At 38.6% G+C, this 71,780-nt stretch overlaps 4 protein-coding genes across 4 annotated transcripts; 2 read left to right on the top strand and 2 right to left on the bottom strand.

Annotated features, from left to right (window-relative positions):
• The first annotated feature begins 1,816 nt into the window (after positions 1 to 1,816).
• Positions 1,817 to 3,646, top strand: LOC140037917 (uncharacterized). The gene is made up of 3 exons (XM_072083089.1): positions 1,817 to 2,216; positions 2,642 to 2,956; positions 3,294 to 3,646. The coding sequence occupies exons 1-3, from the start codon at positions 1,817 to 1,819 to the stop codon at positions 3,644 to 3,646; spliced, it is 1,068 nt and encodes a 355-aa protein (XP_071939190.1).
• Positions 3,647 to 9,951: 6,305 nt separating this feature from the next.
• Positions 9,952 to 11,655, bottom strand: LOC113733699 (desiccation-related protein PCC13-62-like). The gene is made up of 3 exons (XM_027259894.2): positions 11,293 to 11,655; positions 10,909 to 11,134; positions 9,952 to 10,519 (listed from the first exon to the last, which is right to left on the bottom strand). Exons 1-3 carry the CDS (start codon positions 11,616 to 11,618, stop codon positions 10,148 to 10,150), a joined length of 924 nt encoding a protein of 307 aa, XP_027115695.1. The 5' UTR covers positions 11,619 to 11,655; the 3' UTR covers positions 9,952 to 10,147.
• Positions 11,656 to 40,627: 28,972 nt separating this feature from the next.
• On the bottom strand, positions 40,628 to 41,291 carry LOC140037916 (uncharacterized). Its single transcript, XM_072083088.1, has 2 exons — positions 41,070 to 41,291; positions 40,628 to 40,921 (listed from the first exon to the last, which is right to left on the bottom strand). Exons 1-2 carry the CDS (start codon positions 41,289 to 41,291, stop codon positions 40,628 to 40,630), a joined length of 516 nt encoding a protein of 171 aa, XP_071939189.1.
• A 23,585-nt stretch (positions 41,292 to 64,876) lies between these two features.
• Positions 64,877 to 67,297, top strand: LOC113735823 (uncharacterized). The gene is made up of 2 exons (XM_027262806.2): positions 64,877 to 65,116; positions 65,465 to 67,297. The coding sequence occupies exons 1-2, from the start codon at positions 64,877 to 64,879 to the stop codon at positions 67,295 to 67,297; spliced, it is 2,073 nt and encodes a 690-aa protein (XP_027118607.1).
• Positions 67,298 to 71,780: the final 4,483 nt, after the last annotated feature.

Genomic DNA, 71,780 nt, shown 5'->3' with positions numbered 1-71,780 from the left:
GTAGAAAAGGAAGGAAAGCAAATTCTCAGGAGCATCCCACCATTGTACTGCGTTTCCCCTATCCATCAGAAGTGATTAGATCCGAAGTGGACCTGATCGAAGAGGTGGATATTGGTTTGTCTGAGCTATCTGTAGGGGTCACTTATGAGGGTGAGCCGTTAGAGGATCCAGAATTTTCAGAGGTTCTCATGGAAGTGATGAAAAATTGGACCAGTGATTTCCTTCCCTCCCGAAGGGAATTTTGCTAAATCTAGGGGATTGCCTTTGGTCAAAAGATATGAGAGAAATCATTCGCATTGTTCATCTTTTGTCTTTCAATTTTGTAAATAGCTTTGAATCAAATGTCTTTTCAATGCAAGTCTTATGTTAAATAGCGTATCTTTTGTTAAGTAGCATATTATGACGTCCTGTCCTTTATTTCGAATTTCAATGAAATGCACAGTGTTCATTTTCCAATTGTTTTACTTACACATTGCTGTATCTATTACATTCTTTTTCGGATGGCAAAAAATAAAATACATTGACCCTTTCGATATCATTATTCCGAAATTTAATGATTGCAATCTCGATATCTCTCACGAATTTAAAATTATGGAATCAGAAATTCAAGACGAGAGCGATAACGAGGAAGAATCTGAGTCTTTGTTAAAGAATCTTGAACAATATGAAGAGAAATCCAAACCGAACTTAGAAGAAATAGAAACCATTAATATTGAGACTGAGACCGAGGGTAAAGAGATAAAAATTAGCATTTATTTGAACAAGAAGCAGAGAAAATAGATGGTTGAATTTTTTATCATGTTTCAAGATGTGTTTGCTTGGTCCTATGATGATATGTCCGGAATTTCAACAAACATAGTGGTCCATCGATTACCGACTGATCCAAATTTTTCGCTAGTAAAGCAAAAATCGCGCAAATTTAAGCCAGCTATGAGTCTTAAAATCAAGGAGCAGATCGAGAAGCAGCTCAATACCAGAATCATCATAGTATCTCATTATCCCATTTGACTTTCAAATCTCGTACCTGTTCCGAAGAAAAGTAGAGAAGTGCGAGTCTGTGTCGATTACAGGGATCTCAATAAAGCTAGTCCAAAAGATGATTTTTCGTTGCCGAACATTCATATTCTTTTGGACAATACCGTAGGCCATGAAATTGAATCTTTCTATGATTGTTTCGTCGGGTATCACCAAATCTTGATGGGCGAGGAAGATAGAGAGAAGACTGTTTTCATTACTCTGTGGGGAACCTTCTGCTATCGGATAATGCCGTTTGGATTAAAGAATGCTAGAGCTACCTATCAATGGACTATGACCACTATGTTCCACGACATGATTCATAAGAAGATGGAGGTTTATGTGGATGATATTATCATTAAATCCAAGAAGGCTGAGGATCATCTGGTTGACTTAAAAAAATTGTTCGAAAGATTGAGAAAATACAACTTGAAACTGAATCCTGCAAATTGTGCTTTTGGAGCTCCCGCCGAAAAATTGTTAGGATTTATTGTTAGTAAGAAGGGAATTGAGATCGATCCGGTGAAAATCAAGGCAATACGAGAGATGCCTATACTGAAGACTCAAGGATGTGAAGAGTTTTTTAAGGAAGATCAATTTTATCGACAGATTTGTCGCTCAGTTAACAGCCACATGTGAGCCTTTGTTCAAGTCATTGAAAAAGAATGCGCCAATGCACTAGAACGAAGAATGTCAGCAAGCTTTCGATAAAATCAAGGATTACCTGTTGAACCCTCCGATTTTAGTGCCATCCAGACCCGATCGACCTCTGATCATGTACCTATCTGTGTTGGATAAAACTATGGGATGCATATTGGGACAACACGACGAGTCGGGGAAGAAGGAGCAAGCCATCTATTATCTCAGTAAGAAGTTCACTGCGTATGAGGCCAACTATTCTTTTCTTGAGAGGAGTTGCTGTGTTTTAGCTTGGGCCACTCAAAAGTTAAGGCATTATTTGCTCAATCATACTACCTACCTCATTTCCCGCTCCGACCCTTTGAAATATTTGTTAGGAAAACCTATGCCGACGGGACGTATGGCGATATGGCAGATGATTCTTTCAAAATTTGACATCATTTTCACTACACAGAAAGCAATCAAAGGTCAAGTTATAGCAGATCATTTAGCCAAAAATTCAAGGGAAGACGATTATCAACCGCTTCACACTTATTTTCCAGATGAAGAGGTCCTGTTCATTGGTATGGCGGAGGATATGAATTAGCGAAGTTCTAAGTGGAGACTATTCTTTGACGATGCTTCAAATTCTTTCGGAGTTGGTATCGGAGCTGTTCTAGTGTCGCCTGAAGAAAAATATTATCCCGGTTCTGCTAAACTACGATTTTCCTGCACTAACAGTATGGCTAAATATGAGGCTTGTATTTTTGGACTAAAAATGGCATTGAAAATGGAGATCAAGGATTTAATAGTGTTCAGTAATTCCGATTGCTAGTGCATCAAACGCTTAAAAAATGGATCACCCGAAATTCAAAAATCTTGCCATATCACTGCAGTTTACTAGATTTGGCAAACAAATTCAGAAGTTTGGAGTTCAGGTACATTCCATGTACCAGAAATGTTTTTGTTGATGCTCTGGCTACTTTATCTTCAATGATTCAATATCCAGACGAGTTGGTGATTGAACCTATCCAGATTCAGTTACAAGAAAAGCCTGCACATTGTTTGGTCATAGAAAAATCTTCTGATGGCCGTCCCTGGTACAACGATATCAAGGAATTTCTCAAAACGGGGTCTTATCCTCCAGCTGCTGATACAACTGCTAAAAGCTTCTTGCATAGATTATCATCCAAGTTTTTCTTAAACGGAGAGGTGTTCTACAAAAGGACGTCAGACTTGGGCCTTCTGAGATGTGTTGATGAAGATGAAGCAAACTATTTGATGAAAGAAGTGCACAGTGGTGTATGTGGATCACATATGAATGGTCATTTATTAGCAAAGAAAATCATGAAGACAGGATATTTTTAGCTCACTATGGAGCATGATTGTGTAGTTTTTGTCAGAAAATGCATTAAATGTCTGTTGCATGGTGATATTATGTGCACTCCTCCCACAGAATTACACAGTATGACTACTCCCTAGCCATGTTCAATGTGGGGTATAGATGTAATTGGAACCATTGACCCGCCTGTTTCAAATAGGCATCGATTTATTCTGATAGTAATTGAAGTGGGTTGAAGCCGAGTCCTACAAGCATGTGACTAAGAAGGTGGTGACCAATTTTCTGAGAAAACACATCATTTGTCATTTTGATGTGCCAGAGATATTAATTATCGACAATGTAAAGAATCTCATCAATGACATGGTAGATGGATTGTGCGAGCAGTTCAAAATCAAGTATCAAAATTCTACTCTTTATAGACCACAAATGAATGGGGTTGTGGAGGCCGCGAATAAGAATTTGAAGAAAATAATCAGTAAAATGACTGAAAGGCATCGTGATTGGCACGAGAAGCTCCCCTGTTTATTTATGGCATATAGAACGGCTATTCAGACTTCTATTGGGGCAACGCCTTACAACCTCATGTATGGAATGGAAACAGTTTTGCCGGCTGAGGTTGAAATTCCTTCATTGCGCATACTAATGGAGGTCAAACTAGATGAAACTGATTGAATTAAATAACGTCATGAGTAATTGTCTTTAATCGATGAGAAAAGGTTAAATGTCATTTGTTATGGTCAGTACTATCAAAAGAGAATGGCCCGTGCTTACAACAAGAATATCAAAGTACGACTATTCAAAGAAGGAGATAAAGTGTTGAAACGGATTTTGCCAGTAGGGTCCTTTTATTCAAAGTTCGTACCAAACTAGTAGGGCCCTTTTATTGTCAAGAAAGTGTTGCCTGGTGGAGCACTTGTTCTCGCAGAAATGGATGGACAAGTTTTCCTTTAACCGATCAATTCGGATATGTATAAGAAGTTCTTCATATGATAAATGGAAGTTTCCTTTAGAGTTAATGCGAAGAATGGAATGAAAGTCAGGCCTTCTTCCTTCCCAACTAAACATGATATCCCTAGTTTTTGAATCTTTAGAATAAATAATTTCATTTGGCAACCCCTAAAAATCGGAGATCCCACACTGAGGCAAGGTTGAGTTGAAAAGGGGGAAAGAAAAGCCTCAAAAGGTAACAATGATGGAAAAACAAAAGGGGAAAATAAAATTAAAGGAAAGAACCTCAATCGAGGATGAACTTGGGCAATTTTAGTTAGGTTAATGTGAAAATGCGATTTCAGATTATTTAAACACTGATAAAATCTACTTTCAAACCTTAACCTTTTCTTAATACCTCACCTGACCACATACAAAAAACTGAAAGTCCTGACTTCCGTTCTTTGTATAACCTCTTTTAGAAAATGTTCTAATCAAATGGCAAATGATGTCAATACACCTTCACCAATTTTTGCAAGGGGAGGATTGTTGTATTGATGCCATCATTTTTTAAAAATACATTTCTATATTGATAAGAGCTATTGGTAGGATTTGTTTATCTGGTGAAAACCCGAAAAGGGCACCTTTGAAAAAAAAGGGGAAAAGAGGAAAGAAAGAATGAAAGAAAAGAAAGAAAAAGAATAAGAAAATGAAGAAGAAAAACAAAAGAGACAAAAAAAGAAAATAAAAAGATGGGGGTAGCCTTAGTGCAACCCGAAAGGACGCTAAGGTAGGGTTTTATATTGAAAATTGAGCTTGGATTGGGATAGCTGGTGACTCAGTTCATTTGAATTTCTCTTCACGGTTGTGGTTCTGTTGCCGACATTGAACTCCAAAGGAACGATATCCAAAGGGTCAAATGTGGTATTTTGTTTGAGATCAAAGTACTTTGGTTTCTCAAGCGTAAATTGTTGGGTTTACAGGTTCATTTCTCTGAAATTAATTTTCTTTCAATAAAAAATAAATGATCATTTTCATGATTACTGGGATTTTCATCATTGTTATGTAAATAAAATATTCTTTCATGAGTTTCATGGTCTCATTTATCTCACTAGATTTATCAAATGGCAATCCCTGTGATTTATCAAATTTGCCTGGATACCAAGTGTCTTGTCAGAATTGAAAGTTGAGGAAACTTGACACAGTTTGCAAAGTAAAATTAAGTTTTCGCTACATCAGAGAAGAACGCCCAAATACTCATGTTTACACATTTCTTGAACGCAGGATTGATGAGATGGTGGTGGCATTATCTATCACTATGATTATTTCTCTCTTGCAGGTCCAATGGTCCAATAGCATCACACCGGGGCAAATTTTTTAGAAGAAATCATCTGTCTCTATTTTCAAAATTCTACAAAAAAGCATTTTGCAAAAATCTTTTCCATTTCGGCAGGATCGGATTTTATCCCACTGACCAATTGTTACGGCAGGATCGGGTTTTATCCCACTGACCTTTATATATTTTCAGGTTTCAACTCACAGCAGAATAACCACAGGTAAGTATTTGGTGTCTACGTCTTTGTCTCGAGTCTTTTCGAAAATCAGACAAAGAGGGGCAAGTTGTAAACACAAAAATTTTTATTTTTATTTTTTGGCTTTATTTTTATTATTTATTCTTGTTCTTATTTTATCTTATGTTATTTCAGTTGATTAATTTTACAAAATAATAGTTAGTATTTATTTTTTCGCTTATTTTTATAAATTAGGTTCATCATTTTATTTTTAAGATATTTTACATTAAATTTCTGAAAAGGAAAAAATTCTCACAAAAAATTCAAAAGGTTTGTTTTAGGTTCAATTTCTTTAAAATAAATGAAAATTTCACAATTAGGAACTAACATTTTTGTTTACCTAAATTGATTTTGAAAAAAATAAAAAATATAATAATAACAAGTATTAGTGCATGCAAATAGTGAACATATGGGAATCGTAGTGAATCGGTAAAGATGACTGATTTTCCTCACTGCTTTCATCCGAGAAAAAAGCCTAACTGCAGTTTGTACCTCAATTTCACCTATCTTGCAAAACAAATTTTAAAACAATTCCTTTTAGTGATTTATAGAATTTTGAATCTAGTTTTCAATGCTACAAACCATGATAAATTTTGAGTTGTGTAGCTCTAGTTATGACCAGATTTTAAAACTCTGTCAAGTGCGTTAGAACTGAAAATTTCGTAAATAGGTTCCAAAACTCAGCTTTCTTAAAGCTATTGTATCTTGGTGTAGAAAGGTCCGAATTGAGTTCTGTTTGTTGAATTTGAAACTAAATTTGGAATTCTGTGTGTTGTATAAATTTCAAGGGTTGATTCCATTTCTACGAATTTTTTCGAATTTCCAAAGTTTACTGAAATTGCAAGCCTGTTTTGCTCTGTCCTGTTTGGAACAGTGACTTTGAGCTAAAATTTGAATGATTTCGAATTAGAGTTTGAGAAAAGTGTCTTCAAGAGAGCTTTAGTGCATCAAGTATAGTTTCTAACAGTATAAAATTTCCAATTTTTAGACTTACAGAACTCAAGATATGATTTTTCCAAATAGTGTCGCACCAATCTGGAAATTTTCTGGTTTCAAACAAAGGACTCTTTTAGGCACTTTCAACCTTCCTTTGAGATTGTCAGTCCGTTTTAAGTTTAGTTTCATGGTTGGATACAAGGTCTCTTTGAACTTTAAACCTTCATTTTGAATCCGAGATTCCAAAGGATTAAATTTCCCTTAATGTGTTTTCTTGGTTGCTTAACTTTCTTGGATAATTGCACCTCACCTTATACTTGAGAAATGGATTTCAAACCCTAGTCTTATGCCCTTGATTTCCGTAAGTTTGAACTTTAAAACGAGCGCGTTTTAACTAAAGTAATTCTTGAAAAATTTCACTAGTTTTATACTCAAAACTTGGAACGTTTAGCTTTGACATTTACTAAGAAAATGAGTGGAGTTTTGGATGAGTTTTGACTCCATTAGTTTGGAAAATGTGACGTTCTTTATATTCTAACTTTTGGACATGAGATTAAAAGTTTTGGGAGATGGAAACTATCTACCTTTTTCTTGATTTTTGTGCCGAAAGTAAATATGGTACTTTCTTTTGAAATTGAGATTTCTTATCACGACTTGAATCAGAAACACCCTTTGAATTCTATTTGAGCATTATTTCAATGATTTAGCCAGAAAAGCTCCTTTAACTTGACTCGACTTGTGACCTTGAGAGTGGATAGCGAGAAAATGTTTTTCTTTATAACCTTGGATGAGTACCTAGGTAATCATGATTGTACATGTCTCAGGTTGTCACGAGGACGCCGAAGAGCTCATCTGACTTCTCGCTTTGCTCTTGTTTTACCTTGATTTTTGGTGAGTGTCAAGTGCATGTTTAATATTACTATGATTGAATTGCTATTTATACAAGTGCTATATGATATATGAACTTGCCGAGACGAGGGTGTACTTTACGGCCCTCGTCCTCTCTCTCACCTGATTACATGATACTTATTAACTGAATATATATGACTTGCATTTGTACATGAACATGTTTAACGCGTGAGCACTGAGCGAAAGCATATACCACACCTTATTCAGGTGGGAAGTGCCTCTCATACCTACTCAGCGCTATAATCGATTCTCTGAGTGGAAGCGTGTACCACACCCTATTCGAGTGGGAGGTGCCTCTCATACTGACTTAGAGCCATAAACAATTTTAAGTCGATTGGAACGATGTCTCATCGACCACTTATACTTCTGGAGACACCCCAACCCATTGGCTAACCTCGTAACTCGAACTAGCAAGGGTTTGGTCGAGAAGCTTGGTGAACCATGGAAAATTTATAGCTTGATCTTTTGAGATCTCGCTTGGCATACTCGAATAGTATCTCCACCTCATGCGTGTTTGGTTCTGGATTCGAGAGGGTGTTATGTTGGATAAAGGAAGTAAGTGGAGCACTACGGTCATGTTACTACTTGAGTTAATGGAGAGTCAACCTCAAATGGCTTGAAACGGTCGAGACGTGGAAATAGCTCCTGAGCGTTCCTGTATCCTTCCTTGTGTGTTTTCTATTTGTGCATTTAAATGAAAGTTCATGTTAAAGATGCTTTCAAACATGCTATTCAATTATTTGGTCCTAGCTTGCTTGCTTGTTTTCTTGGCCTCCCTGAGCGTTAGCTCATCCCTTTAAGTTTGTTTTCTTTAACAGGCTTTGGAGTTGGAAATTGGAGGTTCTAGACTAGCGACTTTTGGTGGAAGCTAGTATACCTTTTGTATGTTATTGGAGATTCTAAAGTGTAAATTTTGTTATACTTGGGAATTGTAGATTGTATTTGTAAATGGTATACTTGGGAGTTTTGGACTTGTATATTCGAAGTACTTCTTAATTAAGTTGATGGTTGATTTGTGATCCTGTATTAAACTTGAATGAGTGCGTGAGTCCTGACGAGAGTTGGGCAGGCGTTCCGCTGATACTCTAGGATTCGCCATAGGAAGAGGTGGGGACGTCACACTAATCAACAATGTTCTACTCCTTTTAGGCATGATAACCTTCTGGCTTGCAATGCTCAAGGATGTCATCACCAAATCAGTTTAGCTTGTTGTGTGGACGTCTTAAACGAGATAATCATACACCCGAGTTCAACGCCCTCAAGACTCTAAAGACATTAAAAATGCTAAAGACGAAGATTTTAGCTATGTTATGTTTCCAAATTTTTCTATCCCAAATCACTTCAGATCTAGAGTATAGTATGTTATTAGCAAATACTTCAATTACTAATCTTTTTCACATATATATATATATATAGTAAACATATCGAATTTTTATTTCTTTGAAACCTGAACTCTAGAATCAATGACAGTTTCTTACAGCTTGTGATTTACTGCTTCCTTCTCCAAAATTTATTTGCCAAAATACATACGAACATGGACATTAAAACACTTAATTTAAGATTCTAGCAAACCAAATCTGGGCAACGTCATGCATTTGCTTGAGGCCCCAATTTAACAAAAATATTAACAGCTAGGTAGCAGACAAAATTGTGCAGACAATAAACTTACACATCAGGAACACATGTCCAAACCTTAGCCCATGCAAAATTACCACCTCAAATAAAAAACTTTGTAAACTATTGTAAATAGAATAAATCAGTATACTTTTCACTTCGGTTACAAATAGAGTAGTTTTCAAGCAATGAGTCAGCTTCTTTGATGCCAAACTGTCCCAATGCCAGAGCAACCTGATACGCAAGTATGAGACCCGAAATTAATCTCGCATATTGGAAGTGAGAAGGAAGGCATTGATATGTTAAGTCTAAATCAACATGTTACTTAGTAACTTGGATTAACTATTTTGAATCAATAATTTTGTTCAAAGTTATTTGGGTCAACTCATAAATTCGAAATTTTACAATTGATATCTAAGCAAATCTCACATAGTTTCTTTATAAGTTGAACCTGGACCAAATAATGTCATGATTCCGAATATGCAAAAAAGTGGAAGGCACTATGTGCCACATTTAACGAGAAGAGCCACCTTTAAAACTTGCGAGAATAAGTGCTATTAATGCAAAAACTCCAAACCAATATCCCACATCGGAAGTGGGACCCAAGACTTTAAACCAAGTATCAGGGACCGCCTCAGCTCATATTTAGTAAGTAGCTTGGTAAGCAAAAGTCAAATCTGATTCAGCATTACAATATATGTTTAAAGTTACAGTGGAAAGAAACTTTTTGGGATGTTCACAAATTACTAATACATTCAAATTAAACTGAAACAAACTAGTTGATCATCGATAACCATAAGAAAAATAATAGACTCAACAGCAGTTCTGATCAAAACATTCAAGTTTGATAATGCCTCGGTTTATCATTAGGATGACTAAAAAGAAGACATGGAAATTTTTCTTTTTCAGTATTTTTATCATCTTTATGCCTCAATTTTTAGATCATAAATATAGATTGACAACCATAAGGTGCATCGTCATTGAATAATATTTTGAAGTAGCTTTGGTAATCCAAAACACTAATAACAAGCCAAATCTTATTCAATATCACAATATATCCTTAGAAATTACAGTGGAAAGAAACTTTTTTGGGATGTTGATAAATTACTAATACATTGATAGTTCAACTAAAAAGAACTACTTGATCATCAATACCATAAGAAAAATACTAGACACAGCAGTTCTAATCGTCAATTCAAGTTCAATAATGCCTCATTCAATCTAAGATGTGACTGGCTATTCGACCTTCAGCTCCTTTGGGGTAAAATCCACCAGGTTTACTCTCATTCCCACTTCCATACACAATTCGTAGAATTTCCTCTGGTGTTCGACCAAATGAAAGGGAGTCTTTGTCACCAGCAAGAACATTGCCCGAAATTCTTCCTTCTGCACCTTCACTTGGCTTCACCATTATCCCTTCATCTTTCAGCCCCGCATGTCCGAGTTTGTTCCTTAGGTTTGATATACGGTCAGTGAATTCTGCCACTGTTATCCCATATGGCTTTACCTGCACATATGCCTTCTCGAATAGTAATGCTCTAATCACTGCATCTTGGCCTGATTCCACACCGAGAAGCCCCGCTACTAGCTGAAATTAATCAATGCACCACACAAAAAAAAATTGTAACATAATCCCGCAATTGTAATCTTATAAATAGATCTTGTCTAGAGATTGTAATCTTATAGACAGATCTTGTCTCAGAGATTGTAATCTTACAAACAAAAAGTATCAAAATTGTACGAGAAAAAAAGTAATTTAGGGGTAAAGCATTGTTTCGGTGCTGGCCCTGAAAGCGGTACCGAATCATGCAAACTCGAAGTACTAGATACCAAGTGGTAAAACATTACTTTTAGTTGGTTAGGTCTTAATCGGGTATAAAACTGAAGTTTCTAAGCTCTTTCGGGTTAATGTTGCCATTAAAATATAAACAAAGAAGGGAAAAAATATGCTTAGATTGTTGTAATTTTGTAACATACTCTTTTCGCAGCAGGACTTTGGAGGTTTGGATTTGCTCCGACATAACCAGTGAGTCCAACGTAAGGAATAACATAGGATGCAATGAGATAGTTGATGTCATTAGCATAAGGATCAAAAGGTGGCTTCAAGGTTCTCCCGAATGCACTGTTAATCACAGTTGCAAATGATTCTGAGCTTATGTTCAGCAGAGGCCTTGGAAATCCAGGCACGGTACTTTTAATTGCCCTGTTTGAAGTACAAAATTTATCAAGATCTGTCCAAATGATTGATGATGGTTCTCAGCGACGAAACCTTTTATATTATTTCCCTCTCCACTGGACTAAATGAAGAAAAAATACATGATTCAAATTTTTTATGTACTGATCAACTAGTAATTAAATTACCTCAGATGTCCAACTTCTTGGAATGCGAATTGCTCAACAACATCTCTAACGAAAGGACTCAGTTTGGCAATCTTAGCACCAATAGGTTCGGGACCGTTTCCAGTTAGCTCAGGAGCTACGTTGTCCAATCCGTAGCCCAGAGAACCCCATAAGAAGAACTCAGCTTCCAAGTACTCCAAATTCAGTGGAAATTCCAAGAGATCGACATCTGACTGTGGAATTCCCCACTTATTGCTGGCAAAAGAGCTAGGAAGAAGGATAAGGATGATGGACAAGGAAAGCATCAAGACAAGAGAATTAAAAGCGTTGGAACTGAATAATGCCATGGCTCAATAACTTGGCACTAGCTAGCTTGGAAGAAGTGTTAGAACCTTTGCTATGTATATATATTTTTATAAGCGGCAAAATATACCTAACTCAGTTGTTGTCGATTTGCAAGAAGTTTGTGTAAGCGGCAAAAATGTATGTTAGTAATTTTGGACTTTGCATGAAATTCCTCTAAGTATTGTGTAAGATAAGATGTCACTGAAATGACATTTGGCAAGATTGGAAGTCAAAACTTGTGTGCCATGCTAATTTTTTAATTCATATCATTAAGAGACCGAATAAGCCACACCCTTTAGAAGCGGGCGGGGCCTCACAAGTTCCATAGTGAGTAATTTGAGGATAAATTAGTAATTTGCAGTGTAATTGAAAATAGTTACACCAAATAATGATTAATCAATAGTACTTGATTTACATTCAAATTCAAATTTTTGCACAAACTCTAACTTTGAATATCTCTAATGATTTACACCAAAATCTTACTAATTTATATTAGGAACAAATTTGTGTAAGACATAACTTATTAGGTCCTAAATACCTTTCTTGACCAGGGGTGTTGGCGAGCTAAACCGATCGCTAGTAACTTGTGAATGGCTTGGTGAAACACTCGGCTCAAAATCGGTCAAACCGTGTTCGAATTTGAGTTCGAACTATTTATACCGTGTAACGAGTCGAGTCCGAGTATCAATAAATACTATTTAAGTGCTTGACAAACTTAATCAAGTATTTGTATTATTTATATATTATATATTTTCATTATAGAATGACTATTATGGATTCATATTTTAATAAATTTACATGAATCAATGTTTAGTAAAACTCGAGTTCAAACTTAACAAGGCTTGTAGTTTACTTGACCTCAAAATAGTTGACCTTGAGTTTAATTTTGATTATGTGGAGTCGAGTTTGAATTCAGCGTCATGTACACATTTGAGTTTGAGCTTGAACTCGAGTAGCATTTGTAGTGATCGAACTCAAACTCGACCTCGAGCATGGTACTACTTGAGCTCGATTGATGGCACTCAGACTGCAAATAAATCGAGTCAATTTGAGTTTTGGTCGAGTCGAGCTGAACCTTGACTTAGTTTTATCAATTTCAAACTCAAACACAAATTGGACAAGCTACAAATCTATAGCTCGAGTTCGAGTTCGAATTCGAGATTAATATTTTTTTCTTAATAACTAATAAAATATTAGGAATATATATGTAATTTACTATTAAAATAAAAAAAATGAACAATATATATATATACTCGAGCTTGCGAGCCGACTTAATATTTTTGAACTCGAGTTTGATTTAGCGAGAAGGAAGTTCATCATCACACAATCCGATTTAGCCAACTCGAGTTCAACTCAATCTCGATGTTGACCGAATTCGAATCCAGCTTTGACTCGAGCAGCTTGCGAGCGGTTCGATTCGTTTCCAACTCTAGACAGCACACACAACCATTTGAACTTCGGCAAATGTTTACAAATTTGGAGCAACAAGGCACCCCATTCTGCCATTTTTTTCAGGTTTGAAGCATCAGGGCACCCCAAAGGAGGATTATTTAAGTCCGTACCACACAGAAGCATCATATCCTGCTAGTCCTTGAAAAGCAAGCATCTAATAGGCTTTAACTTCACGCAGTCATCAACATCGCTACGCAACTTAGAGTTTTTTTTTTTTTTTGTCGCAACAATAATATTTGTATAACCTACTCTAGTCTAGTCTAAGAGGAGAGGGAGCCAACGAAATTTTTCCATCGGAGAAAATCACAATTAAGTGATAAGGTAAAAAGCAAGGATTGAACCCTTGACATCAACCCTTGACCTCCCACCGTTACCAAGACTTAAATGTCTTGGTGGTACAAACGCCCAAGAGGCTGTTGGCTACTTAGAGCTTGATGATCTGAAATTCTATCCTGCAATCTCCGATGCCATTAAAATATTTTAAAGCTGTAATAGTAGGGCAGCCATATAGGCACCTTTCAAAGCTGTAATGGTAGGGCAGCCAGTTAGGTATTTTTTAATGCTGTAGTAGTAGAGCAGCCATATAATTAATGCTAGCATGGTTCAAGGTCTAGTTCTAAGGTAAGGCTGTCACCGTTTCACATCAACCACGTTGTAATGATCACGGTTTCGATGAAATGCATATTTTCATAAATCTAGTATTTTGAAATTCATAAAAAAATATATAGAATCATGTAAAAGAAAATAGTCATGGTATTTATATACATTGACATTAAAACCTTTAACAAGTAAGTAAATAAAAAATATACATTATATATCTCCAAATTTCTCTTAAGCATTAGTACAATATAAATGTCACTTGAAATACTCCCTCCATCGCATATATTTAGTCATGCTTGGGAATATGTACTTTTTATGCATAGTACACTCTATAAAAAGTTTTTTCTTTTGCTTCACTTTTACCCTTAATCATGTGCTGGTCAAAATAAAAAGTAAAAAGTAATCACATCATATTTGTCTTTATGCATCATTAATAAAAGGCATAAGGGAAATTTCAGAGTATAAAGTAGTTATAAATGTCAAACATGACAAATATTTTGGAATAGCCAAAAAAAAAAAGTATGACACTTTCAATAGAACGAAGGGAGTAATTATTTTAAACAATATAGTCATCTATTCTTATGCACTAGAAGTGCTAGTAAAAACATGCTTAAAATATTAATTACTATATAAAACTTCATTGCGTAAATGAGAGAATTTTATAGAAACTATAGCAAGAATTTTGTTATTCTTCACCAAGACCAAATGGAATTGTGATTAAAAATGGTTTCACAAGTGTAGTGTACCAAACTTTCAAATATTCCTTCTATTTTTGTCTAGTCCAAATGGATTATATAAAGAGAAAAAGACCTTCCTATTCATCTCAAACAATATCATAGTTAAACTTGTATATTAAGTATTAAAATTTTGACACTTTTAGATTCACATATTGACAAATACCATTATCATTTCCTCGATCCGTCATAGCAAAAAATAAAAGAAATAAATATGCAAAAGCAAAAAGAAATTTACATTACCAACCATATTATTAGTGAAATTAACAATTACATTGTTGGAAAGCCTGAAATCAAGTTTAAAAAATTATGGAACTATTAATTCCATTAGGCATCAATTATAATTTTAGAAGAATAAATAGACAAAGGCAATTTTGTAGCCAAAAAAAGAATATTTAGGAAATTTGAGAATTCCAAGGGTTTAAGAGTACAGTTTTATATCCCTAAAAATGTGGTCTAAGTCTTTTATCTAAACTATATCGTATCCATGTAAGAAATCCTTTTCTATTACTGCATGTGCTAAGTAATAACCCATGCCAATCTCCTCTTGTCTCCTCCTCCTCCTCCTTCTCTTCTCCTCCTCACTTCCTCAATCTTCTTCTGATTTCCTTTGCTTTTCTATAAATCTCTCCCTTCTAGTCTCTTGATCTCTTCCTCTTCTCTAATCCTTTGGTTGTTTCATTTCCAAATATTTTTTTATAAAATTTGAATGATTTGGGGATGATTTTGGAAAATAGTCATCGTCATTTTTTCAATTTAGGACGAAGCAAAGCAAATTTAATCATTTAGTGCTGAAAATGATAAGTACTAAAAAATAGAAAAGAGAAGGCTTTGCTCTGTGGGTTTCTAAATATAGCAAGTTAGGGTTTCCTTGCGGCCGCTAGTTTTGGCCGCCATGGCCGCCTGTCCCTCCTCCTCGGGGAAGGGTGCTCTTCCGGCCACAGCGCAGGCCAGTGGTAACCGGTCCTTTGCAAAGCTGGTGGCCTCCAAAGCAGTGGGCTTCCACTCCAAGTCGTTCTCGTCGCTTTCTTCCACTTCAAAGGAGCCGCAGGTGAAAGCTGTGGTGTCCACCCACCGCGGGGAACCAGCGGTATCGTTTGATATGGTGGATATTGAGCGTATGGCTATTCCTTTCCAATATGCTTTGGTAGGGAAATTCAGCAAGGGGCATCCAACTATGGAGGAGCTGCGCAAGTTCTTCCATGCGATGGACATATCGGATCAGTTTTCGCTGGGCTTGTTGGACCGAAGTCATGTGTTGATTCGGTTGACGTCTGAAGCTGACTACAATAGGGTTTGGGCGAGGGGAGCCTGGTATATCAAGGCAGTTCCCATGCGGCTGTTTAAATGGTCCATTGATTTTCATGTGGATAGAGAACCTTCGATTGTTCCAGTTTGGTACTCATTGCCGAAACTGCCGGTGCATTTGCTCCACAAGGAGTGTTTGATCCCTATTGTGGCTTATCTTGAACAACCCCTTTGCATGGATGCTACGACTGCTCAGGGTACGAGACTGGATGTAGCCCGGGTGTGCGTAGAAGTTGATCTGTTGAGGGAGTTTCCAAGCCGCGTGTAGATTGCCTTTGGAGATAGAGTGGGTTTCTGGCAGCCTCTGGTGCCAGAGCACTTACCCATATATTGTGGGTATTGCTTCCATCAGGGTCATTGTGAAAAGGAGTGTAGGATCAAGAATTCTGTCTTGCAGCCAGAGCCATCAAGAAGAGAGACCTTGCGGGTGTCGCAGGTGTATCAGTCGAAGGTGTGGGTGGCTAGGCATGTGGGAGGAGAGGGTAAGGAGGGTGTGGGCAGTGGAGATGTCGCGTTTGAGTAGGGGGGAAGCCATTTGCGCTGGCCATTGCTGATGGGGTTGGGGTGACCGCGCCACCATGGCTGGTAGCACCTGGTTCCACCACGCTGGAGGGGCAGCATCCTTACCCACGTAGCATGAAGGCAGAACGTCGACAGGCGGAGGAGGACAGATGTGAAGGTAGGGAGGAGGAAGGCTCTGTTACAGTCTAAGAGAATGCGGCAGCTACATTGCGGCAAGGGGAGGAGTTGCCGAGCGAAGAGACAGATTGTGGAGGGGAGCAACATAGTGCCCATGTTACATCTCTAATGGCGGGGTTAGAGAAGCAGGGTGCGGGGAATGTGGTAGGAGCGCCGTACGGTGGGGAGTGGGCTGCCTTGGGCAGCGTCTATGGGAGTGATGGGCCACCGGGGAAGGATGGAGCGGAGCCTGCCGTCGACGTGTGGGCTGCACAGGCAGCGGAGGAAGAGGTGAAGGCGGCGGAACTTCAGGATGTTCAGCGACGGGCGGGCAACTTGTCCCCCAGGGGTGGTGACCAAGGGGTACAAGCTCGTGAGGAGGTCTCGCAAATGGAGGCATTGAATTTGGACCCAGTGGTACACTTGGACAGACTTGGTCAGGAAGATGCCGCACAAAGGAGACGTTCTAAGGTATGGGCCCGAGGCCTCGGCGCAAGAGCTCCCTCGGATAGAACCTTGCGCTCCATGGTACATGCTTCAAAAAATTCTTTTTCTATACTATCCCATGATTAAGTTGCTCTTTTGGAATATTCGTGGGGTGGCTCGACCTCCTAATTTGAAACGCCTGAGGAAGCTTATTAAATTACACTCCATACAGTTGGTAGTAGTTGTAGAACCTAAGACGGGTGTACAAAATTTAACGGCCATTAGAATGAAACTGGGGATGGATTAGGGCAAGACTAATTAAGAGGGGACTGTCTGGCTATTTTACCGCTCTATGTTTACTCGTGCTTGTATAGGGGAATCAACCCAACACTTAACGGTACAGGTCCCGTCACATTTATTTCCTTCTCCCATTATTCTGTTGGGTATTCACACGAAGTGTACGGCTCAGGAGCGAGAGGTACTGTGGGGTGATTTATTGAGAGATAAGCCGGTGTCTGCTCCGTGGTTTATGGTGGGGGATTTTAATGTGATTACCAGTGAGAGGGAAAAGATGGGAGGATTGCCTTTTCGAACTTTCGAAGGTCTGAATTTCTTGCAGTTTATGGCAGAGGCAGGGGTGGTGGATGCGGGCTTCTCTGGCTCAAAGTTTATTTGGTGTAACAACCGCTCAGGTGTGGCACAAATCTGGAAGCGTTTGGATAGGTTGCTTGTGAGTGGGGCGGCTTTGGAACTACGACACCAAGTCACAGTTCAACATCTGGGGCGGGATATCCGTCGGATCACTCGCCTCTGTTGTTATCGGTGGTTACGCGTCTAGATGACAAGCCCAGGCCGTTCCGATTCCTGAACTTCTGGACTACGCACAAAGAATTCCTAGAGGTGGTTAGAGGATGCTAGGCACAGCCAGTTAGTGGGCCACCCATGCAGTTACTGGCACTGAAGCTACGGGCCGTTAAAATGGCATTGAAGCAATGGTCGAAGGTTGCATTCAGGGATATTTTTGAGGTAGCCAGGAGGGCAGAATGGGAGGTGGTGGAGGCGGAGACTCAGTATGATCTAGATCTGACGGAGCAGCTACAAAGTGACATACACCATGCCCGAGCAAGACTGTGATACGCCCTGAACATCGAGGAAAGCTTCTGGCAACAGAAGGCACGGGTGAGGTGGATTTGGGATAGGGATAGAAACACTAAGTTCTTCCATTCAGTGGTGGCCAACAGGAGGCATCGAGTGCAGGGGACAGATGGAGAGTGGATAGAGGAGGAGGAGCAGATAGGAGAGGTTGCCGTGAGTTTCTTTCAGGAGCTGTTCATGGTAGACAGTGATCCGTCGCCCCAGCAAGTTTTAGACCTAGTTCCAGAATTAGTCATTGCCCAGGACAATGTAATGCTAACCGAGATAGCATCTCTGGAAGAAGTCAAGGGTACAGTCTTTGTCCTGGATGAGAAGAGTGCAGCGGGCCCGGATGGGTTCACAGGGAAGTTCTTCACTACTGCCTGGGAGGTGATCGCCACGGATGTTTATCAGACGGTGGTGAGTTTCTTCTATGGAGGGGAGAGTCCTAGGAGTATCACGATTACGTCAATTGTGCTGTTACCGAAGGTGGACAACTCTCAGGACTTTACTCAGTTTCGGCCAATTAGCTTGTGTAATTTCGCCAACAAGATCATATCGAAGTTGCTAGCGAGTAGGTTGGCAAAGGTGCTGCCTCAGCTCATTTCTCCACAGCAGAGTGGATTTGTGCAAGGGAGATAAATTGCGGATAATTTTTTGTTGGCCCAGGAGCTATTGTCTGGTATCAGGAAGCCTAATCAAAGGGGGGAATGTGGTGATTAAGTTAGACATGATAAAATCCTATGATAGGGTCTCATGGCCTTTCCTGTTGCAGGTGATTCGCCGCTTTGGGTTTTCCGAGACTTGGATAGATATGACCTAGCATCTAGTCTTTAATATGTGGTTCTCTGTCCTGGTGAATGGAGCTCCATACGGTTTTCTTAAGTCGACTCAGGGGCTCCGACAGGGGGACCCCATTTCACCGGCCTTGTTTGTAATTGGAGCGGAGGTGTTGTCTCGAGCCCTAAATGTATTAGTCACACAACGATAGTTCACCCCTTCCAAAGTCCCTGCTCGGTGCCCGGTTATCATGCACTTGGCGTACGCTGATGACGTTATCATTTTCTCCAGTAGAGGGAGACCCTCGCTTGTTCGGCTCAAGCGGGTACTGGATGAGTATAGTATGGTTTCAAGGCAGTGTATTAATTCCCAGAAAAGTTGTTTCTTGACGCAACCGGAGTTTCCATCACAGCGAGAGGCAGCGATAGGTTAGATCCTTGGCTTCCAAAAGCGGGCTTTCCCTGTCCGTTATCTTGGATGCCCGTTGTACACTGGCCGGAGAAAGAAGGTCTACTTTGCAAATTTGTACAATGCCGTGGTGGCTCGTGTTCTATCTTGGAAGAATAAACTTTTATCTAGTGGAGGCAGAGTGGTGTTGATTCAAAGCGTATTAGCCTTAATATCGATACACCTGCTCGCGGCTTCATCCCTTCCACAGGAGGTGCTGGTAGCCTTGGAGAGACTATTTGCAAAGTTCTTGTGGGGTGTTTTCAGACTTTGGTTCCAGGATCCACTGGTTTCGATGGAAGGATCGGTGCAGGCCACAAAAAGGGTGAGGGATTAGTTTGTGGAGTTTGAAGAGAGTTCATGATGCATTCTCAGTTAAGCTTTGGTGGAAGTTCCGACAGCAGCAGTCACTTTGGGCGGATTTCATGTCCAAGAAGTACAGTGCGGGTCTACACCCGTGTTTGGTGGAGGACAGCCAGTGCTGCTCTCCTACGTGGAAGAGGATGGTTGCAGTGCAGCAGGTAGCGGAGGAGAATGTCAGGTGGGTCGTACGTCAGGGTTTGATAGATTTTTGGCATGACAACTGCTGGGATCTGGTGTGCTATGTGGCAAGGTACAGGTCTTCTATAATCATTCGGTCACGGATTTTGTTGATGGGGGGCCTGGAATGGCGCTATGCTGCATCAGTACTTGGATACTGGGTTGGTTGGGAGGGTGCTCCAGGCTTTTCCCCTTCTTTTCGGGGGCCAGATCGAATGGTTTGGGCTCCTACGTCATCTGGCACCTTCTCCACGTCCTCGGCTTATTCCCTCGTTCGCTGGGTGGATAACCGTTCCTGGATTGCTGCATCAATATGGCAGCTGGGACTCCCCTTTAAGGTGTCTTTCTTGATGTTGAGGCTGTTACAGGGCAGGTTACCGACCATGGACAACCTGGTGAGGTTTGAACTATGTGGCCCGTCTCGATGTTGGTGTTGCCGAGACCCTCAGGAGGAGAGGCTGGAACATGTGTTTAGTTCAAGGGAGGGGGCGCGGCTGGTTTGGCGCCATTTAGAGATCCTTCCTGGGGAAATGGAGGGGCTGCACACGGTATGCCATATCGTTTGGTTTTGGTGGTTGAAGAGAGGGGCCAATGTGTTTTTTCAGTATTTGTTTCGGATGCTACCATCAGTGATTTGTTGGGAATTATGGAAGGCGAGGAATAGGGGGTGTTTGAAGGCCGGCGTATGTGGGTCAGGGATGTGGTGAATCGGATCGCCCAATGTCTAGATGAGCTCTTTCAGGCTCGATTCCCGAGATGGCGATGGTCGGAGGCTTCGTGGGACGGTTTGCTACGTGAGGTGGCTAGTCGCCAAGAGCAGTGGCTCGCCCGGCCTGTGTGTTGGGTGCCGCCACAAGGTGGACGGAAGTTGAACTCAGACGAGTGTTCGCGAGGAAACTCAGGTTTGAGTGGAGGGGGCAGCCTGGTGCGGGATTGCCATGGGGACTATTCTGAGTGCCTTGGTACGTTGACTAGTTTACAGGTTGAGTTGCCTGCATTTCGGGTGGAAGTTCAACATTGTATTGCCCACGGGTACCTGGAGCTACATCTAGAGGCCGATTCACTTACTCTCATTCGGCTTGTCCAAAGGGCTACTGAGTGCCCATGGAACCTGCAGAGGGAGCTGGATGACATACTTCAGTTTAAGCAGTTCTTCCGGACGATATCTCACTGTTATAGGGAAGCGAACACTCCGGCAAATCGTCTGGCCAATTTTGGTGCTAATTCAAATAGGGGCCATCTATTCCATACAATTTTAGACCTTCCTCGACTGGTCCGGGGGGATATTCAAATGGAAAAGGTGGGTTGTCCATCTTTGCGTAGAAGAGTAGTGGGATATGGGTGACTTTGACCCTGGTGTAAAAAAAAATCATTTAGTGCCGAGCTGAAATAGGTCACTTCCTTCATTCTCCAAGTTGACTCAGTTTGAGTTTACTGAGTTTGAATGAGTTATTGCTGGTTCTTGCATCTCCGATTTATAGCGGTGTGATTGTGGAACGCCAAACCCCTTGATGACTCATCTGAGTCATCTCCAATTCGGACAAGTTTTTGAACCATGAATGCTAATAATTGCATCCAATTTTTGCCCATGCTTAGTGGCAAGCGACTAGAGCATCACAAGTTCAATTTCACACAAGTTTGCTCTTGAATGTAACGGAATTGAAAAATAGTGTAACAAAGTTTAGATATGATGTAACTAAGTCAAAGTATGGTGCAACGAATCTTGAAATGATCATTTTACTCCAAAATAGAATAAAATGATGGAACTTGTCAGGCACCAGATCCATCCAAAACTAGAAAATTTCTTTAGCAAGGCACTTTCTAACTTACTATTGTGAAAATTTTAAGCTCAAATGTAAATTCCAAAAGTTATTTTGTAGGTTTCACAATAAGTTTTGTTATGGTCATTGAGCAAATACTAATCATGCTTAGTAATTGCTCAATAACTAATTATACCTAGCCAAATAGATGATCTAAGTTGAATTATCAAAGTTGATGTTAATTGTACAACTAACATTACTACTAACATCAATCAACTAGCTGATGCTTATTAGGTTTCTTTCCACGCTTTCTATACCTATTATATACCTCCTCAATTTCAATTTGGGAGAATGTAGTTATAATGTTTTTGACAATGAAAATTTGAAGAAAAAATTAAGACTAGTTTCGGAATTAATTGAGTTGAAAGAGAATTTCTAGGCGAGAGATCTTTGTGAAGATGAAGAAAAAAGATGGGGATCCACTTGATTTGTGGGCCACATAATTATCCAGATTAATGAGATCTTTTTGTATTAATTAATGGAAGGATGCATCTTATGTGGAATCAATAAGGCCTACAGTGTAATTTGGAGCTTTACTATTTGTTGTTGAGTGTGATAAACAACAAAACATTACAGCCAAAGAGTCAAAAACCATTATCCTTAATAACTAGCTACAAAAACTTATCATCGCCAAAATCATCGTAAAATCCACGTCACAAATATTAGGCGACGATTTTTTGAAATCGTAACCAAAAGTTCAACTATTTCATATTATTCTCTTTTTCGCAGTCCAAAAGATTACTTTTGGTGATGAAATTATATGTGTGCAAAGGTCCTTAGTTTCGTAGCAAATAATGCATTTTTGTAGAAAAGGTACTTAGTTTCATAGCAAATAATGCATATTTGTAGAAAAAAGTCTTAGATTTTACCTCCAAATTAATTGACTTTCCAACAAAAAAAGAGGGACTTTGTCGTGATTATTGATGTTTTGCAATGATCTTTAAAAAAATGGTCCTGCCAAATTGTTGATTGTTACAATGGAGTTGATCAAACCTGAAACTAGGGAGGCCAAGAATTTCAAGCAAGGAAGAAAAAAATATCTATCAAGGTACGTAAATTATTTTGGGTTGCCATGGAGAGAGAGTTTATGAATGGTGAAAAATTTAAAGTTTTACGCACACTTAGTGGTAATAAAGAAAGATCTAAATGATTAAGAATAATGCACAAGTATATTACAAGGTGCAGTTTCGGAGAATTTCTTGAAATCAATTTAAATAATGGTCCATCAAAAGAAATTAAGAGAAGGAAGGTCAGATTATTTTTTGAAATAATGCAAAAATCAATGGTTGAGAGTATTATAAGAGGCTTATCATCTCTTCTCAATCTCCTCAATGGTCTTGATTAGATCTCTTTTATGTTATGGTGATAGAATTTCCATATGAATCTAATCATAAGTCAAAAATTGGTTTGGAATGTGTAACAGCCCCACTTTCCCCAAAGGCGAACCAAAGGGGTTAGCGGACTGCCTGCCCAACTCTCGCCAGGACTACGGATCAGTTTACGTCGATCTATTACGTTCCGGAACATACCGAAACGCGCAAACAAGTCAAAATCGCAAAATAAAAAAAAATGAAAAATCGAAACCGAAGATGAACAGTAACGGACACGTCGGAATCCGGTCGGAATCTGGCCGGATACAAGGCCGAGAGCAAACCAAAATTTTTCCAAAATCCTTCCCAATCCGGCCGGCAATCCGGCCAGTTTCTGGCCGGATTCTTGGCCGGATTCGGTCTTGTTCATTCCCGCCAAATTTTTCCTTCTCGTTTGAAATGTGTCTAGATCCGAAATCCATCCAATCATCAACCAAACATATGTATACATTGAAATTCAACTTTTATAACCATAGTGGCATGCTAAAAACCATTTATCATGAATATACATACTCGGTTTGCCAATCAAAGAAAATGAACCCAATACACAATAGGGTTTCATTCAACAAGCTAAACAAAAGCCATTTACACTAGCTCAACTTGGCAATCGACTATCCAAATCAGTCCCAAAAGTAATTATATCCCTGTAAGGAAAACAAATGGAACGGGATGAGCTAAAGCCCAGTGAGCAACTACCACAGTAACAGTTAAGATCACATAAGCATAACCATTCAATTCAAGTATGCAATTTCGAAGTAAAGCAAATCAGTGAAAGGATACGGTCGGCTCTCAAGAGCCCATTTCCACGCTTGCAATCTTGATCCAACCTCATTGACTCTCCGTCAATGTTAAAAGTACCAAACCGTAGACCACCCTTTACTTCCAATCCTTCCACCCATCATACCCCAACCGGGCCGGCACTCCATTCAGTCATTTTGGGTAATACTCGAGTATACCGGAACCAAGGGTCTCAATACCACAAGGTTCCCCAGTACAGTCCCCGTGGCAATTCAATCTTCACGACCAAGCCCTCGCCGACTCGATCCAATTGACTACCAAACGGGGTTGAGCTCAGTAATACAGTAAGGTCGTTGGACATCGTCCAAACAACACCAAATCAGTTTCCATAAAATGGAATGCAATAACTCATATATCAAGTTCAGTAAGACAGTGAAACAGTGGACAATCAGTGATACTATCAAAAGGGGTGAGGGCGGTCAAGTACACCCTCACCTTAATCAATTCCAATATCCAAGTAAGCCTTCAAGGCATCACATATACATTTAGCAAAGCCACATAATAACATTTAAGTGAGTAGTATACTCACCAATCAATTAAGTGCTATGTCATGCACTTCCGTCAGGGGAATGTCGTGAACCACCGTCACGCCCTAGAACACGTAAGCAAGTACTATGAGACTCAATACCGAGCCATAAAACAATGCCAATCACAACCCCAATAGGGTTTTATAAACATATATAAGCATCATAGGCAACCAGAAATTAGGAAAGGGCTTTAACTTAGGCCTTGATAAGAAAACCGGATTTGACCTCATAATGCGGTAATGGCACAACTCTCAATACAATTATCGGATAGGGGTGTAAGACCCACCGTTTCGAAGCCAAGAAACAGGGCTACAACAATGTATAAGGTCACTCAATCCAGTTCCTAACACAACTAGGTCAAATATGCAAAATACTAACCCAGAATCACCAAAACAGGTTTGCAAAACGAATAAAACTGTAATCGGTATAACTCAGTCCATACAAGTCCAAATGCCGAAATTCCAAAGGCATATGTCAGCTAAGACATCCAGATACATTTCATCAGAAGAAACCAACTTCAAAATCCAAACCAATTCCAGTCAAAATAGCCAAATACAAACTCAGTTTTCGCATTCTGGCCAAAGCAGAACAGCTACAGTAATTTCGTCATAACTCACTCTACACTAATCCAAATGCCCTGAAATTTTACAGGCACCTTAACCACATCAATACCTACAACGTTCATGTTTTGAGCAAAGTCCAATTCGGCCTCTAACCTTATGATATAAAACCGGACAGAATTAGGGGGTTATGAACCCTAACTTTTCAAATTTCACTCTCAATCCAAAATTGATTGCATTTAGCAACAATTCACACTCACTAGAGTCATTTTCAACCATTACAATTCATCATACAAGGGCATAACATTCCATTCATATTAAACCAGAAAATTCATCAAAAAATGGAAAATTTCACCAAATCACTTCAAATCAAGAAACAAATCATATATTCCTTCACTCATGCCACCATTAGGCACAAAATAAGCATCATTAGATGTAGTAGGGTGTTCAAGCATCACTTACCAAGAAATCAAGAGAGAGAGGGATGTTGGACACCTTAGCTCTTCAAACAAACCTCACTACAACCCTTACTAGCACTAGAAGATAGGATTTTATGGAGTGAAATTGATGGAAGCAAATGTTTTTGGTTGATTTGCACCAAGTAGAAGCTAGAACTTGAAGAGTTTCTCCTTCCTTCTTGAGCTTAGAGAGCCGGCCAACAAGAGAAGAAAAAATGGTGATTTTTGTGAATTTTTTGATATTTAATCCTTTGGTCAAAAAAGTCAAGAAAGTGAATAGTAATTCTTAAAGTCCAACCAATGAGAAAGTGACACTTGTCACCTCATTAAATGCATTCCTATCTTTCTTTTCCCTCTCACATCAATCATTTCACACACTCTACTTATCTCTTAACACCCGATAAATTTTACACAGTATCCGAAACTTAACCTTATTGGCCGAATTTTTCCGAACTTTTCGCACTAGTGGGTCCCACGTCCTATATACATTCTTAATTTTCTAAAAATTCTCCAATGCTAGAAAAATCATCTAAAAACTATAATTGCTCATAAAATCCACTCAGATAATATTTCTAAGCCAGAAATACAAAAATTATGCAATTAAAGGAACTAAAACCCTAGGAAAATATTAGGGTTTTTACGGGTTCTCACAGAATGCAAAGTTAATTTGGAAGTGGATGTGTTTGTTTGTTGATGATAAAAAGACTTTTGAAATTTTTGATATGGTTGAAAATTATGATTTGCATACTTTGTTTTGATGTGATTGATGAAGACGAACTTGTCAGTGAATGCATTAATTTTGTTGTGGATGAGAATATTAAAGAAATTGTTGGAACTTGTGTGATGGATGAATTCACTTGCAATCACAGAATTGAAAATTATTGACAAAAACAAAAACATAATTTATTGGTTCAAAATAGTGTGAATTATTTTTATCCAAGAAAACTTGGAGGCACTAATAGTCAATGGGTCACTATGGATGAATTTTTGGAAGCAAAATTAGTTGTCGAATTGTGTGCAAAGTACATGCATGTCCCACTCCCATTGGTGAAGATGGAGATAAAAATTAAATTGGAATTGCATGTGAACTATACTGCTATAGATGCTGCAAAGGCAATTCAAACTCGTGATGGCATCGGACATGATTACATAAAGAGCTCGATTTAAGGGAGGCAAGGTTGACCAAAAATTAAACCAAGCAATTTAAAATTTTAATAGCTTTAGAAGTTGATTTGTTATTTGGTAACTAGATTAGATTTGGTATCATAGTTGGTTTAGGAAATAGGGTTGAGTCATGTTTTGGTATTATAATTAGAATAGGATTTGTAGTTATGTTTCTCTATTTAAGAACTTGGAGTCCTAAGTTTGCAATTGAGGGAAATTAATGAATTGAAGCAGAATATTTTGTTTCCTCCCGTGCATTTCTTATTGTTTGTTATTTTTGAGATTTTAATGTTACTTCTGCTGCTTGATTTTTTGTGTTAACAATATCAATGTTTCAAACTATTGATTTTTGACATCCCATTATTTTATTTTTAGCTGCTATTACATTAATACTAAATCGAGGTGAATGATTATTGGTTTAGAAAAGGAAATAATATATAAAAGGTTAGATGGAAATTAAGTTTTGTAGCCAAAGGGGTCTATGAATATGTGATCTCTTTGCTTGCTAGGCCAGAGTTTTGATTTTGATACATTGTCTATGCAAGACCAGTGTAGTCTGCAGGTGTAAGTTTCAAGGAAGACAAAGTTTTGAGAAAAGCTATAACTGAATTTAATATAAGAATGAATGGCCAAAATGGTCACTAAACTATTACAAATGACATTGCTTGATCACCAAACTTTTGTGGCCAAAATGGTCACTAAACTTAAAAAAAACTTGCTAGCCGAGTCATTTGTCAGTGTTTACCCATGAATCATTTGGTTACATGGCTATGTTGTGTGCAGGAATATTTGTGAGGGGGCAAAAATATCCAAAAAAATATGGCAAACCTATTTCTTCCTCGCAAGCCGTGCCCTTAGATCTACAAGTTCATTGATTCCTTCTTTCATCTATGCAGTGGCAAATTTCCTTTCATGTATTCAAGGGGAAATCTCCTTCCATTCAATCCTTTCCAATGAAGCATGGCAAGATGCAATAAACTAATTCGATTTTGCAAGTGCAAAAATAGAACCATTTGGAAGACTTCATGGACAGAAAAAAAAAAAATCCAACGTGAAGACATATTGAGTGTGCTCAAGATCAGGTAGGATAATGAAGGATATGGATATTTGTGTTATTACAAGATGGATAAAATGCAAAAATTTGTTGCAAGTTGGAGGGTGTGGATATTGGGATTGGTATGATGAAAAAATTTGTAAGAGGGCTAAGTAAGTAATACCTAGTTTCTTAAGAAGTAAGAATAGATTAGAAGCAGAAAATGAAGCTCTGCAAGAGGAGGATTTGCTATGGCAAAGCAAAGCAAATGAGATGGCACTAGAGATAAAATCACTAAAGAAGCAACTCGGAAAAAGCAAAGGACAAGGAAGCTAGCAAAGATTGTTGTCATGACTTGAAGAGTTGTACCATTATGGTTAATATGGGTGCATAAGCTAGCAATGCCAAATTCTAGAAGGTTTCAAATTACTGGTGTGTAGAAGGAATGTTGTATATTACTAGTTTTTAGAAGGAAGGATGTGACGCCCGGGAGAAGAAAAAGAAAAAAAAATTCTGGTTTGCTTTGTTTTTGGCGTATCCCGCCGGAAATCCGGCCAGTTTTTGGCCGGATACTTGGCTGGATTGCCTTGGGGTTTTGAAAAAAATGATTTTTGCCACTGCCTTGAATCCGGCCAGATTTCGGCCGGATTGTGACACGGCATGTCAGCCATCAACTTTGACCAACTGATTTTCTTCCTTCTTATCTTGTTTTGGCTGGGATATTTTCCTCACTTCTTTCCTTGGCTTGGCCGGCTGTTGAGAGAGGAAAAACAAGAGAGTTTTCTTCATTTTTTTTCTAGCTTCAATCTTTGTTCAAATCTTGAGATTTCACCGATGGTTTTGGAAAATACTCCATACAAGTGTGTACTAAGGAGGTTTAAAAAGGTTGGTGGAGTTGTCTTGGAAGGGAAAGTTCCAAGTCATCATCTTTTTGAGGATTTAAGGTACCTCGTTTGGAAAAATTCCCTCTTTGTTCTAATAATGGCATATTAGTGGTTTATAGTGGTTAAATATGTTGTATTGTGGATGATTTTAAGTAGAGTTGGACCAATTTCTGATTTATTGGGAATTTTTCTGATTTTATATGATTATGGTTCATTGGTCATGGAATGATAGCTTGTTATGGTGTAAAATGGAGCTTGTATACGTTGGATATGATTGTTTGCGGAAAATTTCTGGTTTGTGCAGAAATTTCGATTCTAGGGTTTTGAATTGGGGCTTTCTTGTGATTAGTATTGGAGCTATTAATTGGCTCAAGTGGAAGGGTATTGTGGCCCTAATTGGATGTGTTTTATTTGCTTATGAACCATATGTGTAATTGTGGTTGGTAAAATGCAATTTGGTATTTTTATTGTAGGGTGGAAAATAAAGAAAGTAAGGGAAAATGCTGTCCGATCTTTGAGAGTGCTTGGTTGCTTTGAGTTTGGGTCGAAGGGCTTGGACTGGATTGAGGGCACTGTCTATGATGGATGAGGATTATGAGCCGTGGTTGGTGAGTGATCCCAAAACTATTCCAAAGTTACTTTTGAACGTTTTCTTGCATTATTTACTCGATTGCATATCATGTGTGCTTGCATGTGAGTTCATGACATGATTTGGCTTCAATGAGTTCTTGGGAAGTTTTGTGCTTAGAACCAACGTCTTCACCACTGTTTACTGTTCAGCTGGAACACCAAAGGGCTCCCTATCACTGTTTCACTGTTAACTGATCAATTTGAGGGTGGATGCTAAGTACAATGATTTCACTGGCTCACGAGAGCAATAAACGTACATTTGATTACTGATTCATGACATCATTGAAATGAACTATTGTGAAACTGATTTGATTACTGATTTGACTGGTTACTCGCTGAATTTCTAGCTCACCCCAAAACTATTTTATTCCCCTCCACAGGGCTCGAGGCGAGGGAAGCATTTGTATTAAAGTTCTCCATGTGAATGGTTGGATGATCTCTTGTGCCGTTGGAGTTCTAGATTTATCTTGTGTAATAGTTGAGACTGCGAGTGTACTTGTAATTATGTGAGAACTGAGGACCTTTGTCTTATTCGAGAAATTAGTATTGCTTTTATCTCTTGAGGTTTTAGTTTGTCGTGCAATTAAATTTGTGGAACATTTGATGTACATTTGAGATGTATATTGCAATTTATTTGAGGACTGTAGTGAGTGAGTGAGTCCCGGCGAGAGCCAGACAGGTGGTCCGCCGAACCCTTATGGTTCGCCTTAGGGTGAGGTGGGGCTGTCACAAAGGTAGTTTGGACTGTTGGTGTGTAGAATGTAATAGTACTTTATGAATCTTCCAAATTATGTTAACTTTGGATCTTTAAAAATATTAATTATGAGTTATGTAGTTGATCAATCAATTAATCTGACAAGACAAATAGGCCATTCGAGTGATTAAGTTATGGCCAATAAATGAGTCATTGCATTGGATCATAGAATTGCTTGTCTTAAAATTGGTGGATAAAAGGCATGTATGACTCCTACAAAATGTCAACAAAAAGCTATCACATGGTTTAGTACATCAAAAATACTACAAAAACTGTTTAGCATTTCACCATTAAGTTGAGCGTCCTCTCCCAAATGATTTTCCTATCCAATTCCAAACCTTGAATGGTGGTTCTTTGCCCAAATATGCACAGTTGGCATTGGTCGTGCCCTTTGCAGCATCAATCAATTTCCTCTTGTTCTGGAACACTATCTTTTATGTATTGATAGTGGATGCAACCAGCTGAGGGCCTTTTTGACTTCTTGTTGTAGTGGCAGCATCTAGTCGAAGTCGCCCGACTTGAAAAAAATACCAGACAACATTTCACTTAGCTATTGCAAGAGCTACAATTCCAATTGAAATTAAAAATGGTTACAAAGATTGATAGCTAACAGGGTGTTGTGCTTTCTGAGTTGCCTCTCAGCAGTTGTACTGGCAGTCATCATCAACATTTCTGTGAAATTATTATTGTCACCTTCTACAGCAATATTGGTCACTTGCATTGATTGCTGTGTACCTTCAAAAAATGATGTTGAGTGGCAATATTATTATGTTGTTGGAACTTCTCCTCAAATGTGAACTTTTTGATGCTTGAGTTCCCACCTGGCTTGGAGGTTGTTCACATAGCTGCCTTTTACTTACGCTTTTGCCAATGTCAATTTCACTCTGGCATTTCCTAAGTTTCCGCATGTTGAGTTGAATCGGCCTGACTTTCTTGTGGTCCATCACGCTTTGTTGGAGGCTGCTAGCTAGTTTGTTTTTCATACATTTCATCATCTCTACAATAATCTGTGTAATGTTTGTGACGCCCCCACTTCTCCCAAGGGCGAACCCAAAGATATCGGCGGGACGCCTGCTCAGCTCTCGCCAGAACTCCAATCAATTCAAATCAAGCTTAACAATACATACCAAATTAATACAAGTCTAAATAAAGAAAAGTCGCTTCCTTAACCGAATATCCAAATCTTATATCAGGCTCTCAAAAGATACATCAAGCCCTAAAATACAACCATTAAAAAGTCGACTAAATAATTACAACCAAGATTCCAATAAAAAACATAACCTAGTCGGCTTTTCATAATCTTCCAATTCACTTGTTAAGGAAAACAAACTAATGGAATGAGCCAATACTCAGTGAGGCCAAGAAACACACATGCAAGCACATTTTCCAAGTAACAATCCCATTTAACGAATAAACAGTAATATTCAAGTAATTAACAATTCGGGCGAGAAAAGTAAATAGAAACAATTCAAAGATATAAGAGCTCTGAGGATCTATTTTCCACTTGCAAGATCCAGAACCTCCACGAGTTGACACTCAGTCAATTAGGTAGGTTATAATCCGTAGAACTTCACTTACATGTTCCCCGATCACCATTACATACCCCTGTACCGGACCCGCCTGTCTTTTATATAAGGCGATACTACTCGAGTATGCCATGCAAGATCTCCCCATTAGATCAAACTTATACACATTTCTCATGGCTCACCGAGCTTCTCGACCGTGCCCATGCCGACTCGAGTTGTAAGGTCGACCGATGAGATTTGGGCGTCCTCCACTAGTATCACTAGGAGTTGAGGAGATTCACTCCAATCGACTTATGCAGCTATAGCATAAATAATCATTGAAACACTTCACTTAATTCACTTAACAAGTCACTTCAAGTAATTCAAGTATATTTCACGTAAATATTTACTTCAAATATTTCATGTCAAGTAATTCAAGTACGCTTCACTTTAATGAGAACGAGTGCGGTAAAGTATACATTCGACTCAGCATTTTCAAAATAGTCAATTTTCAATAACAATTAAACACGTAACACGTTTTCACACACTTGACACTCACCTAGTCAAAATGAGAGAGTGGTACTCAATTCAAGTGTTTAAGCGTCCGTTGTGAGGTCCTCTTGAATGCCTGAGTAAACAATAATTATCTATCACACACTATCGCTTAAGACCAATTATCAAGGAAGATTGTACTCCTATATAATTTAAGAAAATATCATGAAAATGAGCCTTAATCATTCGCAAATCGAGACTCAAAAGTGGAGTTTAATAATACAAGGAAAAACTGATTTTCATCTTTGAAATCAAGTGTAAAATGGTCAAGCAATATTGAAGAGAAATGGAGAGTTCTAAAAACTCAATTTCCTTTAAGTTCAGAAATTTTAGATTTGAGGTACATTCTTTGAAAAACCATATCTCACTCTCCGTAAGTCCAAAATTGGAAAACTTGGCATCGTTGGAAACTACTTCCAAAGTACAAAAAGTTCCTGGAGACACATTTCCATGATTCTAAATGAAAAACACTCAAATTTCGGCTTAAAACTACTGATTTGCACTTCCAAAACAGATTCGGGGTTGGTTTTTTGGTAAATTTTGGAAATTCGGCAAAATTCACAGAATGTGAACTAGCCTCTAAAATTTAAAATCCAATTAGAGTTACAATCAGAGTTTAAAACACAATAAACGGAATAAGAATCGGAGTTTTGAGCCCCAAGATATAGTACTTCAAAGTTAGTTCAAAATGAAGACTATTGGGCAATTTTCCAGATTTGAAACATAAGATTTGAGACTTTAGTTGGGCATTGAAATGGACTTGGAATGGCACTAAATTTGGCATGATCATACTACCACATAGTAGCTACTCCTCTATCAAATTTCATATAAAAATTCGTATGGGAAGTCAGTTAACAAGACCACTAAAGTTCCAGGAATTTCCAAGGTAATTCTGCCTTATGCTTCCGTTTTCTTTTCTTCGAACCTTTGGCCAATGATGATGAGAACATGAAGATTTGCATGGATTCCTTTCATTTTACAAGTCTTCACATTCTAATGATGGTTGATGGTGCAATCGGGCTCGAGAATCATTGAAGATCCAAATTTTCCAAATTTTAATTAGCTTCCAAATCTTGATTGGTATCTTGATTGATTTCCAAATTGAGAGTTAAGTAAGTTGTTTGAATTAGGGAATAAAGGCTAAGGTCATGTTGACCATAGTTAAGCCAATTTGAATTAGTTAGTTTCCTATTCTAGTTGAATTAGAGTTTTAGGAAAGCAGTTAATTGCTTCCAAATTTGTTTAGGAAGTTGTGTCAAGTTTAGAAGTCAAGTCAAATAAGGAAACTTGTATTGTTTCCAATTTAGATTAGGGTTTTGAGTCTTGCAAGGCTATAAATAGCCAACTTTATTTAACTATTGAAAAAAAGACAATGATGAGATGAATAAAAATTGAGAGTTTTCTCTTTCTTGTTCCTTTGGGAGCGTTCCTTGATACAAAGTGAGTTGTATCTCCTTTGTTCAAGTTTCGGCTTATCAATTCAAGACCATGTTGAATTGTGGCGCCTTCTACACTTGCCTGAGGTTCACTAATTCGTTTGGTTACGGGTTGAGATAATATCAACAAGTTCGTAGTCACGGGGATTAGAGGGGTCGTAAGGTCTTTCCATCTTTGTATCCATAACCTGGTCAAGATAGATCCTTCCGCTGCCTGATCGATTCGGTTCTTCAAGACAGGTTCTTGTTGGGTCGAGTTCAAGACAGGTTCTTGTTTCGAGTCACATACTCTTGTTCCAAATCAGTTTGTGTGTCAATCTAAAAAAAAAAAAAAAAAAAGTACTGTAGCAGCGTACTGTTCATCGCTACTGTAGCGATACTGTTCACCGCGCCCGCACTGTAGCGATACTGTTCATCGCTACTGTAGCGGCACTGTTCATCCCGGAAAAAAAAACTTTTTTTCATAACTTGTGTTTCTTTCTTATTTTGGTGTCTTGTTATATTGTTCTTGAAGTTTTGTGTTGGTTTAGAGTAAAAAAAAAAAAAAAAAAAATCTAGCCGCTAGGGTTTCCTTGGGCGCAAGTTTCTTGCCAAATCTGTCCAAACTTTAGTTTATTCCACCAAGTTGTTTTAATTAATTTCCTAAACTGATTTTGTGGTTGAACTTGTTTGGGGTTGGAATCTTAAAGAGGAACTACCATAATCTAGGGTTTCTTGAGTTCCTTGAAACTAATCTTGAAGTCTTGAAACTTTGATACATGTCTTGATAGTTGTTGGAGGATTGAAGGAGAACATTGGTTTGACATTAACATTCTGGAATTTTACCCAAAAACAGCCGAGTAATTGTGTGTTTTAGAGTAAAAAAAAAAGAAGGAAGAAAAGAGAAAAGGCATTCGGGTAGCAAGCAACAAAGAAAGAAGCCGAAATTTTATTGACCAAGCTGTCTTGTTACTCCTTGTTCCAAACCAAACTAGAAACTACACCAGAAAAAAAAAAGAAAAAAAAAAGAAAAGAAACTCAAAAATTCTGTCCAACCTCTTCTTGAAAGTCTCGAACACCTTGCGTCTTGATCACTTGAACAACCCTTGCTTGAGGTTCTTGATTATCTTGGGCCTTAAAAACTTGCACTTGCCTTCGTATAAAAAGTTTCTTGTACGTTCTTGCATCCATACGGGGCTTCCTTGGTTTAGGAGTAAATCTCTTGGGAATTTCTTGAGCAAGCCGCTTGGGGGACTCTTGAGTGACAATACTCTCGTTGTCTTGACAAGCCATTTCCTTGAAACAAGAAACAAAACTGCCGTGGCCTTGTCTAAGGAAGAGAGAACAGAATTGTGCGTTGCGTCTTGAAGGAGAAAGGCCGAATTGTTGGCAAGCTAAGGGCGGCTGGAGAGAGGAAATTTTAGTGAGGGCTAGTCGACTTTTTGAAGGCTTCAAGAAGACAAGAAATCTGGAATATTTTCGTGGAAGCAATTCTGATTTGATAAGGTAACAAATCTGGAAATTCATCAGCGGTTAGGAAGCTACCAAATTCTGTTTTGCAGCCGACTTTGGAAGGTTTAAAAGGAGCAGAAATCTGGAAATTTTTAAGCTACCAAATTCTGTTTTGCAGCCGACTTTGGAAGGTTTAAAAGGAGCAGAAATCTGGAAATTTTTTTAGCTACCAAATTCTGTTTTGCAGCCGACTTTGGAAGGTTTCAAAAGACAAGGAAATCTGGAATTTTTTGGGAACAATTCTGATTTGTTATAGCCGACTTTAGGAAGGTTTTTGGAGAGGGAATCTGGAAAATTTTTGGAAGGTTTTTGGAGAGGGAATCTGGAAAAAATTTTGGTAATAATTCTGTTTGGTTAGCCGACTTTAAGGAAATTTCCAAATAAAGTCCAACACCTAACTTGTTTCCAAAAATCAATTGGGCAATTAAGTAAAGCACTTGGGAACTCCATCATCGTACTTGGACTTTCTTTTTCTTTGTACATCAATTTTTTCCTCTTCCATTCCTTATTCATTACTTGAGCTTTCCATTTCTACTTTTTGTTTCCTTGTTCCTTTGATACAATTGGGAGCTATATTGATTAAAGTTTGATTGAACTTCCTTGAGAAAATTTCTGATTTCTTCAAAGGAAACAAACAAGTGGTTTGAGAAGTGAATTGGTGAGAGCATTAGAGTGCCATACACACTTGAGTGAAAACACGAGAGGAGTGAAACATGTAAGGGAGCGAGTGAGGACTGTTCTACTAATTTTTGTTGAGTTTTGCAGGTAATAAAAGTATGAGACAAACGACTGCTCAACTGGAGCTTCACCATCTTGTGCCTAAAGGAGTAAATACTGTGGCATTGCGTGAGATAACTGAGCAATTGGAAATCATCAAAGCTCAAAAAAATGATTGGTTTTATACACGTTGCCATATCAAGGATAAAGTTTGCAGCTTAGCCATTGATAAGGGTTGTGAAGTTAATCTCGCAAGTACTGTCTTGGTTGAGAAATTGAATCTTCCAACCATTGATCATCTTCGACCTTACAAGTTGCAAAGTGATAGTGGTGATATTTGGATTACTAAGCACACACTTGTTCCTTTTCGTATTGGTCAATACGTGGATGAGGTGTTGTGTGATGTGGTTCCCATTCAAGTGACGCATGTACTGTTGGGACAATGATGGATGTTTAATCGAGAAGTCAAATATGATGGATATACTAATAAGTATTCCTTCATATTTAATGGCCGTCGTACCAGGCTTGTGTCGCTTAACTCTAAACAACTTTGTATTGATCTAGCATACATGAAGAGTGAGCATGAGCGTTATAGTATGAAGAAAGAGCTGGAGGAGAGAATTGTGACTGAAGAGGTAAAATTCGAGGGAGTTGAAATGCAGAAAGAGGTTGAGAATAATGAGGTGAAAAAGTCAGCTACTGAGCATGAAAAAGAGATTAAAAATTCTAAGAGTAAGCTGATTGTGAGAAAGGATGTGAGCTCATATGTTTTTTCTAACGATCCTGACTCTACTTTGTTTAGTGTTTCTACTTTTATGCAGGTTAAGCAAGGAAAAATTGAGTTGATCTTGGCATGCTCTATGCCTAAATCCATTGGTGAATATCAAACTTTTCATGGATTTTGCATCTTAGGTGTTGTATCCCTTTGTCATCCATTGATGTTCAACTTCAACCATGAGCCTGAATTGCTTGTTGGGAGGAATAATGAAATTTCAAAGGGAGTTTCTACACTTGAAACTTGTTATAAACTTCCTTTTTATTTCGTTAGTGATAATTCTTTCCTCATTGGTCCAAATTCTGATTCCTTACAAGCTGATTTTATTCTTCAATTTGAAGGTTCAGAAGCTGCCTATCTCGATCTTACTCCATTTGTGCAAGATAGGCCATACCAACAACAACTTGCAATGAATTTTGTAACTTTGCAAAATCATGTCCGGGACTTTTCTAACCTGATTGAGCACCACTATGAAGATCCTTATCTTGTGAATGTGAATGGTAAGCTGTCAAGTGATTTTATACCTACAAATCCTAATCGTGTGATTTATTGTGTAGGTCCAAATTCGACCATTCATGACACAATGCTGATTAGAGAGCTTTGGAGTGGTTGGAGTAGAGCCTTGAGTTGTCCATGGCGGATTGTGAGCATTTTCAAGCTAACCAAGAGACATGTGCAGCGAATTATAATAATCACGACGTATGCAAGTATCATCCATTCTAAGAGAGCCAATATGTGGAGATTTGAAGTTTCATACTGCCAACTCTTATAGTACCATTCATTTCCAAACACGATTTGAGGACAAATCTTTTTTTAAGAGGAGGGGAATGATACGAAATATGGGCCGCTTATGGGCCATGTTTTGGGCTGCAAGAGATTGAATCTTTTAGTAATAGTTAGTAGTTTATTTTCTAGATTTCTATTTTATTTGCTAGGAATAAATTCGGTCCAAGACCTCATGTTGAGTTGGATCCGATTTATAGAGTCTAGGCTCACTATAACTTAAGTTGGTTAATTAGCTTTTATTGGGTTATGTTGGGCCAGTTTAAAGCCTTCATTGGATCAATTATAAGCTGACCATTAGATAGTGGATTTGAGTAGTGGAATCGGACCAAAGGCCTAGCCTAGCCGAGTTAGGGTTTTGTCTTGTAAGGCTATATATAGCCTAGGTTTTCATTCATTAAAGGACAGAATTCAGATTTTATAACATAATTGTGAGTTTATTCACTCTCTCTTGCTTCAAGGGAATTTCCTTTGAATACTTGAGAATTAATCTCAAGTTGTTCATCGAACTTATCAATCAAGTAGTCTCCTTGATTGTGGCGTTCTTCTAAATATACTTTGGTTCACTAAACTGGCTAGTCTTGGGTTAAGGATTCTCCTTAGTTCGTGGCTCGTGATTCTAGCAGGGTCAAAGTTCCGCAAATCCACTCAACTTGGTGTTCGTCTAGATCCGTCTCACATCAGTTGGTATCAGAGCTTCGGCTCTTGATTCAGGTTAATATCCTTTTTTCTTTCTTATTTGTCTATTTTTTTTTTCTATCGAAACCCTAGCCGCCTTTCAATTTTAAAAGAAAAAAATTTTTTGATTCTTGTTTTTTTTTTTATTTTTTTTTATTTTATCACTTGAGTCTAACCTACCCCCTTGATTGATCGAGGATGGAATTTTTTGGTGTGATTACGTTCTTGAAAACAGGTTTTTCAAGGGTTTAACTCCCATTAAATTTCTTCCAAGTGAAGTCCTAACCTTGCATCGAGTCGTCAAAAGCAAAAAAAAAAAAAATACTGTTCACAGCGTACTGTTCATCGGAACTGTTCACAACTGTAGCAGTACTGTTCTTCGCCGCAACTGTAGCAGTACTGTTCATCGTACTGTAGCAGTACTATTCATCTGAAATTTATTATTTTTTTTTCTTTTTTCCCCATACCTTGTGGTTGTTTCTTGTTGTTCTTGCTTCTTGCAGTTGGCTTGATAATTTCTTGAAGTTCTTGGATTACATATAACATTCTCCGAGTTACTCCTTTGTAAACAAGCACTCGATTTGAGGACAAATCGTCTTTCAAGAGGAGGGGAATGATGAGAACATGAAGATTTGCATGGATTCCTTTCATTTTACAAGTCTTCACATTCTAATGATGGTTGATGGTGCAATCGGGCTCGAGAATCATTGAAGATCCAAATTTTTCAAATTTTAATTAGCTTCCAAATCTTGATTGGTATCTTGATTGATATCTTGATTGATTTCCAAATTGAGAGTTAAGTAAGTTGTTTGAATTAGGGAATAAAGGCTAAGGTCATGTTGACCATAGTTAAGCCAATTTGAATTAGTTAGTTTCCTATTCTAGTTGAATTAGAGTTTTAGGAAAGCAGTTAATTGCTTCCAAATTTGTTTAGGAAGTTGTGTCAAGTTTAGAAGTCAAGTCAAATAAGGAAACTTGTATTGTTTCCAATTTAGATTAGGGTTTTGAGTCTTGCAAGGCTATAAATAGCCAACTTTATTTAACTATTGAAAAAAAGACAATGATGAGATGAATAAAAATTGAGAGTTTTCTCTTTCTTGTTCCTTTGGGAGCGTTCCTTGATACAAAGTGAGTTGTATCTCCTTTGTTCAAGTTTCGGCTTATCAATTCAAGACCATGTTGAATTGTGGCGCCTTCTACACTTGCCTGAGGTTCACTAATTCGTTTGGTTACGGGTTGAGATAATATCAACAAGTTCGTAGTCACGGGGATTAGAGGGGTCGTAAGGTCTTTCCATCTTTGTATCCATAACCTGGTCAAGATAGATCCTTCCGCTGCCTGATCGATTCGGTTCTTCAAGACAGGTTCTTGTTGGGTCGAGTTCGTATCAAATGAAATCATCTCAAACATGGTTCATTTATGATGAAAAGATCTAGGAAATATCCAACATACATTTGGTAGATGATTAACACCAAAAGTTTCAAAATAACAAGTTCCAATTCAAACTAAGCCATTCGGCTAGCCACAATTAGGGTTTTCTATCACTAGTGCGGTTCTGTAATTTGGCCATAACTCAGTCATTTCAACTTGGAATTGGGCATGGTTGGTGGAATTGGAAACTACATTCATAAGGCTACATTTCATCAGGAGAAATCATTTTGAAATTCAGTTCATAGCTAACTCAAATTCAAACAACAAGTTCTAGCACCTCACTGACTCTCCAGCACAGCAATAAAACAGAATAGTAAATTTGAAAACATGGTACGGCTCACTCAGTTCAAATCAAGGGATACATTTTATACCGTTAGAAAACTGGAAGTGTCTAGTTTTAAATGCCATAAACGGCACTTGATTTTGACATCGAACCAAAGAGTTATGATCATTCAAAGTTCACTGCCAGGTAACCCCTGTTACCCATTTTCCAGCTTTGAAGATATTTCGAAAATGCAACTTTCACCCAACCAAATCAATTGATTTTTGGTGAAAACTTTCAACACAACCTATGCAACATATCTACATCAAAATCAAGATCATTTTGTCACAAAAAAATCGCACCAAGTGCTCTGTAAAAACAGGGCAGAATTCAGCCCTTTCTCATGCAAGCTTTCCTTTGATTTTCTTTCCACTTTTTCAACTTATATCCACTAGTTTAACACTTAATCAACATAAATAACACCCAAAATCATCATATCAGTCCAACATGTCCATTGTGGGATTTCATAAAATCCACTCAAATGATTTTCAACAAAATAAAGATACCCACATGAAGCCACAAGCTTCCAAGTGAAATCTAACTCACTAGAATCAATTTTCAAAGGTTGGATGATTTACTACCTCTTGGTTGATGAAACTCAGAAATTTTGGCCACTAAGAACTCCAAAAAAACCGTGGAAATGATGCTCTCTTCCTAGTCCAAGTGAGTCTCCAAGTTGTTGTGAGTTTGTGTAGTGAATTTAGAGTAAAAAGGTGCAAGAAAATAAGGTGATATGATGAAGGGTTTGGTTCTTCTTCCTCCTTGGAGTTTTCGGCCAGCAAGGGTAAGGAGAGAGAGTGAAATCTGATGAGGGAAGCTTCTCATGGAACCTTGGTAGTTGTAGTTCCATTTTGGCACAAAAGTCAACTCTCAATAGTACGCGTACGCGCGCGTTTCGTGCTCGATTCCTCTCGGGTTTGTTTCACTTGTGTACTAAACCTCTAATGCACTTTCTTTAACACTACCATTATTTACTCTTAGTAGTCTAACAATAATTTTCTAAAGTCCCTCAATTAATCACGCGCATGAAAATACGAACTTCTGACTTGTGCGTGATAAAGTGAAATTTCTAAGAAATTCTTATAACGATAGTATAACTGACTAACACTTGGGTAATTAATCATGAAAATAACTATTTTGGAGTAAACCAATAAATAAGTGAATAAATTGATAAAATAAATAAATAAAATAAAATAAAATACGAGTCCTCACATCCTCTCCCCCTTAAGAGAATTTCGTTCTCGAAATTATACCTTGATTTGAGAATAGGTTTGGGTATTTTCCTCGAATCGCTTCTTCAACTTCCCAGGTTGCTTCCTCTAGTCCATGGTTCCTCCAGAGAACTTTTACCAATGGAATCCGCTTGTTCCTCAGTTCTTTCACCTTACGATCTAGAAGCTTTACCGGTTTCTCCTCATAGGTCAGCACCTCATCAATTCCAATATTTTCCGGTTGCAAGATATGAGAAAGGTCTGGATGATACTTCTTAAGTATGGACATATGGAAAACATTGTGGATCTGAGATAAACTTGGTGGCAATTCAAACTTATAGGCCACATTTCCTACACCGTTGGATAATCTTGTATGGCCCTATGAATCTCAATTGTAATTTCTTTTCTTTTCCAGACATTAAACTTGCTTTCAAAGGAGTAATCTTAAGAAAAACCTGATCTCCAACCACAAATTCTAAGTCCTTCCTTCGGTTGTCTGCATAACTCTTCTGACGGCTTTGTGCGGTTTGAATCCTCTGGCGCACCAACTTCACCTTGTCATTCGCCTCCTCAATCCAAGGCACTATAGTCGGGTCTAAGATTTTTCGTTTACCTACTTCATCCCAACAAATTGGAGATCTACATTTCTGACCATAAAGTACTTCGTACGGGGCCATTTGAATCGAATAATGAAAACTATTATTATAAGCAAATTCCACCAATGTCAAATACTTACTCCAACTCTCCCCGAAATCTAAAATACATGTTCTCAACATGTCCTCAAGAGTTTGAATCGTTCTTTCAGACTGTCCATCACTCTGGAGATGGTAAGTAGTACTAAAATTCAATCTAGTTCCCAACACTTCTTGCATCTTTTATCAGAATTTCGAAACAAATCTAGGGTCTCTATCGAACACAATACTTACAGGTATCCCATGTAACCTGATAATCTCATTCAAATATAACTTACCTAACTTCTCCAACGGGTACTTCATATTAATCTGTATAAAATGAGTCGATTTGGTCAATCTATCCACTATTACCCAAAGGCATCATGACCTCTTTGTATCCTAGGTAACCCTGATTCAAAATCCATGGTGATATTTTACCATTTCCAGTCGGGTATCTCAAAAGGTTGCAAAAATCTAGACGGTTTCTGATGTTCAGTTTTAACTTGTTGACAAATTAAACAGGTTTGGACAAATTGGGCAATTTCCTTTTTCATGCTCTCCCACCAATACAAACTCTTCAAGTTTTGGTACATTTTATTCTGTCCAGGGTTTACCGTAAATTTCGATCTGTGTGACTCTTCCAAAATTTTCTTCTTAAGTTTTTCATGTAGACACCAAATTTTTAAATTATTGTTTTTTTTAGTGATAATTGTTATTTATTTTTTTTAATCTCGTAGCATTTCAGATCATTATTATTATTGCTTATTATTTTATTGTTATTTTTATTTTTTATGATCTAGTTGTTTATTTTTTAAGGCTTTCTAGTATTAGGATTTATCGGGAAAAAAAAAAGAGAGAAAATTGTTCACAAAAAAATATGTTTATTTTCTTTTGAATAAAATTTTGTAGCATTTTATTTATCTTGTTAAAATTATTTCATTATGTGTTAAAAGAGAAAAAAAAAAGAAAAAAAGGGACATGCTCACAGACCATGAGAAGCATAGGATCCTAGCCCTTTCTTCATATTACAATTTAAGCAGAAAAATGCACGGAAAAATTGCAGAAGTAAAAATGCAGCTTAGCCCATTTCATTTTCCGCCGTTTTTCCATTGTGTTTCCTTTATCCTTGGATTACCTTGACTTCATCCTACCTGGCTCTCATCTGGAATGAAGAGCGATCAGATGACCATAGAAAAGTAGTGAACCAAGATTTATCAAGAACCGTGAAGATCAGGGTTTGGGGGATATATAAAGAGAGAGAGTTCTGGGAGAGTTGGGAGAGGTCGGATGACGGCTAAAAGAAAAGGCTAGGTTTTGAGAGAGAGTTTGGAGAGGTTTTGACGGCTGGTTGAGTGAGGAAACAAGAGAGGGCTAAGAGGAAAGAAAGACTGGGGAGGCAAGAGTCAGTGAGAGAGAACAACGGCGGCTAAGGAAACTTGAAGGAGAGGGAGAGACCGGAACCTAAGGGTAGAGGAGAAAAGGTTTGGACTAGGTAAGGACAGAGGCTTCAAACAAGCTGAAAAAGAAAGGAACAACAGAAGAAAGGTCTCTGCTGAGAACGGAGATTGAGGGAAAAAGATCCCACCTCCGCAACCCTCTATCAGAATCGGCAATTCGTTTTTGGGTGGTCCAGCGGAGTTTATTCATCCGAGGGTGCTCAAGGTGATTCGACTCCTAAGACATCAACAAAGGTAACCGTGAGTTCTCCTCTTGTTCACTTTCTTTCCCTAAGGTTTTGTTTGTTTACTGGGTTGGTTATCGTGATTATGTAGGCTGCATTTTTTTTTCTCCTTATCTTGATCAGGGTTGCATTCTGATAAGTCTAGATTTGGTCCTTTCTTTGTTATTATAGAGTAAAGAGAAACCAAACACGTAAATAATTTGATTATGGCTGTATTTCCTTTAGTTTTTCATGATGGCTGTCTCTGCTTCTTTTTCCTTTCCTTTCGCCTGTTTCTTTTGTCCAAAGATTTGTTTCTTTATCCGTCAGTTGAAGAACTAAGATGATGCGTAGCAATCTTGTTAGCATGACTATGCAGATTTGGGTTCAGAGTGTGTTTGCTTAAAGTTTAAGAGCACAAAAACTGCAGCAACAAGCATGGAGCTCTCGGCTCGTGGCAGCAGTACGTGCGGATGGTTTCAGTTTTGTTTTTCTTTTGGTTTGCTGAAATTGTGGCTCGGTTGACATGTTTCCTTTGCTTGTTGTTTGGTTGGAATGTCATGAATAATATTTGCTATTAAAGCTGCACTTAGAAAAGCCATAGTTTTGAAAGCTAGGAGAAATATGAATCACGCATTAAATGTTCAGTTTTTGTTTGGGTTTTTGATGTCGAAGTTTCATGTTCATAAGTATAGCCTGTTCTTGTTTCTTTATGATGATTTCAGTGTTTGTTTGAAGAATGGAATGTTCTGTGTTGAATGTTTAATTGGCCAATGCAAGTAGATGATAAAGGCTCCTTAGCTGCATTTTTTTTCCTTTCTTATTTCCTTGGCCGAAGTCTCTCTGTGGGAATCATTAAAGTTGAATGATCATGCATCGATTTAAGATTTGGAGATTTATGTGATGTTTGGTTGAAAAGGGTCTTGATCAAACTTTGTGTATTTGAATCTGAAATCCGAGTTTGGAAACGCAGCAGGCCTGCACTTTCGGTTGCTGAAGCTTTAGTTTGATTGAAATTTGTGGTTTAGTTGATATGTCAAATGCACGTTCACACTAAGTTTCCTACTCTTGTATCTTTGCTGCATTTTCTAGACGATTGCACTTAGGAATCTGAGGAAGAAAGTAAATGTCTTATGAGCATGAGTTGATGTTTCTTTTGCTGCCGCAGCATATGCTTCCCTCTTAGTCAGTTATTTGATCTTTAACGTTTTCGTTGTTATTATTGGGCTTGGGGTAATCAAAATGTCTAGTTGCTAAGGGGTGTTGGGAATTGGTTTTAACTGATTCTTTTGGTTGCTTGAACTGAGTTATGAAATTTGCAAGAGTTTCATTAACTGCCGAGAGTTTTTGTGTCATAGCAGAAACTTGTTTCCTTCGTATTTGCATGAAAACTTTGCATGAAATTCTTCCAACTATTTGCATTGTTAAGTGGTGTTTAGCCATGTTTTAATTGGAGCAATTTCAAAGTTGTTGTATGAATCTGTTCTGCTAAGATTGCGGAGGTTTGCGTATGAAAAATTCCAACAGAAATGGTAGAAGCAAAAAAGGAAAATAGCTTTGGTTCGCCAGCCATTTTAGTTTGCATGCATGAAAGGCTTTCCAAAATTGCACTTTAACTTCACATGTTCCCATCCAATGCTACAAAAGCCCAATTAGGTTCTAATTTCTGGCAATTAGGTCCTAGATTAATTGCAATTTGAACCATTACTTGACCTTTTCATCACTTATGGGCCTTTGAAGTTTCCCAAAATATTTTAATTGGACTTGAATGATCGGTTAATATTTTCTATTGGGTCTTGAGTAGTTTTTATTTTAGAAATTTGAGTGATAATTTACCTTCTTCGCAATTATGCATTATTTGATTACATTCAAGTTGCAATTGAGAAGGATTTGGTGATTTGTTGGTTTAACTTATTTTTGTGCTTTGTTTATATTTTACTACTAAAGTGATGCCTTGACCCCTTTTTATTATTTTGGAGGGTAAATAAGTAATTTCACTCCATTAGACTCCAACTCCAGGGAGGTACACCCTATCTCTTATTTTTACTCTATTTGACCCTACGTGCCCTATGTGATTTTACGTGTTTAATTGCATGCCTCTTGAATGTTATTTATTTATTTATTTATTCGCTTTATTTGTTTCAAATTTAGTTATTTATTTTAATTTAATTTGTAATTGTTTGGGGAAGGTAATTAAATGCCACAATTGTAATAGTTAGGTATTTATTTTAATTATTTATTTTATTCCCCCTTTTAGATTGTAGTAGGGCTCCCTAATGTAATAGATAGGGCTCATTTGCTTGTTTGCTTCGTTTTGTTTGCGTGTTTGCCTGCCTATGTGTTTAATTGTTTTCCCTAGATTTTTGCATCTAGATGAGCATGCTTATGTGCTACGTGCTATGTGAAACTATGTGATTTTGCATGTCTATTTTGCTTTTAGTATTATATCTGATTATGTGAATGGAATGCACGTTACCGTGGCTAGTCCAATGCTAGTCATGGTCTTCCCATAGAGCTCTTACAAGTCCAATGCTTGTGAGAGAATATTAGTGAAGGGCTAGTCCAATGCTAGACCCAATATGGCCGTCCCCCTTTCGTTAGTACATACTCGCATGCCTCCACTACATTTCATTCATTTTTCTTTTTTAGTATTTCTCATTTCTTGCATGCTCCCCTAACCTTTCCCTTACACATTTAGGGCTGCATTCTCATTTTAGACTAGCTCATTTGCTTGCATAGATTAGGGAGTCACCCCTTGGATATGGGATATGGACGAGTTTGGCTTTTCTAACCTTAGCACACTCGTATTCCCTCTATTAAAGGGAACATTGAAGTCATGAGTATAAGTTCCCCGTACCCGTCTTGCTTGCATTCCCCTTGGGCTCATACATTCTAAGGCATTTTATCACCTCACCCTACTATCACTTTGCACTCTCATCCCACTATCACTCCACACACTCTTACTTTATATATTCTCACTTTGCATACCATCACTTTATCCACTCTATCATTGTGCACACTATCACTCTACTTTCATTTGAGCATTTGCACTTTGCACACTCATTTACATCCTTGCACTTTACACACCTTACACATCCATTTGCACACCTACACTTTACACACCTACTCGCACGGCTGCACTATGTACACTTGCACTTAGCACTCGTTTTTGTTTACACTCAAAGGCATTTTACACATTCTCATTTTTCTCATTACTACTCAAGCATTTGTAGACACCAAAATTTTAGTGTAATTTGCATTTACTATTTTGTATTAATTTTTATTTGTCATGTTAAGTTTTATTCACTTTTTAGTTTTTAGTTTTTTAGTTTTTATTTTATTATTTTTATTTGTAAGTTTTTAGTATAGAATTTCTCGAAAAAGAAAAAGGAAAAGCATTCAAAAAATATGATTTAGTTGTTTTTTTTTAAATTCAATGTTTTCTTGAAAAAAAGAGAAAAATGATGAAAATGAAAAATGATTTAAATTGTTGTTAAATGATTTACTTAAATTGTTGTTTTGTTACTTATTTTTATTATTATCAATTTTGTTGAATTATTTAAAAAAAAAAGAGGTGAAATAGAGCCGCATGCAGCGGCGTGGAAACCACACCATCGGATGGCCTGGGGTTGGAAAGAAATCTCCTATTCCATCCTCACCCTTGAGGTGAGGGTTTGTCTGGTATAAATACAAGGAGAACAGCAGCCGCAAGAGGGGGAGAGAGGTGACGGCTGAGATATTAGAGAGAGAAAAAACGCAGAAAAACTTGCAAGAAGGATTCCAGGGAACAACGGCTGAGAGGTTTTGGAGGGCAAAAAGAAAGAAACAGAAAGCTGAGGTTTTTTGACGGCTAAAACTAGAGAGAGCAGGGAGAGTTTGAGGGGTGGAGGAAAGAAAGCAAAAAGGGGACGGCTGAAAATCTAAAAAGCAAGAGAGGAGCAACTAAGTTGACGGCTAAGGGAGATAACAGTGAGGATAGCCGAGAAAAATCAGAAGGAAAGGAGACGTTGATAGAGGAAAGATAGGAGAGGAACGGCGAGAAGGTTTTAGAGAAGTTGCGACGGCTAGAATCTGGGAGGAGAGGAGAGAAAGACTGGGAAAAGCCAGAAAGAACGAGAAAAGTAGGAGATTGAGAGAGATTATCGGCTGATAGAAAGTGAGCGAGAAAGGGTGAGTGGAAACGGGGGAGTAACTTTTCCTGCTAAGGAAACTGAAGGAGGAGAGCCCGGAAGCAGGAAAGATAGGATCTTTGGGTTAAACAAAGGCCCTCTTGTCGATCATTTCAGCCCTTGTTCGGCCCTTGAAAGGGATAAAGGTACTATTTTTTTACCTATTCTTAGCTGTTTAACTTATGAAGTACCGAAGCTCCCTTTCCTTTATACTTGTTTCTGTGCTAATCTGGTTAGGAGGAAAGGGTAGGGGTTCTGATGAGTTGAACTAGGTTTTTGTTGAGGTAGAAACTTAGATCATCTATGGGGTTGTTTTTAGATCATCTTGATTACGATTCACGGTTACAGAAAGATCACAGTTTTGATGGTTTGTTCACTGCTGTTATGTATGTTGCTTGTCGATGTTGGTTTCTTAGCACTGACAAGTATAAAGTGTGTATATCTTGTTGGCTTGGATTTGATCTGTATCGTGTGAATCCTGAGTAATAAAATCCAGAGGCAAGAAATGAAGACACAATTTGTGAAAGGAAATTTCCTGATTGACATGTTTCTGTGTTTTAACCTTTTTTACGTGTGTAAATTCAAGGTTTTTATGTTGAAAATTGAAAGCTATGTTTTTGCTGCAACAAGCTTGCAGTTTTCAGTGTGTTGCCGCTGTTTTTTTTAGTTTGCTGAAGTAGAGGTTTCTGATGTCGACAAGACTTTCTTTTGTCACCTCTGTTATGCATGATTTGCTGCAGAAGCTTAGTACATCAGATTTGGTACCTTAGTCGATGTTTGTTTCTGATGCTAGATGAATGAAACATTTGTTTTGTGGAATCAGTAGACAGGCTTACACGTTTCTTTTGAGTTCATGTTCATGGTCGTCTTCCTGCGCATATAGAAGCTGAAACATTGCAGAAATGAACCCATGAATGAGTTCAAACCTGCTAGTTGTCATAGTTTTTCTTTGTTTGCATGTTACTGTCGCGTAAGATTGCTAAATGTTTAAGCATCAGAAAAGCTGCAGAAAAATAGCCAAAGTTTGCATATTTCCTTCGGATTTTCTGGGGGTTTAAATCAGGGGTTTTATGTTGAAAAATGCAGAATGTTGAAATGATTCTCTGTGTGTTATCCTGCTTTTACGTTTTTCCAGAAGTTCGGTTGGCTAGATTTGCATGCTCTTGCTCTCTAGATTCTTGTGTTCAGAGATGAAAGAAAGTTTGTCTGTCTTGCTGTTTAATCTGAACGTTTGGTTAGCGGAGATGTTAGTTGCGTTAGGAGGGATGGAAATTGCATGTTTGAAAAGCTCAAACCTGTTATAAATAAAAGAAACCAGCAGAAATAAGGAAAGCTTCGTATGCATGCATTTCTTTCCAAGTTTTTTTTTTTTTTTTACTTGTTTGAATGCCAAAGTCATGTGTTATGTGGTTTAATTTAAAGCTTGGGGTGTGGGTATGAGAAAGTCTGATCAAAGTTGTGAAGATCATCGATGGTATGTTGGGAGAATGCCGCAGAACCTTGCCGAAAGCTTCTTGTGCTGTTAAGTTTTTGTTGCAGAAAGTTTGCCTCGTAGATTTGCATGAACTTGCATGATAAGCTTCTAAAAAATGTTTTTGACCCCCCAAGTCTCCCTTTGTTGCATTGTGGCCCAATTATGCTTTAATTTCTTGCGATTAAGTCCTAAGTTGATTACAATTTAACCGTTATCTGGCCTTTTCTTTATTTTTGGGACCTTTGAATTTCTTAAATGTTTCAATTGGACTTGATTGATTGATTAAGGGTTGCTATTGGATCCTTAGTCAGTTTTGCTATTTTAGAAATTTGATCAATGACTCACTTTTGCTTAGAATTCATGCATTATTTGATCATTTCTAAGTTGCAAAGTGAGGAAGGATTCGATGTTTGATGGATTCCGATTGTCTTATTTACATTTTATCATTAAATTGGTGCATTAATCCTTTGCTTTGGATGGTTTTAACCCAAGTTATCCCGTTCTTTGGTGACTTTAGCCCAATTTAAGTCTTGCCCACTTTATTAGCACCACAAAAGGGGGAGGTATAATTTCTTTTATCTTTTTTTTTGTCTCTCCTATGTGATCCAACGTGCTAAGTGAATTGCATGTCTACGTTGCTTTCCTTGCCTTTCCTTGATTCCCTTCGTTTTTTTCATTTACTCTTGCTTTTTTTTAAGTTATTCTTTTATGGGGTATGTGTACACCTCTTGGCTTGTAATAGATAGGGCTTGGCAAGCATTCTTGTCCATTCTTCCCCTTCCTCTTTTGTTTTAGTTAGCAAATGTAATAGGTTCATTAGCTTGGTTATTCGCTTTTGTTGCTATGTGTTAATTTGCTTTATTAGGTTCTGTTATTCTTGGTTTTGATGATCACAAAAGTTCGTTTATACAGACCAAGAAAGTGAACACTTTGATCAGGTCTGATGGAACAAGGAAAGCATATGTCTGATTGACTCCAGTCTACGATGCTTTGGATGTGGCAAACAAGATTGAAATAATATAAATGAATTTAGTAATTGTTTTGTTCCTATCAAAGATACTGTCTTTTAAGTGTGTCTTGTGTGTCATTCTTGGCACTTTGAAATGTTTATCTAACCTTCTTCGAAAACAAGTGTTTTTGTCTATCCAAAAATCAGGTTCGAATATGTCATCAAAAGCAAAACAACCAAAATGTGAAGCAAAAACAGGACAATCAGGTCGGACGGCCGAAAGCAATCTGTCGGACGTCCGAAAGGATGAAGAACATCAGGAAGGAAGCTCTGTCGGACGCTCATATGGGAGCATCGGACGTCCGGAAGGATCGGACGCATACCTCGGATGCATATCAACCAGATCGGACGTCCGAAAAATTCCAAGATAACTTGCTAGCTCTCGGCCCAAGGTCGGACGCTGTGCTGTCGGACGACAAAAAAACTCATCGGACGTCCGAACCCCAACATGGCTATCCTCGGACGATTGGTTCGGACGATGATTCGATCGTCGGACGTCCAACAGCCCCAACGGCTAGTTGACTCTTCAGCTGCCTTCTATCCGTTGGAAGCATTGATGAAGCCCATTTCTGTTTCCCTTTAAAATCAAACTGGTCTGAACGAAGTAGGAACTTTTGCACACTTTGTTTACAAGATCTAAAGAGATATTTTAGCTAGAAAATAGTCTCCAAAGCTAGATTTGTTTTAAAGTGGTGTGAATTTCTGGTGAGCATTTCTTTTGTGGTTGAAAGGATCTTTAGTGTAGCTTTGTTGAGGGTTTTCTGAGTGATTGTAAAACTTCTTAGCTTGACTAAGTGCGGCTTAGGGCAAGGAGGAAGTGCTCCCTCCATTGTACATCTAGTTGATCTTCTTTCATCAAGGAGAAGTTGCTCTTCCTAGTGTTTGGTCTTCAAGTTTGAGGACAGCTTGGTAGACACTTGGTTTGATTCCCTATCTTACTTTTCTGTTTAATAAAATCTTCATTGCTTATCTATACTTGCTTCTCTGATCAATATTGCTATTGTCTTCTAATCTACTTGGTTGATCATTACTAAAAAGGAAGGTAAATTTTCATTAAAGAAAAAATGCATAAACTTGGTTAAGATTTTAATCAACCCAATTCACCCCCCCTCTTGGTTGTCTTTGGGTCTTACAATTGGTATCAGAGCTTGGTCTCCTTGAGATTAAGCTCTAACGGCTTGGAGTAAAGATGACAACCAGTCATGCTATGTTTGTTGAGGGGCAATCTGTTATTAGGCCTCCCATGTTCAGTGGCTCCAACTATGTTTGCTGGAAAGAACGAATGATTATCTTTCTGCAATCTATTGATATTGAATTATGGTTTATTGTGAGTGAAGGACCGCATGAAGCTAACTTTCTTGATGCAGATACAGGGTTGCTTCGGCCAAAAACGAGAGCTGAAATGAATGCTCAAGATAGGACTAACCTCACATTGAATGCCAAGGCCATGAATGTTCTGTATAGTGCCCTAGATTCTAATGAAACAATTAGAGTAAAAGGCTGCAAATCGGCCAAAGAAATGTGGGATAAACTAAGAGAAATCCATGAGGGTGGTGACAATGTGAAAGAACAGAAAAATGCTATCTTGGTCACGAAATATGAATCATTTAAAATTGAACCTCTTGAGGATATTGACAAAATGTATTGCAGGTTCACTGACTTGATCAAAGATCTCGAGGCGTTGGGCAAAGAGTACACCTTGGGAGAGAAGAACAGAAAAATTCTCAATGCTTTGGGCAAAGAATGGGAAAATAAAGTGACTGCAATAGAGGAGGCTAAGGATTTAAGTTCTGTGCCTATTGAATCTATCATTAACTCACTAACCTCTTATGAGTTGAAACTGAAATCTAAAGTGCAGGAGGAAGAGGATGCTAGAGCAAAGAGAAACATTGCTCTAAAGACTACTCAAGGTGAAGATGATACTGCTCACCTGGATGATGAAGACTCGGATGGTGACGATAATGATCTTGCTCTCATCACCAGAGGCTTCAAAAGAATCTTGAATAAAATAAAGTTTAGAAGGGGAGGATCTAGCAATCAATTCCAGAATCAGCCATCTATCGCAAAGTATAAAGGTAAACAAGATTTCAACAAGAAACAGTTGGACAAATGCTTCGAATGTGGACAGATTGGACATTATGCAAACGAATGCCCTATGAAGAAGATGAAAGATGGAAAAGCTGATCGAAAGCCAAGATTCAACAATTTTCAGATTATTTGGAATGAATGCAACTCCGAAGGGGAAGTTGAAGAAGAAGAAGAATCTGCTCAAATGGCCTTCATGGCTATTGGAAATAATGAGGTAACTTCCACACACTCTCAATCTGAAAGTGATGATGATGAAGATGATGATCTTGAATCCTTTGTTGAAAAACTGCATAATGCCTTGAAGGAATCTTATGATAAAAACAAGCAGTTAAAACAGAAAATGGCTTTTCTCATTCAAGAAAATGCAAGTCTTTTTCAACAAAATAAACAACTAAAGACCGACAATGAAAGTCTAGTAAGAGCCGGATGTAATGTTCAAGATGAGCTTGATAGAAAGACAAATATTTGTGAAATGCTGAAGGAAAGACAGGGTGATTTGAAAAAAAGAATGGACAACTTGGATGAGACTTTGAAAGCAAGAAAGCAGGAGTTTAGCAAAAGGAACATGTTATTTACCCATCCTACTACTTTTCAAAGAACATTTGCACACAACAAAATTGCACATGGTTTCACAACATATAGAAGAGGTGGATTGAGATATATCAAACCAGTACATGTTAAGGACTCTTCCATTATGTGTGGTTTTTGTTGTCAAAGAGGGCATTTGAATGGAAATTGCTATGTGAAAAGAAATCTGAACAAAGGGATGAAATGCATGTGGTTAGTTAGATACAATGCTAACTATTATGGACCCAAAAATTAAAAAGGGTACCAAACACCTTTTCTTTTCAGGAAAAATGCTCAAACAAGTCCAAATGGTTCATTGATAGCGGTTGCTCAAGGCACATGACCGGTGATCCTTCCTTGTTCATAAAGCTGAAATCAAAATCAAGTGGAAAGGTAACATTTGGTGATGATGTGAAAGCTAAGACAATTGGAATAGGTGATGTTGGTAAGGATGGTGAAACTTTTGTTCATAATGTGCTCTTAGTTGATAACTTAGGTTATAACTTGCTTAGTGTTAGTCAATTGTGTGATAAGAACTTGTATGTGTTGTTTAAAAAGCATGAATGCATTGTACTTGATTCCAAATATAATGTTGTGTTCAAAGGGAAGAGATTTAATGACATATATATTGTGATTCTTGATAAAGTTGATTCTTCTAACTTAAAATGTCTTAAAGCTTCAAATGAAGATCCTTGGTTATGGCATAGAAGACTCTGTCATTTTAACATGGATTTACTAAAGGAAATTTCGAAAAAGGAGTTGGTTAGAGGCTTGCCAAAAATCAGTTTTGATAAGGACAAAATATGTGATGCATGTCAATTTGGGAAGCAAACAAAAATTTCTTTTAAACCAAAAATGTGTGTATCTACTTCAAAACCTCTGGAACTCTTGCATCTTGATTTATTTGGTCCCACTCAAATCGCTAGCTTGGGAGGTAAGAAATATTGTTTTGTAATTGTTGATGATTATTCTAGATACACTTGGGTGATATTTCTTGCTCATAAAGATGATGCCTTCAAAAATTTTACTTCAATGTTTGCTAAAGTGCAAAATCTGCTTGGGTTAAAAATTGTTAGGATTAGAAGTGATAATGGGACGGAATTCATGTATTGTGGTTTTCCAGAATTTTGTGATCATAATGGTATAACACATGAGTTTTTTATTGCAAGGACTCCACAGCAAAATGGTGTTGTAGAAAGGAAAAACAGGACTCTCCAAGAGGCTGCTAGAACTATGTTGAATGAATGTAGGTTGCCTAAATATCTGTGGGCTGAAGCGGTAAACACTGCATGTTATGTGATGAATAGAATACTCTTGAGACCTATTTTAAAGAAAACTCCTTATGAGCTGATTTTTGATAAGAAACCTACGGTTGGTTATTTCAAAGTATTTGGTTGTAAATGCTTTATTTTGAATCTAAAGGAACATCTTGGTAAGTTTGATAAAAAATCTGATGAAGGAATATTTTTGGGGTATTGTGAGAATAAAAGAGGATATAGAGTTTTTAATAGAAGGACTCTTGTGATTGAAGAAGCTATACATATAACATTTGATGAAGCCAATGATGATAATTCCAAAAGTTTGTGTGAGGATGATGATGTAGGTGTTCGAGAAGGAATGGAAAAGCTATCAATTGGAAATGAAGGAAGTTCTAAACCAGCAGCAACTGAAATGGAAAATGAAGTTCATAATGATCAAGAAGAGGAAGATGAAAACAAAAATGATGATCCACTCAAAGATCTTCCCAAGGCTTGGAAATTCAGCCAAAATCATCCAAAAGAGCTTATAATTGGTGATCCATCCGAGAAGGTAAACACTCGTTCCTCATCTAGAAAATTGATTGATAATTTTACTTTAGTTTCTCTTTTTAAACCCAAAAATATCAATGATGCTTTAAAGGATGAAAACTGGATTTTGGCTATGCAAGAGGAACTTAATCAATTTGAGAGAAATGAAGTTTGGACTCTTGTTGATAGACCTCAAAATCAACCTATCATTGGCACAAAGTGGATTTTTAGAAATAAGTTGGATGATAAAGGTGTTGTTGTAAGAAATAAAGCCAGATTAGTTGCTAAAGGATATGCACAAGAAGAAGGAATAGATTTTGATGAAACATTTGCTCCCGTAGCAAGATTAGAATCTATTAGAATGCTTCTTGCTTTTGCTTGCTTCAAAGGTTTCAAATTGTTTCAAATGGATGTTAAAAGTGCCTTTTTAAATGGTTTTATTGATCAAGAAGTGTATGTGGATCAACCCCCCGGTTTTGAAAATACAAAATTTCCAAGTCATGTGTTTAAACTTTCTAAAGCTTTATATGGTTTAAAACAGGCTCCAAGAGCTTGGTATGAAAGATTAAGTGGGTTCTTGATTGAAAAAGGTTTCAAAAGAGGTGTTGTGGACACCACACTTTTTACTAAGCAAGTGTTGAATGACCTTCTCATTGTGCAAATATATGTAGATGATATTATTTTTGGTGCTACTAATGAGTATCTATGCAAGGATTTTTCCACTACTATGCAAAATGAATTTGAAATGAGTATGATGGGAGAATTAAATTTCTTCCTTGGACTTCAAATACATCAAGCTCTTGAGGGAATTTTTATAAATCAAGCAAAATATACCAAGGAATTGCTGAAAAGGTTTGGCATGGAGGACTCAAAACAAGTTGGAACTCCAATGTGCACTTCTACAAAGCTTGACAAAGATGAAGAAGGTAATCATGTGGATGAAAAGCATTATAGAGGTATGATCGGAAGCCTACTCTATTTAACCGCAAGTAGACCTGATATTATGTTTGCTGTTTGCTTGTGTGCTAGATTTCAATCTTGTCCAAAAGAATCACATTTGAATGCTGTAAAAAGAATTTTTAGGTATTTGAAAGGTACATTAGACTATGGTCTTTGGTATGCTAGATCTAATGAGTTTGCACTATATGGTTATTCAGATGCTGATTTTGGAGGTTGTCGTGTGGATAGAAAGAGTACTAGTGGAACTTGTCATTTTCTTGGAAATTGTTTAGTCTCTTGGTTTAGCAAGAAACAATGTGCAATCTCTTTGTCTACAACCGAAGCGGAATATATTGCCGCTAGTGCATGTTGTGCTCAACTCTTATGGATGAAGCACACTTTGAATGATTTTGGATTGTTGTATGACTGCATGCCTGTATTCTGTGATAATACTAGTGCTATAAATTTGACCAAAAATCCTATTCATCATTCTAGGACAAAGCACATAGATATAAAGCATCACTTTATTCGTGATCTTGTTCAAAAAGGTGAAATATGTGTAAATTATGTTTGCTCTAAAGATCAATTTGCTGATATTTTCACAAAAGCTTTGCCATTAGATCAGTTCATTCATCTAAGATCAAAATTAGGAATAATCGAAAAATCATCTTAATTTTTTTTGGGTCTTCGGACGTCCGAAAGAAGATGAACGGACGTCCGATGATGTTCTTCAGCCATTTTCCAGATTGCGTCTGTTCGGACGCAACTGTCGGACGCACAACTTCGTTCGACCGTCCGACAGTGCAACGGCTCATTTTTTAAAACAACTTTCTTCCGCATTTGCTTCAGACTCTTCCCATCCTATTTCCTCTCGGACGAAAACTCTCTCTTCCCTGACTCTCAAATTCGTACCATTTTGTGGCTACCATTCCCAAATTGACTCAACCAAAACATTTCCCCATCGTTTGCGTTTCATTTCTCCTGATCATTTCACCAAACTGAATAACATTTCGTAAATCCCCAAATTTTCCTCACAACCCTACTCTTGCATAACCGTTCTGTCAAATCTCGTTCAAGGTGTTTTTGTCCCAAAATTTCTGTGCGATTCACTTCCCTACTGCTGTGTGCATCATTTGCATCCTCCATTCCACACATTTAGAAAAATGGTGAATCTAAGGGGAGGAAAAGTTACTGCCGGACGCAAGTATCCACTCAGGGATGAGGATGAGGATCTTCCTACTGTCAAACGGACATCCAAGCGCTTCAAAAGGGGAGCTATCAAGGGTCAGATGTCACGACCTACTCCACAACCCACTTCTCAACCAGAATCTGGACAGGGGACCTCTTCTCAACCGCCTCCTAAATCAGTCCCTCTCCCTCCATTCTTTGATGATGCTGCGAAAGACAGATACGCCTGGATATCCCAGAAGGGTGTCATCCCTCAAAGAACTGTAAACCCCTCTGAATTTCGCTCCATAGGTTTAGAATCCATTCTGAATCTATTTGCTTTCCAGAAATGGTCACATCTCATTTCCATGCCCAATGTCTACTATCCTGATATGCTGCATCAATTTTTTGCCAACCTTAGGAAAGGAACTGACCAAACTGAGATCATGTCTAGGGTAAATGGGGTAGACCTCATCTTTGATTCTGATACTGTGAATTCCATTTTAAAAACTACAATTGAACGTTTATGCAAAGATAAGGTTGCTAATTTCTTTTCCTATGAAGAGCTCCCTACTGCTGCAAATCATTTTGATGGGACAAAAATGTTAACTTATTTCAAAAGAAGTTTTTCCTCACCTGCTGATGCTAAGTTGAATGATCTGGCCCCTGTGAATTTAATTGCCTTTTCTATCATTTCAAACCTGCTTGTGCCCACTGATGGCCACAGAACTGATGCAAACAAAATGAAGTTGTATCTCTTTTATTGTTTTCGAGAAAAAATCCGGATTGATTTTGGTTTTGTCATGTGCAAGTTTTTACTTCGCTATGCTACTGACTCTCGAAGAAAACTATCCTATGGAAAGTTTCTTCAAAAGATTTTTGAATTTTACAAAGTTCCAATTTTAGGTGTTTGTCCCAAAGAAGCATCTTCTTATGCTTTTACCAGAGCATATTTTGAAAGGAAAAATCTTATTTTTAAAGATAATCTGTGGGCATATAAGGGGGCATCATCTAGTGAACAGAGGTCTAAGACTGTACATGATCCTTCACCCATTTCACTCACTCCCATTCACCCTAGAAAGTCTGCCACTAAAGCATCTTCCTCTTCCAGTAATGAAGTAATTGAGCTTCTTCAAGAACTCAAACAGCATGTTCTTCTTCTAGAACATGGTCTCATGCTCACCATGTCTTCTGAGCAACAAACTGCCTTTCTTGACAAAAAGAATCTTCTTTTTCCTCCACCTGTAGTTGAGGAAGTTTCCCATGACAAAGAGTCACACCCCACTGATCCAAGTTCATCAATTCCGGATCCTGGTTCTTCAACCCCTGTGACTCCTCATGGCACCTCTACATTAGATAAAGGCAAGGCACCAGTTGAAGAGGCTGCTGAAGATGATGAAGAGACTGAAGAGGAGGATCTTGACCAATATCAGCTCTCTCGGAGGACACCTGGATCCACTTAGTTCATCATTTAGGACATTTGCATGTTGTTTGTCTCGTTTATGTGTTTGTGGTATTCAACAATGAATATGTAATGTAATGGATATTTTAAGTTTCTTTTGGTATGTTTTTGATGAATGTTTAAGTTCTGTTTTGATGGATGTTTAAGTACTGTCTTGATGGATGTTTGTTTGTCTATTCTAATTGTGTGAATATAATGAATTTTTTTTGGTTTTCATTGATGAATGTATTTGTGGATGTGTTGATGTGTTGATGTAATTGGTTGCCCTTTGTGATGACAAAAAGGGGGAGAATGGAAATGATATACTAATTGATTGATATGTTGGATTTGATGAGGATTTGATGATGTTGGATATGTTGAATTGATTGATGGTTTAATTAAATTTGGATTTTGCTGATGGATTTAATTGGTGATATGTTGGTTGTGAGTTGCTTAATTGTCATGTTTTTGGATAATTGTCTAAACTCGGTTGGGCAGTCTAGTGAGGGGGAGGTTTTCAAAATTTTTATGATTCACTAAGGCAGGGGGAGTTCTTGACTATTTTGAAAGGGGGAGTTTTCATTGCAATCATCAAATTTCATTTCAAACTTTTGTTTTGTCATCATCAAAAAGGGGGAGAATGTTATTCTTGATTTTGATGATCACAAAAGTTCGTTTATACAGACCAAGAAAGTGAACACTTTGATCAGGCCTGATGGAACAAGGAAAGCATATGTCTGATTGACTCCAGTCTACGATGCTTTGGATGTGGCAAACAAGATTGAAATAATATAAATGAATTTAGTAATTGTTTTGTTCCGATCAAAGATACTGTCTTTTAAGTGTGTCTTGTGTGTCATTTTTGGCACTTTGAAATGTTTATCTAACCTTCTTCGAAAACAAGTGTTTTTGTCTATCCAAGAATCAGGTTCGAATATGTCATCAAAAGCAAAACAACCAAAATGTGAAGCAAAAACAGGACAATCAGGTCGGACGGCCGAAAGGAATCTGTCGGACGTCCGAAAGGATGAAGAACATCAGGAAGGAAGCTCTGTCGGACGCTCATATGGGAGTATCGGACGTCCGGAAGGATCGGACGCACACCTCGGACGCATATCAACCAGATCGGATGTCCGAAAAATTCCAAGATAACTTGCTAGCTCTCGGCCCAAGGTCAGACGCTGTGCTGTCGGACGACAAAAAAACTCATCGGACGTCCGAACCCCAACATGGCTATCATCGGACGATTGGTTCGGACGATGATTCGATCGTCGGACGTCCGACAGCCCCAACGGCTAGTTGACTCTTCAGCTGCCTTCTATCCGTTGGAAGCATTGATGAAGCCCATTTCTGGTTCCCTTTAAAATCAAACTGGTCTGAACGAAGTAGGGACTTTTGCACACTTTGTTTACAAGATCTAAAGAGATATTTTAGCTAGAAAATAGTCTCCAAAGCTAGATTTGTTTTAAAGTGGTGTGAATTTCTGGTGAGCATTTCTTTTGTGGTTGAAAGGATCTTTAGCGTAGCTTTGTTGAGGGTTTTCTGAGTGATTGTAAAACTTCTTAGCTTGACTAAGTGCGGCTTAGGGCAAGGAGGAAGTGCTCCCTCCATTGTACATCTAGTTGATCTTCTTTCATCAAGGAGAAGTTGCTCTTCCTAGTGTTTGGTCTTCAAGTTTGAGGACAGCTTGGTAGACACTTGGTTTGATTCCCTATCTTACTTTTCTGTTTAATAAAATCTTCATTGCTTATCTATACTTGCTTCTCTGATCAATATTGCTATTGTCTTCTAATCTACTTGGTTGATTATTACTAAAAAGGAAGGTAAATTTTCATTAAAGAAAAAGTGCATAAACTTGGTTAAGATTTTAATCAACCCAATTCACCCCCCCTCTTGGTTGTCTTTGGGTCTTACAGGTTCTTGCATCTAGTCGAGCATGCTAAGTGTTATGTGTTATGTGTTTATAGATGATTGGCCTGTCTACTCGCTTTCCATAGCTATGGATGAATGTGATGGATGAATGTACGTCACCACACTAGTCCAACGCTAGTTGTGGCCCGTTGTTCGTTTCCACTAGTCCAACGCTAGTAGGAATTCATAGAAAGAGCTAGTCCAACGCTAGACTCAATAGGCCGTTCCTTCTCGATAGAACGTACTTGCATGTTTTACTACATTCCATGCATTTTTCTTAATTTTCTATCATTTGGCATGCTCCTCCAACCTTTTCCCCTCATTTTAGGTTTTGCATCCTCATGCTAGGTATAGGGTACTTTTGCTTGAGGGTCCCCTTTCGATAAGGGAAACGAGCGAGTTTGGCTACAAAATAGCCTTAGCACGCTAGTTCTTCCTTCTAATCCAAGGGAAAATCAAAGTCGTAAAGTTAGGAATCCTTCCCGTGCCCGACTTGATGCATTCCTTTAGGGTCATACACTTTCATTTTTATCATATCACCTCCTCACTCTTTTAACCACATTTTCTCAAATTCACACTTTCTCACCACCTTTTTCCTATCCCTCACTTGTTTTTCTACCTCACAAATTGCACCCAATTGCATTTATATGTATCTACTATCATATTTTCATCCATTTGCACACAAGCACCTTTATTTTCCCAATTTGCACACATGCACTTGTCTTACATACGCACACATGCACGTTTTCTTACATTTTCACACTTGCACTCATATTTGAGTCTTCATTTGCATCGTTCGCGACCTCTATGAGAACTTTCCTTATTGGCCACCACAACTCATGTGGTTGGGACCAAAAAGCCTCGTAAGAGACATTTTAGATTTAGGATTGCATTTCTTTTTCATATCCATTAGTCATATCCATCATGCAACGCATATTTTGGGTAGAAGAATTAGGAAAAGTGGGGCTAAATCACGCAACTAGCTTTGGCTAGGATAAGGGAGTGCCTTAGGCTTTGCCTTTGCCTTCTCCCTTATCAAATGTGACCCCCGATCCCTTTCTTTGATTGCGTAAACCTAAAAGTTCTTTAAAAGGGTTTGCTTACTTTTTCTTTCAAAAAACAAAACAAAAATCATTTTTGGGTGACTTGGTACACCCTAACTCCATACCAAGTGGCGACTCCATTTTTCATCCAAAACCCTTTTTGAACTTTATTTGGCCAAACCGTCGCATTTCACAATCCCACGGCCTTTATTTTCACTTTTCGCACACGTTCACATACATATTTCACACACTACTTTCACCCATTTCAAAATTGGGGCGCGACAGCTTGGCGACTTCACTGGGGACTTCCTAAGTGGGTCCAAGCATTTGATTTAGCTATTCTTTTCCTTTTTCTACCCTTTTTATGCATAGCATTTGGATATTAGGATTGCATTTTCCATTTTAGGATTTTTTTTGCCTCGAGCGCGTATCAAACTATTCCCTCACTCACGCATGTATGATTGATTGTTTGGATGTATGTTGTACTTGTTTTATCTCGCGCTTTGCATTGCATTTGGGTGGGGGACATCACCTTAGAGCCTCGCGTTGGTTTTTGATCCCTCCCCTCCAAAACGAGCAGTAGCATACGAGCATACGTTTTTCTTCTTTCATCCCTCTTTTTTTTTCTTTTAGTGGCTTGTCACGCCACTCCACCCTATTAGGATTTTAGGCGACCCACTTGGACGTGTGATCACGACACGATGTGTGTGTAGCATGATCCAATGGGTCACTCAATCTTCCGCTTTAAGCTGTGGGTTGTTAGCCTTTAGCTTTTAGTCGAAGATTGAGGATTTTTTGATAGATTCACTCAAATACGTAGCCGTGACACGATATGTGCGTAGCGGTGTTTGGGGAATCGCTCGAGCCACCGACACAGAACCTTGGGATTGATGACCCTTGGTTTCCAAGTCTGAAGGCTCGGGGACCTATGACCTATCGAGTCTAGATGCATTAGTGAGCCATACCTCATGCATCCATATTAGAATTGCCTAGGGTAGAGTCTACCTTACCCTATTAGGAACACCATTCACGAGGAGAGGGATCCCACCCCTTTTCTTATATATCTTTGTTACTTTTTATATTATCTAAATTGTCCAACGTGTTATGTGGTTATGTGTTGAACTGACTTTCCTTGTCTCTTGTCTTTTGCATTCTCAAACGTTAGGAAATAAGAGGTCTGGCACGATCCTTTTTTAGGACCTACCCTTATAGAGAGAAGCTATTGCACGTTTAGAAATTTCGGTATATTTTGTTCATAAATTCATAATGCCATACCATTTTAGGCCTACCCTGGCAAATAAAGGGTTCCTTAGGTCACGTTTTATTTCAAATTGCATATTTTATTGTTTTAATAAAGTGGCATCATGCATAAACCCTAGAAAGGGAACGCCACGTAGGGAGTCCCGTTTTTAGGAATAAAACCAACCCTTTTTGTGTCCCATGGGTATTTAACCCTTTAAGGGACTGCATGTTTAAGTTATCGCATAACTGGAGGAATGAGACTCGTAGGTAAGGTAATTGACGAACTACTTTCTCCATTTTAGATGGCTTGCCCTCGCCGCATCTACCAATTGTTAATACCGTCAACTGAGGTTCAACAATGGCCCATCTTCATGTTACCTAGTGAATTGCATCAAGTAGCCCAATTTTTAGGACCAATTGGAGACTTTAAGGAGATCAAATCCAACAATTATTTGGTAGAGGCTTTAGTTCATCTTTGGGACCCCGAGTGTACTGCTTTTAGAATAGGCAATAGGCAAATGACTATAACACTCGAAGAAGTAGCTGGTCTCCTTGGTTTACCCACACGTGGAACTGCCTTGGTATTTCCATTTGCTTCCGACAAGGCCGAATTTTGTCAAATTATAGGATTGAAAGAGTTCGTGCTATGAGGGTCAGATCAGGGCGTCGCCGTGAATATTCTGTTTGAACGTTTTCTATCACGCGACGGATTCGAGAGGCATTTGACGGATTTTGTGTTCACTTCCAAAGCCATATGGGAGCGCAAAAGGCCACTAGTATATGGGGTAGTTATGGCTGGGACCTATTTCTTTCCGCGAAAAGATCAAAAGATAGCCTTTAAATCAGCAAAAATTGTGAATGACCTTTTCTTGGGAATTCAGGGTAAGCAATGTTCTATAGTCCCGACCATTCTCGCAGATATTTTCTTAGCTTGTACTGGTTGTCGAAAGGGAGAAAAGTTCTTCCATGGGGCGAACTTGGTTTTATACATATGGGCTACGGGACATTTTAAGAGACAAGCATCCGTTGCCAATAGTTTGTCGGTGGTTGGATATAATTGGATAGTCACACATCCCAAAAGAGTCAACAAAGGAGATCTGCCAAAGAACACATCCGAATATGTGGATTACTTGGAAAAGTTACAAGATTCCAACATTAGGTGGGTATTAGATTGGACAGACTGTTTTGAACCGATACTTCGCACTAAGACATCCGAACGTGTTCTCTTGCTGGGTACTCAAGGAATCGTCTCATATACCCCGAAAAGGTTTCTCAGACAACTAGGGCGCATTCAAGGACCACCGTCTATTTCCGAGTTTAGTGAAGTCACCGTTTTCTTTGATAAAGGAGTATGTCCAAAAGAGATCCCTATGAAGAGCCAAATCACTGAAGATTGGAGAACAATATCTGACGATAAAAGTATTAATTATCTTCCGGAGCTCAAACAGAAGGGTGTAATAATTTCACAATATGATGATTGGTTAAAAGACTCCACCACGCAAAGGTTGCAACATGAGCCGTACGAGGAAATTGAGAAGTTGAGAGCCATCGTTAAAGCCAAGGACATGGAGGTGTTACAGTTGAAGAAATCCGTCGAAACGCACAAAGAAAAGGCAGAAGAAAACAAGAGGTTATATGAGAAGGAGCGAGAAAGGCGCCAAGAGATGAAGCGGAAATGTGGGGAATTATATGATCAAGCCGAACGTGTCAAGATGCCATATGCTAGAGAAAGTAAAGACTCTGTACTAGATAGGCTTAGGAATTTTGGTGATTTTGTACGAGATTGCCTTCGTGATATGATGTAAACAGATGTATCTGGCTTCTGTAATGAAATGAATCTCTCCCCTTTTCACAAAGTGTTTGTCAAATAACAAGTTTGATTAACGGGTCTCATTTCGAAAGTGTTGCATCATACTAGGCCTACCCTTGGCACAAAAAGGGCCCCCCAAATAGGACATGCATCCGAATTGTTTGAATAATTACTAACTCATGTCTTTTTCTTTTTCTCTTTTGAATAAATTGCAGAAATCTAGTAATGATTGATTTATCTAAAGAAGTCTTTTGCATTCTCAGGTAAAATTTCAAAATAGCTTTTCGGAAAAGCCCCATTATTACGCGATCCCGAAGTAAGGCCCAAAGGAATCGTGTAAACATGAGTACTCAGCCAGAATCGTCCGATAAGGCCGTTGCAACTACCCAGCCGGAAGCCGCAAGTCCTGGGGTTCAGTTGACTGAATTACTCACCAAATTTGGGGAAATGGCATCCGAAATGGCCGCTCAAAAGAAGTTAATCGACGAGCTCATTAGTAGCGGAGTGCAACCTGAGCCTGTGCCCGCCACACAACCACAATCCGAACCATTTATTATTCCTCCCATTCAAACCACGTTACCATTTGTTATTCCTCCAATTCAAACCACGTTTGAGGGAATTGTCAACCTACAATATGCTTATACTCAAAATCCTTCGTTCTATCCTCCTTATGGGCAAGGATTTCTGCCTCAAGACGATCCAAACATGCATCTAAATCCACCAGTTTTTTATCAGACTACCGCAGAGCCTGTTGTGCCGGAACACACTTTTCAAAACAAGCCAGAAATGGGAGAGTCGTCTACCCAGGTTGATATGAAGCTACTTAAACGCTTGGATCGTTTCGATGAATTCATCCGGAAAAGTCAAGGTTTAAGCAAACAAGGGGTGTTAGATTACGATGATCTGTGCCTGTTTCCAAACGTACAACTGCCGGTGGGGTTCAAGACCCCTAAGTTCAACAAATAAGATGGAACAGGCAACCCTAAAACACACCTGCGTTTGTTTGCCAACAAGTTGGGCAAGCCGGTGGATGATGAGAACTTGCCATTGAGGTTATTTCCGAAGAGTCTAGAAGGGGACGCTCTCAATTGGTACTCAAATTTAAAGCCAGAGGAGGTGAAGACCTGGCTCGATCTGTCCAACGCTTTCATCAGACAATACGAGTATAATTGCGAGCTAGCACCAACCCAGACTACTTTGGAAGGAACGAAGAGGCGACCATCTTAAGATCATAAGACATATGCCAAAAGATGGAGAAAGATAGCTGCGAAAGTGGAGCCATCGATGACTGAGGATGAAATTATTCGCACATTCATAAAGGCGCACGATCCTCCATACTTCGAAAAGATTTTCCGTATGACCGGATGTTCGTTTGCCGCAATTGTAAATAAACTTGAGGAGTTTGATGACTTTGTGAGAACCGGGAAAATTGTTAACGCCTCTGCCCTGAAGTCACAAGTGGAAGCTTTGCAAGGGCAAGGAAATAGTGGGAAAAAGCCGCAGTTCAAAAAGAAAGAGGGGGATGCAACTTTTATTTGGAACCAAAACTCTTCACCCAGACCCCGATACCAACACAATCCAACCTACCAACCACATTACCCTTACTATTCAAATCCGTACCATGTATATACTACCAATATCCACCACCCTCGACCTCGCCCAAGCTATCCTAACCCACCTGTACCTCCTTTTCAAATTTCTCAACCAAATCCACCCCAAAACCGACATCGCCCTCCATATAACCCAAGATTTCCTCCTCCAAATAGACCTGTTTATAACCATCCTCAACCTCCTGAACTTTACAACCAAGCCCGCAGCAGAACTTTCACTAACCTAGGCAGGCCTCTGGATCAATTGTATGAACAATTAAAGGCTGCCGGGAAAATTGGTACGGTACCCCCTCCGACCTACCCATATGGCATATTTGCTGGGTATAACCCACAAGCCGTCTGTGCTTATCATTCAGGGGTCCCCAGACATGCAACCATTGATTGCAAGGCTCTCAAGCATAGAATTCAAGATATGATTGAAGCCGGGGAGATTGTAATCCGAAAAAGGGAGGCACAAGGGCCGAATGTAAATAGCAACCCCTTGCCGGAACACGCTAATACCATTGGGGTCATTCTGGACGACGCGGAGTGCGTGGAACAAGTCAAAAAATTGGCAAGGGAAGCTGAAGTGTTTGGGGTCATAGACCAACCATTTGTCATAGAGTTGCCATTCGAAGAGGATAAAAAGCCTTTTATCTTGGATCTCACGCCAGCTGAGAGTGAGGCTTTGGAGCCAGTAGTCATCGAGTTCCCGAAACAGGAACCTGTTTTAAATCTGCAACAAGTGCCATGGAACTACGATGAACCTGTCATACAGATTGGGGAAAAGTCAATTGCGAAGAAAGAAGTGTCAGTGGTCACCAGATCAGGGAAGACTGCAAGTCCATTTGAAGCTACCATTCCGATTCAAGCAAGTAACTCCGAGCCGCCCGTTAAACCAACAATCACCGAGAAAGAAGCCTTGGATTTTCTTAAAAGGCTCCAGAGAAGTGAATATAATGTAGTCGATAAGCTAAGCAAGTCGCCTGCCCAGATATCCATGTTGGATTTACTTTTTTCTTCAGATATGCATAGGGATGCGTTGATCGAAGTATTGACTAAAGCTCAAATTCCTAGGGACATTTCGGTTGATAATTTCTCGCACGTGGTTGGGAATGTGTTATTCACAAAACAAATCACTTTCTCTGACGATGAATTGCCGGCGGAAGGCATTGCTCATAACGAGGCTCTGTACATAGTTGTGAGGTGCAATGGAAAAATGCTGCCGAATGTGTTAATTGACAATGGATCTGCGCTTAATATCTGTCCTTGGAGTACCTTGGAAAAGCTAGGGTTGCAAGATATCAAGCTGAGGCCTTTAGGGACCATAGTTCGAGGTTTTGATGGAGCACAAAGAGAGCCAATAGGAGAAGTGGATTTAGTAGTCGAGATGGGGCCCGCCCAGTTTCAAATAACCTGCCAAGTCATGCACTTTCCTAGTGTTTACAATGTTCTGCTTGGAAGGTCGTGGATTCATAAGTCTGGGGCTGTGCCTTCTTCATTACATCAATTGCTGAAATTCGTAGTAAATGACAAGCTGATAACTATCTTTGCCGAGGAGGATTGCCTTGTAATTACTGATTCCGAGTCCAAAGAAGAGGGTAGCCGAAACGCTACGGTGACCCCTTATAGCACAGCCGATATCGTCACCGTCAGTTGGATAACAAACGAGGAGCGAATTCTATCAAAGGCCAGTGTCATGATGGCTAAAGAAATGATCCGTGGAGGATATGAGTTTGACAAAGGGCTGGGACGAGATCTACAAGGAATTTTGAAGCCAGTGGAGATTGTGGAGAAAAAAGATTCATTTGGTTTGGGTTTCCGACCGACTGCTAAGGACATCAGAGAGATGAAGGAACGCAAGAGAGCGGAGAAAGAAGGAAGGCAAAGGGCTCTTGACATTCCACCACTGCATTATACTTTACCACTACCAACCGAGGTGATCACATCAGAGATTAACCCAGTCGATGAAATCGAAGCTAGTTTGGCCCAATTGTTCATTGGGGCAACATTTGAAGACAGTTTCTCAAATGAGGCCGAGTTTCCCGACATCCCAGAAGGATCAATTTCCAATTGGACAGCCGAGTTTCTGCCGATTCAGAAGGAGTTTCGGTAAACCTAAAGGGGTTTGTCATTTATGCTAATTCATGAAAATACTTTTGCATCTGTAAATAGCTAATGAAAGCATCTTTACTTTTGACTAAATTTTGCACATGTAAATATTGTTTCTGCTTGCTTTCTTTAGTATTTGCTTTCAATCAAAGGTTTTATGAAAATGCACAAGTTGTTCTTGTCATATTGTTTTGTTTATTCGCTTGTTTATATTCATATTGCTTGTTTATTTGTCTGTTGTATGTTTGTTTGCTTATTATCCCACATTCGTTAATTCTTTCAGATGGCCAAAAATAAAACTATTTGACCCTTTGGATATCACTATTCTAGAATTCAATAATGGCAATCTCTATATCACTCACGACTTGGAGGTCTGTGAATCCGAGCTCCAAAGCGAGAGTGATAATGAGGAGGTATTTGATTCTTTTGCAAAGGACCTTGAACAATATGAGGAGAAACCAAAACCGAACCTGGAAGAAACAGAAAAGGTTAACATTGGCACTAAGGATGAGGTTAAGGAGGTGCAAATTAGTATTCATTTGAATGAGAGGCAGAAAAAGGAGATGCTTGAATTCTTGACTATGTTCCAGGATGTATTTGCATGGTCCTATGATGATATGACTGGTATTTCAACTGACGTGATAGTGCACAAATTGCCCACAGACCCTACCTTTCCAACCGTAAAGCAAAAATCCCGAAAATTCAAACCAAATATGAGTCTCAAAATAAAAGAGCAAATTGAAAAATAGCTCAAAACCAACATTGTCATTATTTCCCATTACCCTATTTGACTTTCGAATCTAGTCCCTGTTCCAAAAAAGAATGGAGAGGTGTGAGTTTGCGTTGATTATAGAGACCTCAATAAGGCCAATCCTAAAGATGATTTTCCTCTGCCGAATATTCACATTCTCCTAGACAATACCGCCGGGCATGAGATTGAATCTTTTTGTGATTGCTTTGCTGGATACCACCAAATTTTGATGGCAGAAGAAGATAGGGAGAAGACTGCTTTTATCACTCCTTGGGGCACTTTTTGCTACCGAGTGATGCCTTTTGATTTAAAGAATGCCGGGGTTACCTATCAGAGGACCATGACCACCCTGTTTCATGATATAATCCACCGGGAGATGGAGGTCTACGTGGATGATATCATAATCAAGTCTAAGAGGGCAGAGGACCATTTGGTTGATTTGAAGAAATTGTTTGAAAGGTTGCGGAAGTACAATTTGAAGCTAAATCCTGCGAAATGCGCCTTTGGAGCACCCGCGGGTAAGCTGTTGGGATTCATTGTCAGCAAGAAGGATATAGAGATAGATCCAGCAAAAATCAAAGCAATTCGAGATATGCCAGTGCCGAAAACTCAGAAGGACGTGAAAAGTTTCTTAGGGAAGATCAATTTTATTGGGAGGTTCATTGCCCAGCTAACTGCCACATGCGAGCCGTTGTTCAAATTATTAAGAAAGAATGTGCCGTTGTATTGGAATGAGGAGTGCCAACAGGCTTTCGACAAGATTAAAGATTATTTGTTGCATCCACCAGTCTTAGTGCCACCAAAGCCGGGTCGACCATTAATCATGTACTTATCTATGCTTGAAGGAGCAGTTGGTTGTGTCCTCTGGCAGCACGATAACTCTGGAAGGAAGGAGCAAACCATCTACTATCTAAGCAAAAAGTTCACGCAGTATGAAGCTAATTATTCATTCATTGAGAAAAGCTGCTGTGCATTGGCCTGGGCGGCTCAAAAGTTGAGACACTACCTATTGAGCCATACCACTTATCTTATTTTCTGATCTGATCCTTTGAAGTATCTTTTGGAGAAGTCGATGTTAACTGGACGTCTGGCAAAATGGCAGATAATTCTCTCAGAGTTCGATATTGTTTTCACTTCACAAAAAGCTGTCAAGGGGCAAGCTATAGCTGACCATTTGGCAGAAAATCCAAGGGATGATGATTATCAACCACTTCATACTTATTTCCCTGATAAGAAAGTTTTATTCGTAGGCGCCACAGATGATATAAGTGAGCAAAGCCCTGAATGGAGGCTTTTCTTCGATGGAGCTTCGAATTCTCTCGGAGTTGGAATTGAAGCTGTTTTGGTTTCACCCGAAGGGAAGCATTACCCTGCCGCTGCCAAATTCCAATTTGCTTGTACAAACAACATGGCCGAATATGAAGCCTGCATTTTTTGTCTCAAAATGGCTTTAGAAATGGAAATCAAAGAGTTTATAGCTTTCAGTGATCCAGATTTGCTTGTGCACCAAACCTTGAAGCAGTGGATAACCAAAGATTCGAAAATTCTGCCTTACCATTGTAGTCTGCTCACCCTGGCCAAGCAATTTCAAAATTTGGAGTTCAGACATCTCCCGCGAACCCGAAACGCATTTGCCGATGCTTTGGCTACCTTAGCTTCCATGATCCAATATCCAGATGAATTGAAGATCGAACCAATCCAGATTCAACTTCAAGACAAACCTGCCCACTGTTGGGTTGTGGACAAGTCCGCAGACGATATTCCTTGGTATAATGACATTAAGGAGCTTCTCAAAACCGGGTCTTACCCTCCGCATGCTAATAAAAAGGACAAGAATTTTTTGCGTAGAATGGCTTCAAAATTTTTTTTAAATGGAGAAGTGTTATACAAAAGAATCTCGGATTTGAACCTTTTAAGATGCGTCGATGAAGATGAAGCTCAATATATGATGAAAGAAGTGCATAGTGGTGTTTGTGGATCTCACATGAATGGTCATTTGCTAGCGAAGAAAATCATGAGAACCGGATACTTCTGGCTTACTATGGAGCATGATTGTATAGATTTTGTCCGGAGATGTATAAAATGTCAAATGCACGGTGACATTATACGCGCTCCACCCACTGAATTGCATAGCATGACCGCCCCATGGCCCTGTTCAATGTGGGGTATGGACGTGATTGGTACAATCGAGCCTCTCGCTTCAAATGGACATCGATTTATATTGGTGGCGATTGAGTACTTCACTAAATGGGTTGAAGCGGAATCATTCAAACATGTCACGAAGAAGGTAGTTGCCAATTTCCTGAGAGATCACATCATCTGTCGCTTTGGAGTACCCGAAACTCTTATTACGGATAATGCCAAGAATCTGAACAATGACATGGTGGATGGAATATGCGAGCAGTTCAAGATCAGACACCGCAACTCTGCCATTTATAGGCCTCAGATGAATGGAGCTGTAGAAGCCGCAAACAAGAATTTGAAGAAGATTATCCGCAAAATGACAGAAAGGCATCGCGATTGGCATGAAAAGTTGCCTTATGCATTGATGGCGTACCGGACTTCTATTCGGAGATCGATTGGGGCAACGCCATATTCACTCATGTATGGAATGGAAGCTGTATTACCAGCTGAAGTTGAAATTCCGTCGCTACGAATCCTCATGGAAGCTAAATTGGAAGAGGCTGATTGGATCAAGCAGCGCCATGAGCAATTGACTTTGATTGATGAAAAGCGATTCAATGCTATCTGTTATGGTCAGTGCTATCAGAAACGTGTGGCCCGGGCTTACAACAAAAAAGTCCATCGGCGGGCATTTGAAGAAGGTGATAAGATACTGATGCGGATTTTGCCAATGTAAGATGAAGCTAAAGGCAAATTTGCTCCAAATTGGCAAGGGCCGTTCATTGTCCAAAAGGTATTACCTGGCGGAACACTTATTTTGGCCGAAATGGATGGACGGACATTTCCTCAACCCATCAATTCAGATATGTGCAAAAAGTTTTTCATTTGATTATGCAAGTTTTCTTTAGAAATTCATGCAAACGGCGAAATGCAGGTCAGGTCATCTTCTTTTATACTTAAAACATTTTATCCCTACTTGTCCCCTTTGAGCCATCAGAATTGACAAATTTTCGGTTGGTAACCCCTGAGAATTGCAAACACCACACTGGGGCAAATTTATTTTGAAAGAGAGAAAAGAAAAGAATTGCCAACCCCACACTGGGGCAAATTTAGTTTTTAAAGAAAAACGCAAAAAGTGAGGAAAATGCAAAAAGAGAAAAATTCAATCAAACTGGGGCAAACTCTCCTCAGTTTCAAATTTTGGAGATGATCTCAAAATGATGCAATCTCAGGTTATGCCACGCCTAACATCAAAATTTGCTTTCAAGCCTCAACTTTTCTTGAAAAACACCCCACCTGACCTCATTACAAAGCCCAAAGTCCTGGCTTTCGTCACTTGTTGTATTTCTATTAGGAAATTTGTTAATCAACTGGCAAGTGATGCCCATAATGCCTTCGCCTAACCTCACAAGGAAAGTGCATTTTACTGATGGCAGAAATCTTTAACTCATATTTTTGAGTCGATCATCATCGAGATATTTCTTTGTTCTCTAGGTGAAAATCCGAAAGGGCGCTTCGAAAAAAAAAAGAAAAAGAAAAGAAAAAGAAGAAAAAAAAAAGAAGAAAAAGAAAAGAAAAAGAGACAGAGAAAGAAAAAAGAAAGAAAAGACAA

Source organism: Coffea arabica, chromosome 3c (genome assembly GCF_036785885.1).
Source record: "Coffea arabica cultivar ET-39 chromosome 3c, Coffea Arabica ET-39 HiFi, whole genome shotgun sequence".
Lineage (NCBI taxonomy): Eukaryota > Viridiplantae > Streptophyta > Magnoliopsida > Gentianales > Rubiaceae > Coffea > Coffea arabica.
Note: the sequence above shows the minus strand (reverse complement) of the source record. Positions and strands in the feature narration are given on the sequence as shown.

What these genes read in the sequence shown, in the direction of transcription:
- LOC140037917 (XM_072083089.1), top strand. Translation starts at nt 1,817, where the DNA reads ATGGGATGCATATTGGGACAACACGACGAGTCGGGGAAGAAGGAGCAA. An exon ending in TGAAGAGGTCCTGTTCATTG is followed by an intron (nt 2,217 to 2,641) that starts GTATGGCGGAGG and finishes TTCAATATCCAG; the next exon opens with ACGAGTTGGTGATTGAACCT. An exon ending in ATGTGGATCACATATGAATG is followed by an intron (nt 2,957 to 3,293) that starts GTCATTTATTAG and finishes TTGATGTGCCAG; the next exon opens with AGATATTAATTATCGACAAT.
- LOC113733699 (XM_027259894.2), bottom strand. Translation starts at nt 11,618, where the DNA reads ATGGCATTATTCAGTTCCAACGCTTTTAATTCTCTTGTCTTGATGCTT. An exon ending in CAAGAAGTTGGACATCTGAG is followed by an intron (nt 11,135 to 11,292) that starts GTAATTTAATTA and finishes TACTTCAAACAG; the next exon opens with GGCAATTAAAAGTACCGTGC. An exon ending in AAAGTCCTGCTGCGAAAAGA is followed by an intron (nt 10,520 to 10,908) that starts GTATGTTACAAA and finishes GATTAATTTCAG; the next exon opens with CTAGTAGCGGGGCTTCTCGG.
- LOC140037916 (XM_072083088.1), bottom strand. Translation starts at nt 41,291, where the DNA reads ATGGCCCCGTACGAAGTACTTTATGGTCAGAAATGTAGATCTCCAATT. An exon ending in AATTTGTGGTTGGAGATCAG is followed by an intron (nt 40,922 to 41,069) that starts GTTTTTCTTAAG and finishes AGTTTATCTCAG; the next exon opens with ATCCACAATGTTTTCCATAT.
- LOC113735823 (XM_027262806.2), top strand. Translation starts at nt 64,877, where the DNA reads ATGACTGAGGATGAAATTATTCGCACATTCATAAAGGCGCACGATCCT. An exon ending in TCAAAAAGAAAGAGGGGGAT is followed by an intron (nt 65,117 to 65,464) that starts GCAACTTTTATT and finishes GAACAATTAAAG; the next exon opens with GCTGCCGGGAAAATTGGTAC.